Here is a 72,089-nt window from a genome sequence, read left to right as displayed (position 1 = left end):
AGGATGTTACCGTCAAGTGGGGTGTTCTGCATTAAGAGGTTTGATAGTGTGCATACTTGTGGGGCTGCTATACGTACTTCTAGGAACCCTCGTACGGGGTCTGATTTGGTGTCTACCGTTGTTGCAGATCGAGTGCGCGATAAGCCATTGACGCGCCCCACTGATGTTGTGTTTGATTTGAAGAACGAATATGGTTTGGATATTAGCTACCGGGTGGCATGGTTGGGTGTTGAGAAAGCTAGGGGCGAGGTGTACGGGGATCACGCTACGTCCTTTGATCAGTTGAGGTGGTATAGCAATTCTGTTATGCAAAAAAACCCAAATAGTTACATTAATCTTGAGTTTGACCCAAAAACCGGGAGCTTTGTTAGGTATTTCATATCATTTCGCGCTTGTATAGATGGGTTCAAACACTGCCGGCTTATGCTTTTTTTGGATGGAACGTTTTTGAAAGGTAGATTTAAAGGTAATTTGCTCGCAGCTACTGCTAAAGACGCCAATCAAGGTAATGGTGTGTTACCTTATTCCATTAGTGCTTATTTGCTGAACATACTAGTAAATAGATACTTCATTTTTTTATACATTTCAACTGTTTTTTTCCCATTTAACAAAGGAAAAAAATTGAGAACATTGAAATAGGGTCTCCTCAAATAAAACTGAATAGGAATGTAAGACACAGTGGCAGGCTTATTTTTTAAAAAATTTTGTAAAATGTGTCGCACTTTTTTTTGCGTGGATGGTTGTATAAGTTTTGTCATGCCTAACTTTTTATGTTGCATGTTTGGTCTTAGGATTGTTTCCGGTAGCCTTTGCTATTGTTGATTCCGAGAATTCAGCTAATTGGGAATGGTTTCTTCGTAATTTGAAAGAAGTTGTTGGGGTGGTTGAACATTAACTTTCATATCTGACCGCCACGTCGGATTATTACACTCTATGCCCATTATTTTCCCTTCAGCACATCATGCATATTGTTTGTTGCATCTCCAAATGAACTTGCGGGATCGAATGAAATATGTTAATGCATCGCACAAAATTGGGTTGATGCGGAAGTTACGGGAATGTGCATATGCGCCCACTGTTGCTTGTTTCAATGAGAAATTAGAGGTATTGAAGAAGGCCAACCCAGCTGTGATTGAAGATTTTATGAAAGACCTGCACCCCAAACACTGGTCTAATGCGTATTTCAGGTAATTCATGGCTTGAACAACGGGTTATGGCATTTTTAAAAATTCCCACATGTTCTTTTTGCAGTATGTTTTGTTTTTGTCTTTTTAATTTACGCTTTGTAAATGGGTTTTTTTTTTTTTTAACAACGGTATGGGGAGATATGCTCAAATGCTGCGAAATCTTTCAACAATTGGGTTGGTGAGGCTCGTCATCTCCCTATCACGAGATTGGTCGATATGATAAGGGGTCAAATAATGGAGCAGATGTCGGAGCGCAGAGTTAAATGCAGTAAATGGGACGGTGTGATATCCCCGAAAATGGAGAAAAAATTAGTGGCAGCGTATAACGACAGCAGGGCTTGGTGTGTGAGCCAGGCTAATGATGATGTCTATAAGGTCCACTCCTACCCATCGGTGTTGGTTGATGTCGGCAAGCTGACATGTTCTTGTTTTCAGTGGCAGATCAACGGGTTCCCATGTTCCCATGTTGTCGTTGCATTCCGTAATAGTGGGAGAAACATCTACGATGCCATAGACTCCGCATTTTGCATTGATACATTTCGAGCTACTTATAGCGGAACCATATACCCCATCCCAACAGTGGGGAGGCCACTGTTTAACCCAGCTAAATGATTGATAGCTCCGCCGACGGCCAAGCGTCCCCCCGGTCGGCCAAAACGGAAGAGAATTCCGTCCAAGGGGGAGGTAGTGCAGCGTATACGTTGTGGTCGTTGCGGAAAAGTGGGCAATCACAATAGGAAGACATGCAAAGAGCCATTACAGCTGGGCTGCCATATGATTTAATTTGGTTGTTAACAAACTGGGATTCTGGGTTATTTTGTTTTTTGAAAAATTTTCCTTTTTTTTTTCAATCAGTCATTCACTTTCTGTTATTGGTTTAATTTATTTTGTAGGATATACATTTTTATGTAATCCAGCAACCATTTCAGTCCCCATTGTTGAACAATTACACTCCACCTTTAACACCCAACCATTTTAGTTTGAAATATGTTTTGCTTAACACTATGCAGGCATGAAAATAGCCAGTGGTTTTTATTTTTCAAATCTGTTTTGAATCACATTGTCTACACACGACAAGAGTCAGTGGGTGCCGGTTTTTGTTTCAAATCTGTGGACATCATAACAGATTTGGAAACCAGTCATCCACTTTATGTTATTGGTTTAATTTGTTTAGTAGGACATACATTTTGGGTCCCCACTATTGAACACTAACACTGTTCCTTTGAAACACAACCATTTAATTCTCAAATCTGGGTTTGATTAACACTGTGAATACATGAAATGAGGAGTTGGTGCCGTTTTAGTTTACAAATTTGTTCACATCGTACCAGAACATTCGCCCAAAGCGGACTCTGCCAACCTGTAGCCGGAACGGAAATGGATTTTTAATGTTTGGGTGGCTGCTTACAATCCATTGTCATTGCACAAAACATGTACCCATTACCAACTGCGTTAAAATAAATTGAACACGAAGGTAATTTTATGTTACGCTCAACATGGTATCATCACAATTCTGATTAGGATGGCAATGCGAAATTAATCTTTACTCATGTCATATTTAGCATGTGGTTGACGTGCTCAGTCTTTGCATGTCCACTTCCATATACATCAAGCCACGCATACTCCTGTGGTGGAAAACAGGTTTACCAAACTGAGTGTCGTCATGCCCAACTCCTGCATAGATCACACCATGTTTACATACCCAGGCCCATCTGCCATTTAAAAACAATCTACTTCACATAACATAAAAGTGTAATGCACTGTGAAACTGTTATTATGCAATAGGTGAGACTATTTGAATAGCTTACTAAATAATATCAACATTCATATCCACAAAGTACTGGATCCTAACCCAAGATTAAACCGTTGGGCACTTTTGCATTACCAAAAAAGTAATGTATATGAAACTAGTTTTTCCCTCCTACTTTTATGTGTTTCCAGACTACCAAAAAATTATATACGCTGATACGAAAAAACCGAATAGAACATCCTAATGCTGTTGTTGCACCTTGCGCACTGGCAAATGTCTTCTCAACCTCTTATAATGTCCTCCCACGGAGTCCTCTGCCCGGGTCACTTAAGAACATTTCCACCATTGCAGCTCGTAGCCCAGTTGGGGTCAGCCCGTCCATCAAAGTATTCACTTCTACACCACGAATGTACTGCCTGATTATGAAGCACACGAAAATCCCACAATCCGACCTGCACTCACAAACACCGGTGTCAACGTCACTGACGTGATACATCATCAAAACAGTACGCTCGAAATAAAATGTACATTACTTACGACTCTGGAACTTGTTGTGGACAATCCACAACAGATACAAAACTGCCATCAAACAGCTCTGCCCCAACAGCTGCAGGTGTAACTCGAGGCTTCACAAATTTGTTGTGGTGATCAGCCACTCATTGTTTCTGTCCATTTTCCACATGTCAGTGCAGTTTTGCCCACAGTAACATTAACATTTTCTACATTGTAATCTGCCCATCATGCACATTAAAAACTGAAATTTGTAAACAGCACTTACAACTTTTAGAGCCTCATTGTAGTGCTCATCGCGCACTCCACGTCTTGGCCGCATCGAGTTGTAATGTTTCCAATTCCCACTTTCTGAATCGCACGCCATGACTGTCCAATGGTTGGCATTGTAGATTGGGATAAGTGTGTATCTGTAACCTCGTGCAGCCTTCATGTGAACATTCAAATACTTCGCTCGGGAAACAGCACTACTGTTTCGCATCATATCCTGCACAATTGTCCAAAACCACCGTAGGCGTACCAGGTTTCATTATGCAAATATTTTTTTCAGATTTCGGGCAGTCAAATAAACCTGAAGATACATACTGAACAAACACTAGTGTAAATGTATGATGTCCCAACATATTCTGCCCTTCCAGATACCATCTTATGCATTTCAGTCAACATTGCAGCGTACGCATCGATTACCTGCAACATATGTTACCCATTACAACTCCAGCACAATAGTAATAACAACTTTGTTTGTAAATTTACATTTCCATTTACATATTATTGAGTGCGTTTTTAAATTCATTTGCCATTTCCGATTGCCATATCACTCAATTCACAAAGGAAGCAATGGTCAGATTTGCATATGGTTTTTTTAAAATAATTAAAGAATCACTAAATACTCTACGATGCGTTACATGAAACCAGCTTACATTGCCGTGTATGGAGTTCTGCTGCACCAAATCTTTGATGTCCGTGAAATGGACTTGTATTCCATTGTGTCCACCATCCCATACTATTAACCTACACACCGTGAACCAAAATTAAGAACCACCATAGAGCATAGTTTTACAAGTTGTACATGTTGAAGAATACAACATTCCATCCGAACAACGTACCCGTCCCCCTCTAAAGTGTACATTCTTTGTAGTAGTTCCCTGTCTTCATCCTTCAGCATGTTCCACACAATGTGCCGCCTATTCAGACCGAATCCATTCCAGGTTTTATGCTCCACCTCGACGTCCTCAACACTGTAAATCACCCCGGGTTCATCTGATTTACCAAGTCTGACATTGGTGTTTACCTGTGGACGCCCAAATATGCCGGGATATTCGTAGTCTGATAACCTAAATTCCCGTTTTGCCTTGTTCTTCACCCTCTTCACAAGTGACGTAATTTTCGGCCCTGAACTTGTTGCACCTGCTGTGTGCTCACAATGACCTTCTACAACAACGACAGCTGCGCCATCTTTTACATTGCCATCAGCTACTGTCTGTGCATTTATGGGGCTGCATCTACCCTCACCCCTTGCTACAGTTGTACGTACAATCCCATCTGCAAAGTCATCTGTCAAATCTTCAATCCCAGGGTCATTGTCAACAAGTTGTAATTCGTTGATCCGCACGTCTTCGGGTTGGCCTGTAGGACATGCAGACTGCTGCGCACTTTCGCAACTCGTCACATTGGCAGACCCACTCACTTTCCCTGACAAACTATTACTTGGTGTTCGCTGATTGGATCCATCATTCACAGCAAATTGTGTGACCTCGTGCACCTCAAGGTCATCAAGACTATCTTCCAAATTGCTTATTTTTTTCCCCAATCGATCAACCTGCTTGCTGAGCCGGGCAATTTCTGCATCCTTATCCACAATCACAGTATTTAAGTTTGCAAACAAGTTACCAGCATGCCGCTCGAGCAGTTTTTCCAGTGTTTCCACACGCTGTTCCAGTTCACATATCTGTACGTCTTTCATATTGATCTCACTCTCTAATTCAGTAATTCTGACTTTACAAGTTATCAGCTCATCGTGCACCCCTCTTTGTTCCTCACCCACGTCTTCACCGTCTGGAGTGCTGGACAGTTCCAGAAGATCTGGGAACAATACCGGCCAAACCTCGCCACGTGACACCAGCTTCCCAGCTACTTTTTCCTTGCTGGTCGGTGTTCCAGTATTTTTATTATCATAGTCATTGCCCCCCTCTATTTTCATGTCACCCTTGGTTTTTTTGGCCGGCTGCCAACAATTGAAGCTCGGCTCGACGCTGCCAACATCATCTGTCTCAATCACAGCCCTGCGTTCATTGCACACTCCAAGCGGTTCCACATCCATCCTAATTCTACCACATTCTTTTGGTTCAATTGCAGCAGCAGGCACCTTGAGAATATGACATTCATTAATCGTCCCAACAAGTTTGGCACACTGGACCTAAGGAAAGTTACCAACAAAACGTAGCACAATTTCAATGTTTGGTGTTGGAAAATTTTGCAAAACAATTAAAAGGGTTCTAATTGCATACCTCAAAGCAACCTTCTGACGACAAATTCATTACTCTTAGTTTCCCCACAGCGGCTGCAATGTTCCATCGACAAAATCGTGGTGTCACGTCAGGTCGTTCCGGAGCGACCATGTTTGAATGCTCACAAATAAGAAACTGAAATTACACCATGACACATCTGTTAAATAAACACTGAAATCGATTATATGTTTTAACGCTGAATTTGAACCACCAAACAACCAACAAACATACGTACCAGCAATGCTACTACGCAACCAGTGACCTTCTCTGGCTTATTGTGCATCTCATTTAGTGACCCAATCAATGTGTTCCTTATTGTTGCACTCCAGTCATAGTGCTGCAATGTGTCCAGTTTGTCGATCACACGGACAAATACCCAACCTATATGCTCGCCGGTTGTTGCGAAAAATAACTTGGCGCACACATAAAGACACAGCAATTTCGCCACATCTTCTTCGTCACGCTCTGTACGACCACAGATGGCTTCTCCCAGCAAGTCCTTTATTAGTTTTGAGGAAATTCGGCTAACATTTGCGCACCGTCTTTGCATGAAATCAGACGGCCCTTTCCCACCCTGTGTCATATCCAATTTCTCCCTCCCACATTGTACGCCAAAGATTAACCTGATGTCGTTGTTGTGCAATGGTAACTTAGCTCCACCGATGTGGAAATTCTCATCTTCAGAGTTGTAAGTTTGTATTATCCGACATACCGTCGCATCACATTTTTTGAACATTTTAGGATCCAGCTTGTTAGCCCGAATAGCATCAATCATCAGCCAGAATGGCGTTCTCTGCAAATGTCTGATGTGGCCATCACGTAATTCCAGTTCCAGAACTGTGCTAATCACCCCGGATATGTTTGACCGGTACATTAATTTCGACGGATCAACATCAGCTCTCCGAACAGGATCACCCGGCCCTTTCTGTTTCTTGAATGGGAGCCTTGCTTGTCGTTTACTGGGTTGCCTTGTCGATGTTTGTGGTGACCTCAAGCCAATTTTTCGTTTACCAGTCCTACTGCCACTGCTACCTGAACATGTTTTACATGCAAAGCAGCAGAAACAAATTAAAACTGCCAACACAAAACATAAAATGTCATGATGAATTACCATGAAAACCTGAATCTTTTACACCACCACATGTTCCAGCATCAGGCAATTTACCAGAAGAATAGAAACTTTTATGCCCCATGTCATGCCATTAATGTAAAATCTGAACTCAAACATTACCATCACACAGCCAAACTCTGGTTTTCATATCATCGGGCAGTAGGCAACGAGTACGTACTGCATGCATCACTATGAAGTACTAACGACTATCACTTCCCAACTAACTAATTTTACTGTTTTGTACTACAATTTGTACAAATGCAACGAACTGTAGCTACGCATTTGAACAATAACATCCAATAATTCAAGTGACGCTACGTAGATTATGTCAATGCATTGAATAACAATACAAATGTGTCACCACTTCAATATGACTTTCACAATGTCAAACACGCTACATAACATGATTACGACTAAGCATTGGACAACAAAACATTTTAAAAAAAAAAAGGGGCCTCGATCTGAAATTTGCGAATACATCACTGACATGAATCATGCACAACATTACAATTTTCTTCAATGTAAAATGCCCAAAAAAAACAATACACACACCCCCACAGGTTGAGATAGTATACACCAACAAACATATAGGTAAACCATCTTCCCCTCAACCCCCCTCCCCCCCCCCAAATTCAGGAAAACCCAGTACACACTTGATACTAACATTGCATTACCATCACATTGACATTCACCGCAGTAACATTACGACAAAATCACAAAAAAACACACCACCTAACAGGACAAGAACATTGACAACCTACTTTCCGAGAAGACGCATGAATTTCTCAAAATCGCACCCAAAAAACAACACTACTTCAACGTACATTTTTAACAATTTCATGTATTTCACAAATGCCACAACATTAACCAGTTCCCATAATATTTCACCCATAACTCCACAACTTCGTAATGTAAATGAAATCAAGGGTTTACGTACAGAGGCGATTTCCGTACCTGGAACCATTGTCAGCGGCCTACGAAGACTTTCCGCTCGCTACTTCGAAGCACAAAAGCGTCACAAGCACCTACACCGCAGGTTTTGATGTATCAACAGCGAAGGGGTTTGCATATTCGATGTGGATTACGGTAAAACACAAAATGCTATTCTATTCACATGGATTTCATATCGTCAAGCAACAATCTGCAACTGCAATGCCTGACATCCCGCCATTAACATCGGAGAACTGTTCAACCTTCCACCCACGACTCTTCGATTACGGGTTTGTTTGGAGGGAAACAAATCTCTACAGAGGACAGGTTTAAGGCATTCCAGTCATTACGCCGTTGGGGGTTTACTTAATTACCCTAACTAAAACGCGTAAACATTAGTTTAACGCGGGTTTAATTGTCAATAACATTATGTTAGGACTAATTGGATCATAAGATAAAAGATAGGACTAAATGGAACATAAGATACATATTTGGGATTTATTGGTGCGTCGCCCAATTTTCAATTTGTTAGGTAACAAATATGTTTATATATATTTTAAAATTTATTAATTAAAAGCTTGATTTAATAAAATTTTTATGCATTATAAAAGGTTAAGGAATAACTAATATAGCTAAAAAGTTATTACAAGTTGTTATTTCACTTTTTCTATTGTTCCGTATTTTTTTTTTTTTTGGTAAAAAGGTTTAAAACAACAACTAAAATAATTAATTTCCAAACGAGCTCTAAGGCTTGGTTTGGCATCCTAAAAAAAATCCAAAAAGTTACTATAAAAGTTAAAAAGTTATCACTATTCACAAATTAAATATATAAAAAAATTAATTTATACAATATTTTAATACAAACCAAACAGTTGACGTGACTTATGGAAATGAACTTATTGTGCTGTCAAAGGGGGAAAAAAAAGAAAATTAGGTATATATATTCATTAAATTTGAGGGTAATGTTGGGCCAATGGGGGCCCATCATGGGTCTCGTTTTAATAATCTGAACCGTTCAATGTGTAGGACTCGTCGAATATTATATGTTTGTAAAAAAATCACGTTGATTGGATATCGCTAACTATATGATCAAATCAGTTTTGTATAAAAAATGGATGGTGTTATAGTTAACGGTTGAAAAAAAAACTAACACAATCAGATAGTTATCGATATCCGATCACCGTGATTTTTTTTAAACATATAGTACTCGACGAGTTCTACACATTGATCGGTTTCGATTAGCAAAACAGGACCCGTGGTAGGCCCCCAAGGGCTGAACAACACCGTCCAATTCAAACCCGAAAAGGAGGCAATCATTTCCTATCTCCTAATCCGCCCACTACTCTGCCAGACTGTACGGGTTACATCACTAACTTCTCCTATGCATTTATTTATATAATTTTTTAATATACATTTTTTCGTAAAAAGTTAAAAAGTTAACACAAACATCCATATTTTTTTCCTCAATTTCTTAGTTCAAAAAGACAAAACATGCATTTATTTAGGACACCCCAAACAACCCCTAAATATGGTTTGATTAAGATTCACTTGAAATCAATTCTAACAATAAACAAGTTAAATTTAATACATTTTTTAGAATTAATTATATTTTTAGTCTCTAAAATATACCATTTGTGTTATTTTGATAATCAGTATTTACATTGTGTTAACTTAATCCCTAGTATATTGCAAATATTTCAATTTAGTCTCTCAACCTATCTCTTTTAAGTAGCCGTTGTTAAAGTCATGGATAAATGTAAAAACTTACTTAAAAATTTATATTCTAGTCCCAAAATATGTGATTTGTGTTATTTTAGTTTTTAAAATTCACTTAATAAATTACATTTTTAATCATTAAAATATGTGACCTACGTCATTTTAGTCTCCAAACTTACATATTTACCCTTAACGTTAATGAGTTTTATTGACAAAGTTAGGTTGAAGTACCAAATTGAAATATTATATATATATATATATTAGAGACTAAATTGACACAATTTAACTATTGAGGATAAAAATAGTACAAATCTCATATTTTAAGGGCTAAAAAATGTGATTAATCATGTTTCTAAATTAGTTAAATTTTATAAGACAATTTTAAATAAATTACTACTACACTCATTTAGAGCCTTCTGTTTGCCCCATATTGGAATTAGGAATGACAATTTGTCTTGCCTCAGCCTCATGTTCGAACTATCCAATTTTGTGAAAGATTGTTTTGATCCTACAGGAAAACGAGAAGAGAATGGAATTTAATTTCCCTTCTCTGCTTCTATCTTTATTATATTAATAATAATTAAATTAATAGGTGATCCGCGTGATGCATGAAAATTTATTTTTAAATAAAAATTTATCTTGAGTCTTAATGTTTTATGTATAGGAAATTTTAATAATTGAAAGTTAAATACAAATAAATTTACTAATGGCTGATGAAAATATTTGTCACTGTATGTGTAATCCTATGTAAAAGACTCATAAAAATAATTTATTTCAAAATATAAATAAAAATGTATTCTCAATTTGAAATCAAATTCTCATTATGTGAATCAAATTTATTAAAAATCATGAATTCCATTTGTATCAAAATATTTTTTCTAAAAAAAAATAAATTAAAACAACGGAAAATTCTATAATATACAAATTATCACTGGTTATAACTTATGGTGTATTATTTTGGTTATTAATAAAAAAAGGTCTTTACTAATTTCTTATTGAGAGGGTAATTTGTGTGCAAATTGGGCCGAGCTAGGTAAAATCTTCTTTAGAAATTTGGCCGCGCAATGTGCTGAGATAAGAGCTTAGGTAGCTCAATCTTGGGCCAAGCAGTCACCAAGCCGGTCAGAGATGTGTTGCTAGGGCTTGGACCTAGCTATCTGAAGGCAATCCTGTAGCGGACCGAGGTGTTGCCATTGAAGAGGACCGAGCTAAGTATAGCTCTGCAAGGTGCCATCTTGTAGCTAGGGTTATCACAGCTCTGCCAAGGAGAGCACTTTGCCAAGATAGCTCGGTTGACTGCAACGATAGTCGAAATAAAGAGTTTAAACCATCTCATCTGGTTGGTAGTGGGAGAGGAGTTCTAAGGATAGGCATTATCCTTGAGCAGTGCGATTTCTATGAGGACTCTGCTAAGAAGAGTTAAAGTCCTATTAGGATTGCGCCAGGTGGAATTTATAAATGCTCATGACAGAACATATGGACAGGTATTGCAATTCTTACTCAAAAATACATAAAGCTTATTGTCTATTGTCTACTTGCTGACTCAGGCATCAGAGGTAACAAAGCGACGATATTTGGAGGAGTGCAAACTTGATCAACAGGATTATATGAGACAGATTATTTCTTGCTCGTACACTTATGTTTTTGGTTATGTCTAAAATGGTGCACCGGGTCTTTAATTATACTTCAAGTGGTATTTGATTATAATCTACTTAAAATACTTTTATATGACAATATTTAAATATTTTATTATATGAAAAAGTGTTTAAGGTGGATTGACTCAAAGATAGAATTTATGCCATCGGTAAGATCGTAAGAGTTATTCACATTGATATATAAAAAAATAACAAATTCAAATCATAAACAGTGTCGTCAAAGGGAATTAAGCACAAAATCTCTATAATTTTAATAATTTCAGTTCTCAAAGGGGTTATGATTAATTATGTGACACATCATAATAATCGTAAATTTTTTATTCTAGCCAAATTTTTGTTTGCATATCTTTTTTGGCAGAACTCATGAAAGTGCATTACCAGTAATACTATAAATTTAAAATTTTTATTTAAAAATTATTCAAGAAACATCAATAGTTGCCTTAAATAAACAAAATCGTTTTCGATGAATCATTATTCTTTAAAATAATATTTCACAATATTTATCATTTGACATTTGTCAATTTATATTCTAAAACTTAACAAAAAATTATTGAGTTCCATTATTTTATTCAATCAATATTAAATTACTTAACAAAAAATTATTGAGTTCCATTATTTTATTCAATCAATATTAAATTACTTAACAAAAAATTATTGAGTTCCATTATTTTATTCAATCAATATTAAATTGGACGTTACACGTGTATGCAAATCACTTCTAGAAATATGATGTCTGACATAAAATTACAATGAAGTTAATTTTAATTAATGTAATGATATTTTATATTATAATATTAATTTTAATTTAAATAAATTTTTGATTTAAATTATCCATTTTACTAATCTTAGCCTTATCGTTATACAAAAGTGTTACTTGAATGCTTATATATAATAAATTTAGTTAAATCATTTGTTTATTTTGATAATTTTAGTTCTATTGTGTTATAAAGTTGTAATTATTATATAATGATTTTATGTGATATATATATTAAATGACAAGATAGTAAAATAAACACTCATTTTGATATTAAAAATAATAGTTATTTTTTTTTTAGAGGGTGAAAAATAATAGTTAAATTAGAATGAGAATTAGAAATATAAAATTAAAAGCGATTCTAATTATTTAATTTAATTTTAATTTTTATATTTATATTCATTTGAAAAATAAAAATATGTATAAATAGATTTATATAAAATTTATTTAAAATATTAAATATAAATATGTTGTGATTGAATTAAGCAGAAAATAAATATATTAATTATGTAGAGTATTGATTTTTTTCTTTAATATTCTTTTTGAATTATTATAGGTATAAAATTTAAATTAAATATAAATGTTTTGTAATAAATAATTTCATATTAAATAAAAAATTAAATATAAATTAATACTAAGACATCAATAAGATAGACAAAAAATAAAAAATATACAAAATTAATTTGATTCGTCCGATGCACATAATTAAGCATATTGTGTTATTTATTTATTTGTATATTGAGGTAAATTTTTTTTTTCAAAGATCATAATAAAGTTATAATTACATATATGGAAAATATGTATTTCTCATATAAAGTTTATATAAAATTAGTTATTATAATTTAAATTAAATTTGTGTAGAATTTTATATGTAAATGGAAAATGCATGCCGGCGTGACTTTTTTAGAAGAAAAAAAACTTTTAAAATTTGCCACATAGAAAAAGGAAAAATACTATATATATATATATATATGATAAATACTCTTTAATATATAATTTAATTTATTATATATGATATGATTAAAATACCAAAATACCAAAATATTCTTTTAATTTTTTAACTTGTAGTACTCATATATCTTTGTATTTCATATATTATACCATTCTTTTATTTATTTATTATTTATTAGTATCGCTTTTTTCTTGAAAATGGCCAATTTCTCCAAATCCTCCCCACTCTTGCTCTCACCCCTGCCACCTTTTAAATTTTCCCTACTCAACTTCCAAAATAAAAAACAAAACAAAAACAAGATGAATACGACACAACATAACCTTGAGCTTACCACCTCGTTCTTGAGTTGAATGCACCAACACCCTAAAAAAATTTATTATAAAAATTACCAATATTTCTTAAAGTTTGCTAAAAATATATATTTGGATGTTTTAAAAAGTTAGTAAAAAGTTGGCTTTTTGACTTTTTTTAATTTATTTTGTCTTTTTGTAAGTAAGTTATGTAAGGTGATATAATCAAAAAAATGATAAAAAGTTAAAAGTTAACTTTTTACCAGCTTTCCAAAAAACTCTATTTCTTACTGTGAATTCAAAAATTATCATCGACTAGTAGGGATGAGCAGCGCATATATCGATCCGCCACAACCGACCGAACCGAATCGATCCGCCGCATTTTAGACGGATGCGTGATGACGAGCGGACGGTTGCGGATTGATTTTCTCCAATCCGCCAATTTGGCAGACGGATGGTGGATTTGAGATTCCTTTGCCAGCAACCGAACCGCCAAACCGCGAGCACCCCTAATAATTTATAAGACTTTGTGTTTTTAGTTTGTTTAAATATTATGTTTGTGTTTTCAATTAAAAAAGAATTTAAATATTCTGTTGAAAAAAAAATTCAATTTAAATATCATTTTTGAATTGAAAAAAATAAACGTATTATTTATCTATATTTTTTGGTTTTTAAATCTATCTCTGAAAATAATAAATAGAAAATATGATATATGCTGATTGGTTTTTGTTTTCAAAAACAGATATAGATGTAATAATACAGAGACATACAATCTCTACTACTGCCCTGTTCATGATTTTGGTAGTTTAAATTGTTTTTATATTTCAAGAATCACAGATTGTAATACTTTATGTGGATAAGGCATGTTGTGATTATAATATGTGGATGAAGCGTGCAGTAATTGTGATATTCTAAAGTTTCAAACTTTCTTACTTTGGATGAGACATGCAATGATTGTAATATTTTTTTAAGTCATTGACTGTAATATATATATATATATATATTTTTTTTTAGGAAGTGCACAGGTTATTATGTTAAAAATTTATAAAATTTTAAACTGCCAAACCGATTCACATCCATCCGCCAAACCACTAATCCGTTCAATCCACATCCGCTGGATTAGCGGATGGATGCAGATTGATTTTCTTCAATCTGTCAATTTGGCGGACAGATGGCGGATTGGAGGTTCTATTACCGCAACCGACCCGCGCCCAACCCTATCGACTAAGTCTTAAAGTTTGTTTTTTAACGAAGTTATCAGAAAATGAGAAAATGACATTATTATTCATTTGCTTTTATCTTTCATACATATTTATCACTATGGCCAATCCATCGTCCATTTACCGACCTTCGTTTGGCATCCTTCCCGCGCACCCTTACCCTGATCAACCACCCACATTCATCTTCTTACTGGCATAATTTCATATTACTCCTTCACATACCTCAATCACCATCACAACACCTACCTTATTTTTTACTTCAATTGTCTAACTTTGTGGGCGTTGGAGAAGTGAATTTTTATGTAATTTTTTTAGTTGTAGGATATTATTGAATAATTTTTTTTGGGTATTTGGAAAAATAGTTGAGTTTTTTTGTGGTTTGATGTGATATTTGTAAGAGAAAAAGTGAAATAATTATGGAATTTAATATGATATTTTATTTGGATTTGTTTTTTTTTGGTTTTACAAAAACTTTGTATTTTAGTGAAAAAAATCCAAAAAAAATTGTTGCCAAACACCACCCATCTTACCTTTTTCCACCACCCATCACCCTATGAAGTAAGGTAAAATTAAAAAAAAATAGGCACAGATACAACTTGGTACGTTTATAAAACATTATTTATTTTAAATTTAAAATAATACAAAAATTAATTAAATAGTTTAATTTGTTAAGATTTAATCTACAATTAACATTTAATGGTAAAAGTAAAGATATAAATCAAAATTAAATGGCAATATATTAAATAACTTACAAATTATAGTTTAATTTTAAAATCATACTAAGTATAAAATAAAAAATAAAAAAAAAAGTCTAATGAAAGGAGTTTTATATCTGTAGTAGAAGAAAATATTATTGCAACGGAGGTATGGTACGGCTTGGGTATATACTAGATACGTCTTGAGGTACAGTCTGGCTTTGATATATACTAAATATGTCTAGGTACGTCAAAAATTAAAAAGAAAAAATTTAAGTATGTATTTCGTGTACCCGATACATATGCAGAAGTATCATATAAGATATCATATGCCGACAGTGGCGGAACCAGGAAACTAAATCAAGAGGGGCACTTATTAATTACAACTTTAATTTTTTTTCATAGCCAACAATAAGAAGATAATAAAATTTTAAAAAAGTACTTCACATTAAATTTTACAATTAATTTCGAGTAAAATCGAAAAGAAAGTATTGCGTGTAACTAGTGTATAATGGACAATGTAAAAAAGTTTTATATTTAAGTCATAAAATAAATTATATAATGGTAAGATAAATCAAATTTTTATAAAATTTGAGTAAAAATTTCATATAATAGTGATATCACGTCATTATTAACATATGATATCACCAACTAATAGTAAAGTAACATATGAAGAGTGAACTCCACATGCAAATATAATTAACACTCTAGTAATTTTTACATGTATATAGTGAGATTAATTATATTTGCATATCAATAATGACGGATATTACCTTTTTATTGAGATTTTTTCATGAAATTTTCATACATAAAATTATAATTTGTTGTATGTTAGACTTATTTATTTAATTATGTTTTAATTTATTTGGAAAAGAAAAATAGAATCAAAATTTATTTTGATGATTTATTTAATTATATTTTAATCAAAATTTATTTTGATGATTTATTTGAAAGAGAAAAATAAAATCAAAATTTATTTTGATGATTTATTTCAAAAAGAAAAATAGAATCAAAATTTATTTTGTCCCATTATTTCTCACCTAAACCTTTATCTTAAATTTTGTTAGAATGTATTTAATATTTGATTAAATCATGAGTTCAAATAGCCCAAAACAAAAGTTCAAACAGCCTAGCACAGCAGCAGGCCAAAAGGTTCAAAAGGTTCAAGTAGAAGATATTCAAATTTGTAATGATAGAGTGGAAGATATTCATATTGGTAATGATGGAAGTATAACGGTTATAAATTCAAATGACTATAACGGCTATAAATGGTTATAATTTTCATTATATATACTAAAACCTCTAATGTAAACAAGGCACAAAAAACCTGAAAATATTCTTTGATCTACAATCACTCACATCTATTCTCAGAAATTATACACTGAGCCTTATAGCTTTAAGCCTATCTTTCCTATGCGAGATTTACAAAAAAATCAAAGTTTCATTTTATATATCTATCTTTGAGAGATATTTATTGTAAGCTTTCTTTGAAAGCAAAAATATCAAAATTTATTTTGTCCTATTATTTCTCACCTAAACCTTTATCTTAAATGTTGTTAGAATGTATTTAATATTTGATTAAATCAGGAGTTCAAATAGCCCAAAACAAAGGCTCAAACAGCCTAGCACAGCAGCAGGCCAAAAGGTTCAAAAGGTTCAAGTGGAAGATATTCAAATTTGTAATGATAGAGTGGAAGATATTCATATTGGTAATGATGGAAGTATAACGGTTATAAATTCAAATTACTATAACGGCTATAAATGGTTATAATTTTCATTATATATACTAAAACCTCTAATGTAAACAAGGCACAAAAAACCTGAAAATATTCTTTGATATATAATCACTCACATCTATTCTCAGAAATTATACACTGAGCCTTATAGCTTTAAGCCCATCTTTCCTGTGCGAGATTTACAAAAAAATCAAAATTTCATTTTATATATCTATTTTTTAGAGATATTTATTGTAAACTTTCTTTGAAAGTAAAAATATCATTTCATCTTGTAAAAGTGTTGCAAACACTGTGTTCTTGAAATCTTTAGAGTGATTGTGAATCACCTAAGATTTGCAAGGGTTTGGGCTTGTGAAGTCTGTGTAAAATCCGTGGAGGATTACTCCATTTGTAAAGAGGTTGCTAGCACTCTTGTAAAGCTCTAACATAGTGGGAAATCTCAACTAAAGCTTGAGGAGTGGACGTAGGTCGAGTTGCAGTCGAACCACTATAAATTTGTTTACCTCTCTCTCCCTTATCTCTTTATTTTATTTTAAATTGACATAACTATATTTTTCATTTTCATTGTGCTAAAATCATTAACTGACATAGTTGTTAAGATATTTGTTTTAATTATTTTTATTTAATTAATTATATTTATCTATTGTACTAGTCATAATTTTTATTAGGGTATTATTAATTTTAATTGTAAAAACCTAATTCACCTCCCCTCTTAGGTTGTCTTTTGGGTAACAATTGGTATTAGAGCCTAGTCTCTTGTTTTAGATTTAACCATCTAGGAGTTTCGATCCATGGCAACCTTAGCTGAAGGACAAGCCACAAATATGCCACCATTGTTTGACATAGTCATTGGAATGATAAAATGACCCTATACCTACAAGGCACTAATTATGCCATGTGGATTATTGTCACCAAAGGTCCAAAAAATTCTACAAAATTAGTAGACAATATTAGTTTACCTAAAACTGAAAATGAATGTGATGAGGGAGATCATAAATTATTGTAAGCCAATGCTAAAGCCAAACTCACCATTGTTTGTGAATTAGACTCTAATGAGTATAATATAATTTCAAGTTGTGATTCGGCAACAGAAGTTTGAGACAAACTTGAGATAACGCATGAAGGTACAAATCAAGTGAATCTCGTATTGATATGTTTGTTCATAGTTATGAATTGTTTAAAATGAACTCTAATGAATCTATTTCAAGTATGTTTACTAGATTTATTTAAATTGTAAACTCTTTGAAATCTCTTGGCAAAATTATACTAACAGTGAGTTGGTAAGAAAAATTCTTAGGTGTCTACCAAAGAATTGGGAAGCAAAGGTCACTGTCATTATAGAAGTCAAAGATCTCTCCACACTTAGATTGGATGAGCTTATGGGTTCCTTTATGACTCATGAGATCACTATAAAAGGACATGAGGATGTTGAAGACAAAAAGAATAGTGGAATTGCATTTAAAGCATCATCAAATGAAGAAGAACATGAAAACTCCAGTGAGGATGAAAGCTATGCCATGTTTAGTAGAAATCTCAAAAAGCTCTTCAAGAAAAACAATTATGAAGAAAGAAGATCTTTTAAAAAAGAGTACAACAAATATAACAAGAAATAACCTATTATTTGCTTTGAGTGCAAAAATGCTAGGTATATGAAGATGGATTGTCCAAAATTGAAAAATTATAGAAAAGACTACAAAATAAACAAGAAGGCCATGGTAACAGCTTGGAGAGAAAGTGAAGATGAAAGCTCAAGTGATGAAATTGAAAATGAAGTAGCCAACTTGTGTCTCATGGCTCTTGAAGATAAAGACTCTACTCAAGATGAGGTAACTACTTTTTATGAAGAACTTGAAAGTTCATTTCATGAACTAAAAGATAAATTTAGAAAAGTTTGTGCCAAAAATAATGTGTTAAAAAAATCTGTTGCATCTTTATCTAGTAATGTAGAAGAATTAAAGAAAGAAAAAATTGTTTTGAAAAATGATTTTGACACCATTTCTAATGAGAAAACTGCTTTAAAAAACAATGTTGATGATTTAACAAAAATATTTAAAAATTTTGTAAAAGATAGAAATAATCCCAACATGCTTCTTGGAAATCAAAGATGTGTTTTCGATAAAGAGAGCATTGGATATAACCCTATTAAGAAACAAAAGAATCTCAATATAATTTTTGAAAAGGCACCTCTCATGATACACCCTCATATTACTTGTCATTATTGTAAAAAGAAAGGTCATTATATATCTTATTGTTCATTAAAAACTAATATGAACATGGAAATTAAAAAGATTTGGATTATTAAGGGATCTAACAAAACTAACCAAGAAGGACCCAAGAAACTATGGGTACAAAAAACCAACACTTAATTGTCATCTTATAGGTTTACCTTAAGTCCAAAGCTAAAGAAGGGAAGTGGTACCTTGATAGTGGATGTTCCAAACACATGACCGGAGATAAATCCTTCTTTACTACATTGTCATCCAAAGATGGAGGCCTTGTTATTTTTAGAGACAACAAGAAAGGAAAAATCATCGGTATTAGTAGCATCGGTATTTCTCCTAACCCTTCTATTGAAAATGTTTTACTTGTTGATGGACTTAAGCATAATCTACTTAGTAGTAGTCAATTATGTGATAAAGGTAATCGAGTTATTTTTAATAAATCACATTGCATAATTGAAAGCACAAATGATCATAAAGCTTTATTCATTGGTAATCGCTATGATAATGTTTATGTTTTTCATCTTAATGATCTCTATAATAGTGATATTATGGATTTAATTGCTAAACTTTTGAGAAAGGATTTGGTCATTGAACTTCCAAAAATTAAATTTGAAAAATATCATTTTTGTAGTGCTTGTCAACAAGGAAAACAAACTAAAACACCGTTTAAATCAAAATCTCATATTTCCACAACTAGACCTTTATAACTATTGCATATGGATTTATTTGGTCCCTCAAAGACATCTAGTCTAGGTGGTAAATATTAAGCTATGAGCACATCCATTAAGCTAGACAAAGATGAAAAAGGTAAGTCCATTGATCAAATAAAATATCAATGTATGATCGGCTCACTTCTTTATTTAACTGCAAGTAGATCCGATATTATGTTTAGTGTTTGTATGTGTGCTAGATATCAATCAAATCCTAAGGAATCGCATCTTAGTGTTGTTAAAAGAATTTTTAGATATTTTGTTGGCACTCAAAATTTGGGATTGTTTTATCATAGAGGTGTTGCATTTGATTACATTAGTTACTCGGATGCCAACTTTGCCTGATGCAAACTTGATAGAAAAAGCACCAGTGGCACTTGTCACTTTCTTAGTAACTCATTATATCTTGGTTTAGCAAAAAGCAAAATTTTGTTGCTTTATCAACGGCCGAAGCTGAATATATAGCTTCCGGAAGTTGTTATGCCCAAATACTTTGGATGAAACAATAATTGGAGGACTTTGATTTGCATTATGATCATATCCCTATTAAATGTGATAATACTAGTGCCATCAATTTAAGTAAAAATTCGGTTCAACACTCACGAATAAAACATATTGAAATTCGACATCATTTTTTAAGAGATAATGTTCAAAAAGGGGATATTGTACTTGAATTTGTAAACATCAACAAGCAATTGGCGGATATTTTCACAAAATTCTTAAGCGAGGATCGCTTCAATTTTATTCATGGCAAGCTTGGAATTTCGATTTCTACTTAAAAAGTTTTGTTGTGACTGTGAAAATTGAATTTTTGTTAAAATGATATATATGTGTTGCTACATTGATATGAAAACATTTTATCAGTTGAATGCTGTCAACTCTTTCATACATTTATTATCCTTAATAGTTTGTTATTCACAACTATGTATTTTTATTCTATATCTTGAGCTTAATTTAATTATGCATATATTGATTTTTTTTTTCTTTTATTTATTTATTATTATTTATTTATTTTTGTTTCACTAATAGGCTTCATTTCCTTTATTTATTTATTTATTTCTTTCTTTTTTTTCCATTATTATTTTTTCTTTTCCATTATTTTTTTTGCCATTAGGCTTAATTTTTATTTATTTATTTCTGCTTTTTAATTTCATTTTTAATACTTAAACATAAAAACAAAAACAAATCAAAATACAAATATTTTAAAAAAAAAACACCCTGCATTTTTTTTCGGCCATACGCCGATCAAAATAAATATATATAAAAAAAAAACCTTCGCTTTTTTTTTCTGGCCATACGCCGATCTTACTTCCTCGCCTCTTCCACCGCTCTCTTCTTTTTTTTATCACCTTGGGTGATGCTTGATGTCCTTGCCCCCGTGCTTTCATCGAGAACGAGCTCTCCCCGCCGACTATCAAAAGCCGAGAACAACGTTGCTCCAAATCGGGCCATGGAAGTGGTCTTCCATTTAAGCTCTTTATTTTCGGCCTTTAGTGCGCCTATCTCTGCTCGCGCATCCTTGTACATGCACTGGAGCAAAGCGAGTTGGGCATTGACCTAATGAAGCTCACTTGTCCTGTTCTGCAGTCGGTGAGCCAATTTTGTGACTGCAGTCATCGTCTCCATACAGGACGTCAGTGTGAAATGATTGGTTTCTATGTCAGATTGAGCTGTCATGATTTGCTCAATCGACATCATAGGAAGGTTAGGAAGAGGAATGACAGGAAAAGTAGGAGTAGGGGCACTCGGCCCAGCAGCGCTTATCGGATCATTCAGGTCCGGAAAGAGAGTAAGGGGATGGGACAAGGCCATATAGCAGGAGAGAGAGATGTAATCGAAAAGAGGGTCGTTTTTTGGCAGCCTTTTTACTCTGCTCAGTCTCTTTGTTTTGTCTCTCGAGGAAGAAGAAGATCGAAAAGAGTGATGAAGAAGAGATAGAAGAGAGTGAGGTTAAGAAGAAGAAGGCGAAGAGAGTGATTAAGAAGAAGACGCCAAGAGGGAGAGAGAGCCGAGGCAGTTGATTGACTGATTAACCCGTCTCGCTTTTGTCGGTCAACTGACGCAAAAGCGAGGACGCGTGTCCGACGCGATTTTCGACGAACAAAAAAGAGACGCGGACGAATCATCTATCTATATATATATATATATGTATATATCTATTTTGATTATCTATTTTTTGATGCCATTTATCACTATCATTTTCCTTCTCCTCCTCTAAATTCTAAGCCATAATTTCCTTTTGATAATGTCACAATGGGAGAAAATTATATGATGTTATGTATTATGGAATTATTTTCAAACTAATATGATGTTATGTATTTATAGTTTGATATCTTAATCTTATATCATGTTATTGATTAAAACTTATTTATTACACATGTGCTAACCTATGTATTTAGAAATGAATTCAGGGAGCATGACTTGAGAGGGAGCCTTTCTTACTCCAAAATCAAATCAAAACATCATTGTGTGCCATCATTAAAAAGGGAGAGATTGTTAGACTTATTTATTTTGATGATTTATTTAATTATGTTTTAATTTATTTGGAAGAGAAAAATAGAATCAAAATTTATTTTGATGATTTATTTGAAAGAGAAAAATATAATCAAAATTTATTTTGATGATTTATTTAATTATATTTTAATCAAAATTTATTTTGATGATTTATTTGAAAGAAAAAAATAGAATCAAAATTAATTTTGATGATTTATTTGAAAGAAAAAATAGAATCAAAATTTATTTTGTCCTATTATTTCTCACCTAAACCTTTATCCTAAATTTTATTAGAATATATTTAATATTTGATTAAATCAAGAGTTCAAACAGTCCAAAACAAAGGTTCAAACAGTCTAGCGCAGCAGCAGGCCAAAAGGTTCAAAAGGTTCAAGTGTAAGATATTCAAATTTCTAATGATGGAGTGGAAGATATTCAAATTGGTAATAATGGAAGTACAACGACTATAAATTCAAATGACTACAACGGCTATAAATTTAAATGAATACAACGGTTATAAATGGCTGTAATTTTCATTGTATATACCAAAGCTTCTAATGTAAATAAGTTACAAAAAACCTAAAAATATTCTTTGATCTATAATCACTCACATTTATTCTCAGAAATTATACACTGAGCCTTATAGCTTTAAGCCCATCTTTCCTGTGTGAGATTTACAAAAAAATCAAAGTTTCATTTTATATATCTATCTTTGAGAGATATTTATTGTAAGCTTTCTTTGAAAGCAAAAATATCATTTCATCTTGTAAAAGTGTTGCAAACACTGTGTTCTTGAAATCTTGAGAGTGATTGTGAATCACTTAAGATTTGCAAGGGTTTAGGCTTGTGAAGTCTGTGTAAAATTCGTGGAGGATTGCTCCATTTGTAAAGAAGTTGCTAGCACCCCTATGAAGCTCTAAGATAGTGAAAAATCTCAAGTGAAACTTGAGGAGTGGACGTAGGCCGAGTTGAAGTCGAACCACCACAAATTTGTTTGCCTTTCTCTCCTTTATCTCTTTATTTTATTTTAAATTGCCATAGGTATATTTCACATTTTTATTGTGCTAAAATCATTAACTGACATAGTTGTTAAGACATTTGTTTTAATTATTTTTATTTAATTAATTATATTTATCTATTGTACTAGTCATAATTTTTATTAGGGTATTATTAATTTTAATTGTAAAAACCTAATTCACCTCCCCTCTTAGGTTGTCTTTTGGGTAACATTGTAGTCACTTCATTTTTAATAAAACAATCACTATTATTTTCATAAATTTAAAAATGCCTTTGACATTTTATTCTAAATGTATATATTTTTAAAATTTCATTCATATACATATGTAAAAAAAAAAAAAATAAGGAAAAATCTAAGGAGGGACGTGACCCCCCTCGTCCTCATGTGACTCTGCCACTTTATGCCGATAAATACTCGGTACGGGTATGATATATTTTCTAAAGTATCCATGATTCATAGATTACACTTCTTTACTTCATCCATCATCATTTACTTTCTCACTTTCCTCAACTACCTGCTAGCCTACTGTCTTTCCCACAAAATCAAACATGCCATCGAATTCAAAAATAATCGACTACTTCATCGATGTTATTTTTGAGATCTCATTGGTATCCATTTCAACCTTCATTGATAGCGACCGCGACCTTCATTGAAGATGGTGGAACATTTTAGTGACCTCCATCGAAGGTCATGATCATGACCTCCATTGAAGACAGTACTTGTATCCCTAATAAACTATAGTGACATTGTTTCGAATCTAATCGGTGGTCGTATCTAATGAGGTCTGAAGCTTGAATAGGATAAGGGTAAGAAAAGAAGAAAAATAAAAGAGAAAGAGAGAGAAATCATAGACAAAGATGTTAGAGGTAAAGATGAAAGAAAGGGTTATGTCGCTAAACCAGAGAAATATAACGAAAAATAGGGAGATGGTTCACTAATGTGAGAGTTATAATGATAAAATGAGTGTTTTATATATAATTCTTTGTTGTTGATATTAACATAAACTTGTAAGGTTAACTAAGAGCATCCACAGTGGAGTTGTTAAGGGGTGTGTTAGTATCAGTTGTTAATATTTTGGCTAGTGAAAGGCTCAAATGATGCTCCAATAGAGCTGTTAAGGAGTGTGTTAGTGTCAGTCATTAGTGTTAGCTATTAATTTGTTTGTTAACTATAGCCAGCCTTCTAGCCAACGAGAGAGAGAGAGAGAGAGAAAGAGAGGGACACTGGGAAGTGTAGTGGGGTCATCCGGCCGAACGTCCGGACCCTTGTTGTGGAGCTCTGAATCTTGTTTGTGAGAGAGATGATCTGTGACGCCCCAAATTTTTTTTTTTTTTTTTGGACATCATAATAAGATTTAGGACTTAAAATCAATGTTGCCATCAAACATCACTAATATCCATTAATTAACAACCCACAAATTTCAAGGTTTTCAAATTACAATTCTAATAGAACTTAAAACTTAGTCTCGGTACACAAAAAGAAGTTTAAAACCACTGCAAAAGAAAGGATAGAGAAATATAGGAAATGGTTTGTGGAATTTGGGGACTCTTCAAGCTAACCAAGGCTGAACGTCACCTTGCACGGCCTCGGCGTTTCCTTCGTTTTCTTCGGTACCTGGCATAAAACGCCAGGGCAACGAGAATGCCAATGAGCGACGAGCTCAGTAATATACTACATCTCGAAAATACCCACCCCGATAATAATACTCATAAATAATAAATATCGTATAATAACAGAATAGTAAGCAACATTTAGTAAGCATAACAGACATGCTAATAGTTGAATTAATAACAATAGATAAATAAATAAATATGACAAATGGAAATAGTGATTCATCATAAGGAAAATGCATGCTTTTCTTTCTAATTTCTCTTAGATTCAGTTAATCAGGTAAATTTAAGTAACTCCCCGCGGAGCACTATTTCCACTCAACCGCTAAGCAATGGCCACGGGCAATTCTGACTCCCCCTTGGTCAAATATTCAAATGTTACTTACTGTAACTACCTATGATGCCCACGCACCAGGGTTACGTACCCGAGTCGTGACATCACGGTCTGCCCCAAGGGAACGGTCTACGTTGTGACACCCGCACCACCAACCTTATATCGCCTGTACCGATAAGAGCCGAAATACCTTCCCGTGCCATGTTAGGGTTCGCAACTCACTTGCGCAAAATTCTAAAACGGGCTCACCCCATTACTTTTAAATTTTAATGTATCTGTTTGATTCCGTGTCCCTTTACTTTATCCAATCCACATTTTGATGCATGTACGAGTTTCAGTTTGAAAACTACAGTGACATAATGTTTATATAGCACAACACAATCGTGTATGACAACCAAAATAAATATGATAGAATGTCTTAGGAATTATCACCAAATTCCGTAGGAATTTACACACTACTTCTTTCAGCACTGTATGGTAAAAAAATATGAAACCCATACCAAACGATGTTCAACCATTACGATATTTTAAATGGTGCTAGTTCATTGAGTTAGGAAAATATTCCGAGAAGAATACCAGAGCTAAAAACGATTTTAAAAGGGAGAATTAAATTTTGGAAGAAAACTGGTGTTTCTGGGACAGTGAGTTATAGTACTTCCAACACAGGTGATCTGTGTTGGAAAAATAAAAAGCGGCCTCAAACGGTGTCAAAAGAAGGTATGGTTTGAAGGGCTTGTTAGATACTTGAGTTTATAACATATTTCCAGAAGGATTCGAAGACTGAAAATCAACGGAAGATGGTCAAATAATTTTTCTAAGAAAACTAGACAGATTCTGTCACATTTTGGAAAAAATGACGTTTCTCTCTCCATACTGAATAAACAATTATGAAACTAGCGGCGTTTGAAAGGTAACTTAAAAATCTAACTTTTTTGATTTGAATCACTTGAAAATTTATTCTGTGGAATAAATGGTGACCTGGTAAATTCAGAATTACTGCTGCCTCCAAACAGCAATGAAGTAAAAATACGTATCCAGGCCATGAAAACGTCAGCTCAGGTGTTCTGTGTTTGAAAAATAAAAAGGGTATTCAAACAGTGTCGAAAAAAGGCATGGTCAGAATGGTTTGCTAAATTTTTGAGTTTAGAACATATTTCCAGAAGAGTGTGAAGACTGAAAACCAGTCGAAGGAGGTCAAATAATTTTTATAAGAAAGCTGGACAGATTCTGTCACATTTTGGAAAAATTGGTGTTTCTCTCTCAATACTTAATAAAAAATTATGAAACCAGCGGCGTTTGAAAGGTAACTTAAAAATATAACTTTTCCAAGTGGTCGTGCAGAAAAATGCTATTTGTAGAGAAAATGGGACCTGTTTGAAGTCGCTGCTTCTGCTGTGTTGTAAGTGATGCTTAGGGAAAATATTTGTTTTGGTAAGAAAATGGTGTCCGATAATTTTGTAAAAATTTTACACAGTGTACAACATCTAAATATACTTCCAGTATACACAGATTTTTAACATCAATTAATTTCAATTTATTAGAGCTCTCTTTTCGCCCGATAAAGTCTAAAACAGTGAGAAAAATCTATACTTCAAGTAAAGGGGTCATTCTCATCTCATTTTACTCTTTTGCAAGATTATTTCAACAATGGAGAATATTAATTACATAAAAACAACAATAGCTAAGCCATATATTTATATCAAGAAGGAATATGAAACTATAGCACAATGAAATTCTCATCCTATCAAAGTTTTAAACATGCATGGACTATGTTGCTATAGATGACTTAACCATGCTTAGACTTGCATATATATTATATAAATTCAGTTAGAGGAATCTAAGGGAGGGTTGAGGTGATGTATTCTTACTTTAGTGAGGTAAAACGATCCCAAGTGTTGGCCCTTCTTCCCTTCTCTTCTTTCCTTTCCCTCCCTCTCTCTCTTTTCTCAGCCGTGTAGTACCAAGCAAAGGGGCTGGATTGTGTTCTATATGTAGGAGAGCTTGGAGAATTTAATTTATTTTTATTTTATTTTCTCTTCTTTGCTTGGAATTGTCATCTACAAGTATGGGCTAGGGGTTTAGAGTATGCTTGCATGCCATAGCATGCCTTGGCAGCAGCTTTATTGGGCAGAAATCAGCCCAAAAAAAATTCTGACTTCTCCTTCTATCTTAGGCACTCTCATCCAATGGTTTAAATGGTAGCTGGCTGCTTGCAGGTTGCTGCCGTGGCTGCCTTATCAAGGCTTGGAATGCCATTGCATGCTCACCTCTTAGGGAGGTTGAGTGTGCACTTGGGGAAAATAAGCATGCAAGCCATGTTACCTAGATAAAGAGAAAAGGAAGTGGCAGTCAGCCACTTTCCTTGCAACTTTGTCATTTCTTTTTTTTTTTTTTTTTGAATTGAATTGAATTGAAATTGGTGTTAATACAATATTAATATGTATATATAATTTACTTATTTGTTTACTTATTTATTATTATTATTTTCAACTGGATGGTTTTCTTCCTACTGAATTCTAGCTAGCTTATTTACTATCAATTTGATCCATTTAGTTTTCACAACTGTATTTTGATACAGAATTTTAATCACATCAAGATAAATAATTTTATTTAAAAGAATTTAATATTAATATTAATTATGGTCTTACTAATATTATAATTTAAAGGTTTAACAATCACTATAGATTGGCTTAATATTATTATAAATAAACTAATTAGTTGTCTAAAAATTTAGGTTCTTACAACCTATCCCCCTTAAGTAATTTCGTCCTCGAAATTTTAACACGTACCTTTTTCTTCAAACAACTGAGGGTAATTGGCTCGTATTGCATCCTCTCTTTCCCAAGTAGACTCCTCCACTCCTCGATGCTGCCACAACACTCGCACCAAGTAGATGACCTTGCCTCTTAAGTTCTTTTCCCGTCGGTCCACAATCTTTATAGGTTTTTCCTCAAAGCTTGCATCTTCATTGAGATCAATTCCCCCCCAATTGACAACATGTGAAGGGTGTGGCTCATATTTCCGTAACATCGAGATGTGGAAAACATTGTGCACTGTTGCAAGCTGTGGTGGTAGAGCTAGACGGTATGCTACCTCTCCTACCTTGCTCAGAATTTCAAAGGGTCCCACATAGCGAGGTGCCAGTTTTCCCTTCTTTCCGAATCGCGTAATACCTCGACGAGGTCGAACTTTGAGAAAAACATGATTGCCTACCTCAAAGGTTAAGGGCCGCCTCTTTTTATCCGCATAACTCTTTTGGCGACTTTGGGCTGTGATTAGTCGTTGTTTGATCAATTTTATCTTCTCAGTGGTCTCCTGAACCAGGTCGGGTCCTAGCAAGGTTTCTTCCCCTACTTCTGTCCAACAGACTGGTGATCGACAAGGTCGCCCATAAAGTGCTTCATACGGTGCCATTCCAATACTAGCCTGGAAACTATTGTTGTAAGCGAACTCAACGAGAGGTAAGTGTTTCTCCCAACTTCCATTAAAATCCATAACGCAAGCCCGAAGCATATCCTCCAAGGTTTGTATTGTCCTTTCAGACTGTCCATCTGTTTGTGGGTGAAATGCCGTGCTAAAACATAAGTTCGTTCCCATTGCCTTCTGCAAGCTCTGCCAAAATTGGGAAGTGAATCGGGGGTCACGATCAGACACGATACTCACTGGTACTCCGTGTAATCTGATCACTTCTTTGATGAACAATCTACTGAGTGAGTCTAACGTATCTGATGACCCGATAGGTAAGAATCGGGCTGTCTTAGTTAGTCGATCTACCACTACCCATACGCCGTCATGTCTCTGTGGTGATCGAGGCAAACCTGTCACAAAATCCATGGTTATGTGTTCCCATTTCCACTCCGGGATTGGTAAAGGTTGAAGTGTTCCTGCCGGTCTTTGGTGTTCAGCCTTTACTTGTTGACATGTCAGGCACTGAGACACAAACTTGGCTACATCCTTTTTCATTCCGCCCCACCAATATTGGCGTTTTAAGTCTTGATACATCTTAGTACCTCCTGGATGTACTGCGAATACTGAATGGTGAAATTCCTTAAGTACCTTTTCTCTTAGTGAGTCGTCACTTGGCACGAACATTCGACCTTGATATTTCAAACTCCCATCTGTGTGAATTTCCCAACCAGGCATGGTTTCACTAGATTCCATTCGTGCCTTGATGAATGCCACCTCCTGATCGTGCTGTTGTGATTCTAATACCTCGCTCAAAATTTTAGGCGTAGCAATTTGAGCACCCAGGTAAGCCTTTTCATCTTGGACCTCCATTTGTACCCCAAATTCATTGAGCGTTCCAATCATATTCCATTCTCTAAGGGCTAAACTAGCAATAATCCCTCTATTTTTGCGGCTTAAGGCATCTGCTACAACGTTAGCCTTGCCGGGATGATAAGAAAGGGTAAATTGGTAATCCTCGAGGTACTCCATCCAACGTCTCTGACGCATGTTCAGGTCCTTTTGGGTGAACAGATATTTCAAGCTTTTGTGGTCGGTGAATATCTCAAACTTTTCACCATATAAGTAGTGTCTCCAAATTTTAAGTGCATGAACTATGGCTGCTAACTCCAAGTCATGAGTGGGATAATTCTTCTCATGGTTCTTTAATTGCCTTGATCCATATGCCACCACCTTGCCATTTTGCATCAACACGCACCCTAAACCTTCTTTGGAAGCATCACAATACACATTGTACCCAACGTCACGCTCTGGTACTATGAGAATAGGGGCACTCGTCAATCTTTTCTTAAGTTCTTGGAATGAATTTTCACAACACTCGTTCCATTCGAACTTAACTCCTTTTTGAGTCAAGCGTGTCATTGGCCAATCTTGAGAAGTCCTGAATGAATCTTCGATAGTAACCGGCCAACCCTAAGAAACTACGAATCTCGAATGTGTTCTTAGGTTGCTTCCACTCTGTCACTGCCTCTACTTTAGTTGGGTCCACCGATACTCCCCTTTCAGACACCACGTGACCCAAAAACTTTACTTCCTTCATCCAGAATTCACACTTACTAGCTTTAGCATACAATTGGTTCTCCCTCAAGGTTTGAAGTATTATTCTCAAATGTTGTTCATGGTCTCCTTCAGACTTGGAATACACCAAAATATCATCAATGAAAACTACCACAAATTGATCTAAGTAAGGCGTGAATATTTTGTTCATTAAGCTCATAAACACACCTGGTGCATTGGTTAGGCCGAATGGCATCACTACGAACTCATAGTGGCCGTAACGGGTTCGAAATGCAGTCTTAGGAATATCTTCTTCCCGAATACGCAACTGGTGATACCCAGATCTGAGGTCTATCTTTGAGAAACACTTTGCCCCTCTAAGCTGATCGAAGAGGTCATCAATCCTAGGTAATGGATACCGATTTTTAATGGTGACTCTATTAAGTTGGCGGTAATCAATGCACAACCTAAGCGTCCCATCTTTCTTCTTAGCGAATAAGGCTGGTGCTCCCCATGGGGACGTGCTTGGCCTTATAAATTCCTTGTCCAACAACTCTTGCAACTGTGTCTTTAGCTCTCTCAGTTCAGCTGGTGCCATACGATGTGGTGCCATTGAGATCGGTGATGTGCCAGGTTGTAGTTCAATGGTAAAGTCTACTTCTCGCTTTGGGGGTAGTCCTGGTAATTCCTCCGGAAATACATCAGTATACTCGCGTACCACACGAGGTAACCCTAGTTTCATACGGTCCTTGTCTTCCAGAACTAAGCTGGCTAACCATCTAGCTAGGTGGTCGTGCCACTTTGATTTTCGAAGTGTCGGTGATAGAGAATCTTGTCTATCCCCCTTAAATTGGAATCGCGTTCCGTCCTGAGAGTAAGCAGTCACCGTCTTTTGATAGCAATCAATGGTGGCTCTATGGGCTGATAACCAGTCCATTCCTAGGATAACGTCAAAGTCTGACATTTCCATAACCCGTAGGTCGCAAGTCAAACGCAAACTGGAGACTCCTAGTTCACATGATTTGCATACAAGATCTACTCGAGTTTGACCTCCTAGCGGTGAGGCTACACTCATAGGCATTTCTAATCGTTCAGGTTCTAATCCCAAAGTTGTAACACATTTAGCAGATATGAAAGAGTGTGATGCTCCAGAATCAAACAAGACTTGTACACACGAGTTCATAAGGATGAGTATACCTTGGATCACTGAAGGATTTCCGGTGTCTTCTCCTTCTTGGAGTGCAAAAACTCTCCCAGGGGCACCCTGATTTGGCACCCAAGGTTTCCTTGCATTGGCATCTCCTGGTTGTTGAGTTCTCGATTGTCCCACATTCCGATTAGTTGGCGGTTGACCTCTTCCGGATTGGGAATTTTGCACAGTTCGTGTTCCTTGGGTTGGCGCGCATTTGTTCCGTTGAGCAACCGCTCCTTGATTGATATAGTAGTCTGACCTTAGAGGGCAGTTGTTCCTGAAGTGACCTTCTTGGCCACACTCATAGCACCTTCTAGTCCTTTCCCCATTACGCTGCTCGGTATTGTACCCTTGTTGTTGTTGTGGCCCCCTAGTATAAGGTACCGAAGTGGCAAGGGTCCTATTGTTCCTTGAGGGTCCTCCGCTTCTTTGCTGATTGGCTCTGGACTGCTGACCTTGAGTCTTTGCAGTATCCATCTTCTCTCTTTCTAGAGCAAGAGCCCTATCTACTACCTGTGCATAAGTAGATAGCTGCACTGCGACCAGCTTGTCTCGGAGTCCCGAGTTGAGTCCCCACTCAAAGCGCCTTACCTTATCTATTTCATTTGCCACTATAGCTGTGGCATGGCGAGAAAGGGCCTCAAACCGATTGGCATACTGTGTCACAGTCATGCCCCCTTGTTTCAATTGGAGGAATTCTTGGATCATCTCTTGCCTCACCGAGTTTGGGAAGTACTTTTCCATAAACAATTCCTCGAACTGTCTCCAAGATAGTTCTGCCACTCGACGACTTTCTTTGATCATTGTCCACCAGAAATCGGCCTCCCCCTCGAAGAGAAATGAGGCGAGGGACACTTGGTCTTGCTCATTCTGAATTTCTAGCGTCTCCAATATTTTCTTTACTTGCCTTATCCATGCCTCCGCCGAGTAGGGATTGGGTTCTCCGTAAAATTTCTGGGGCTTGAGTTTTTGAAATTTTGCTATTAGTTCTGCCTTGTTGTTTTCACGTCTGGGTTGGTTTCTTAGTTCATTAGTAATTGCTCGAACGAAATTCATGACGTCACTGTTGGTGTTGTTGTCGTTGTTGTTCTCATTGAATCCATTTCCCCTAGTTCTTCCTGCCATTTTCTGCATGAAGGATATTAATTGTTTATTATCGGCACGATGTAAGTACTTATTTAATTGTTTAATTTATGCGAACAAGTATTCACTAAGTTGAACTAGAACTGAAGTCTTTCATTGCAACAAGGATTGATTACATAACCAAAAATTACATTTTTTTACCAAACCCAGGGGATTATTTCACCCCATTTCATAACCACTATTAGACTAGGCTTTTTACAATGAAATTCCAACAAAATTGTTTATCCGCCTAGTCTACCCTCTTCAGTCTCTCCTCTTCTCAAACAAAAAGCCATGGGTAGTGCTGATGCATTTGCCAGGCATACTCCCAACTCTCATCATACAGCCCATAGCACTTCCAACGAACTAGCAGCTTGAGCCCTCCCATTCCTGCATGTTGGCCCAAGATCCTTATAGGGACTTCTTCGTAGGTGAGTGGGTCGGAGAAGTCGACTGTCCCATTCGTGGGTACGAGCTTTCCAGCTGGTGGGGCTGCCAGGAATATGTCTCGTTGGTGGAAGAAATTAGTGTAATTGTCTTCCAGGGCTGGTGGTAGCGGTCCTACCTCATACATGGCCATTGCCAACTCTCGGATAACTTGCACAGGCCCTAGATATTTGTCATCCCCCCTTCGGTGCTTCCACTCGCAAGGTATTAGGGGTTGTAGCTTAACATACGCCTCTAGCCCTATCGGAAATGCCCCCATCTGCACTACATCCCCCGAGTCCGCTTCACCTTCCTCGAAGGCATATTCAATTGAGGAGATGGGGTCGGACTCAGTGTCACTTCCTGCCCAACCAAACTCTTCCGGTGGAACGGCGGCCAAGGGTTCCACGACTTCCACTTCCGCGTCTACCTCTGCATCTTCTTCGTCTAGCGGTTCTTCTTCTGGATATTCTTCCGGATCTTCCTCCTCAGGCTCGGGCTCCTCTTCATCCATCATCTCCTCTTCCGGATCCTCATCCGGGTCCTCCTCCTCAGTTTCCGCCCCTACTTCTGGGTCTGTTAATAAGGGTTCTTCTTCAGGTTCGGGATCCGAGAGCCAGTCCTCGTTATCAGATGGGCTTGACATCCTACAAGGAGAATACAACGTTGTTACACTCTCAGTATGGTCTTAGGTCATTAAATGTTTTTAATTAAAGTGTGGTAAATGACACGTGCTTAAGTCTACCCAAGGTCTCAAGGGTTTCTAGACCTAAGCTCTGATACCATGTTGTGACGCCCCAAATTTTTTTTTTTTGGACATCATAATAAGATTTAGGACTTAAAATCAATGTTGCCATCAAACATCACTAATATCCATTAATTAACAACCCACAAATTTCAAGGTTTTCAAATTACAATTCTAATAGAACTTAAAACTTAGTCTCGGTACACAAAAAGAAGTTTAAAACCACTGCAAAAGAAAGGATAGAGAAATATAGGAAATGGTTTGTGGAATTTGGGGACTCTTCAAGCTAACCAAGGCTGAACGTCACCTTGCACGGCCTCGGCGTTTCCTTCGTTTTCTTCGGTACCTGGCATAAAACGCCAGGGCAACGAGAATGCCAATGAGCGACGAGCTCAGTAATATACTACATCTCGAAAATACCCACCCCGATAATAATACTCATAAATAATAAATATCGTATAATAACAGAATAGTAAGCAACATTTAGTAAGCATAACAGACATGCTAATAGTTGAATTAATAACAATAGATAAATAAATAAATATGACAAATGGAAATAGTGATTCATCATAAGGAAAATGCATGCTTTTCTTTCTAATTTCTCTTAGATTCAGTTAATCAGGTAAATTTAAGTAACTCCCCGCGGAGCACTATTTCCACTCAACCGCTAAGCAATGGCCACGGGCAATTCTGACTCCCCCTTGGTCAAATATTCAAATGTTACTTACTGTAACTACCTATGATGCCCACGCACCAGGGTTACGTACCCGAGTCGTGACATCACGGTCTGCCCCAAGGGAACGGTCTACGTTGTGACACCCGCACCACCAACCTTATATCGCCTGTACCGATAAGAGCCGAAATACCTTCCCGTGCCATGTTAGGGTTCGCAACTCACTTGCGCAAAATTCTAAAACGGGCTCACCCCATTACTTTTAAATTTTAATGTATCTGTTTGATTTCGTGTCCCTTTACTTTATCCAATCCACATTTTGATGCATGTACGAGTTTCAGTTTGAAAACTACAGTGACATAATGTTTATATAGCACAACACAATCGTGTATGACAACCAAAATAAATATGATAGAATGTCTTAGGAATTATCACCAAATTCCGTAGGAATTTACACACTACTTCTTTCAGCACTGTATGGTAAAAAAATATGAAACCCATACCAAACGATGTTCAACCATTACGATATTTTAAATGGTGCTAGTTCATTGAGTTAGGAAAATATTCCGAGAAGAATACCAGAGCTAAAAACGATTTTAAAAGGGAGAATTAAATTTTGGAAGAAAACTGGTGTTTCTGGGACAGTGAGTTATAGTACTTCCAACACAGGTGATCTGTGTTGGAAAAATAAAAAGCGGCCTCAAACGGTGTCAAAAGAAGGTATGGTTTGAAGGGCTTGTTAGATACTTGAGTTTATAACATATTTCCAGAAGGATTCGAAGACTGAAAATCAACGGAAGATGGTCAAATAATTTTTCTAAGAAAACTAGACAGATTCTGTCACATTTTGGAAAAAATGACGTTTCTCTCTCCATACTGAATAAACAATTATGAAACTAGCGGCGTTTGAAAGGTAACTTAAAAATCTAACTTTTCTGATTTGAATCACTTGAAAATTTATTCTGTGGAATAAATGGTGACCTGGTAAATTCAGAATTACTGCTGCCTCCAAACAGCAATGAAGTAAAAATACGTATCCAGGCCATGAAAACGTCAGCTCAGGTGTTCTGTGTTTGAAAAATAAAAAGGGTATTCAAACAGTGTCGAAAAAAGGCATGGTCAGAACGGTTTGCTAAATTTTTGAGTTTAGAACATATTTCCAGAAGAGTGTGAAGACTGAAAACCAGTCGAAGGAGGTCAAATAATTTTTATAAGAAAGCTGGACAGATTCTGTCACATTTTGGAAAAATTGGTGTTTCTCTCTCAATACTTAATAAAAAATTATGAAACCAGCGGCGTTTGAAAGGTAACTTAAAAATATAACTTTTCCAAGTGGTCGTGCAGAAAAATGCTATTTGTAGAGAAAATGGGACCTGTTTGAAGTCGCTGCTTCTGCTGTGTTGTAAGTGATGCTTAGGGAAAATATTTGTTTTGGTAAGAAAATGGTGTCCGATAATTTTGTAAAAATTTTACACAGTGTACAACATCTAAATATACTTCCAGTATACACAGATTTTTAACATCAATTAATTTCAATTTATTAGAGCTCTCTTTTCGCCCGATAAAGTCTAAAACAGTGAGAAAAATCTATACTTCAAGTAAAGGGGTCATTCTCATCTCATTTTACTCTTTTGCAAGATTATTTCAACAATGGAGAATATTAATTACATAAAAACAACAATAGCTAAGCCATATATTTATATCAAGAAGGAATATGAAACTATAGCACAATGAAATTCTCATCCTATCAAAGTTTTAAACATGCATGGACTATGTTGCTATAGATGACTTAACCATGCTTAGACTTGCATATATATTATATAAATTCAGTTAGAGGAATCTAAGGGAGGGTTGAGGTGATGTATTCTTACTTTAGTGAGGTAAAACGATCCCAAGTGTTGGCCCTTCTTCCCTTCTCTTCTTTCCTTTCCCTCCCTCTCTCTCTTTTCTCAGCCGTGTAGTACCAAGCAAAGGGGCTGGATTGTGTTCTATATGTAGGAGAGCTTGGAGAATTTAATTTATTTTTATTTTATTTTCTCTTCTTTGCTTGGAATTGTCATCTACAAGTATGGGCTAGGGGTTTAGAGTATGCTTGCATGCCATAGCATGCCTTGGCAGCAGCTTTATTGGGCAGAAATCAGCCCAAAAAAAATTCTGACTTCTCCTTCTATCTTAGGCACTCTCATCCAATGGTTTAAATGGTAGCTGGCTGCTTGCAGGTTGCTGCCGTGGCTGCCTTATCAAGGCTTGGAATGCCATTGCATGCTCACCTCTTAGGGAGGTTGAGTGTGCACTTGGGGAAAATAAGCATGCAAGCCATGTTACCTAGATAAAGAGAAAAGGAAGTGGCAGTCAGCCACTTTCCTTGCAACTTTGTCATTTCTTTTTTTTTTTTTTTTTGAATTGAATTGAATTGAAATTGGTGTTAATACAATATTAATATGTATATATAATTTACTTATTTGTTTACTTATTTATTATTATTATTTTCAACTGGATGGTTTTCTTCCTACTGAATTCTAGCTAGCTTATTTACTATCAATTTGATCCATTTAGTTTTCACAACTGTATTTTGATACAGAATTTTAATCACATCAAGATAAATAATTTTATTTAAAAGAATTTAATATTGATATTAATTATGGTCTTACTAATATTATAATTTAAAGGTTTAACAATCACTATAGATTGGCTTAATATTATTATAAATAAACTAATTAGTTGTCTAAAAATTTAGGTTCTTACATGATCGCTGTGGCGTTAGTTTGGGAGAGAAATACGAACCATGGAATCTTGTTTGAGAGAGGCCAAACATAGTGAAGCATGGCTGTTTTTAGCATCTGAATGCATTTGTGAATATGGAGCTCCATTTCTCCACATAGCTTGTGAGAAATTGTTAAAACATGATCATGCATATATATATATATATATATTCTCAACTGAGAAGAAGAGCTGTAGGCTTGAAAGTTATTTATTTATTTTATTTATTATTTATATATATACATTTAACATACATCTTAACATATTTATTGTACCACCACTCACTTTCTAAATTTAACAAATTCTTAACATATATTTTTTGGTCTCACTTTTATCATTTTTTATCATATAACACATTTTAATAAATAATTTTAGTTATCCTATTGTGGATGCTCTAACAATGGGCTAATAGAGAGAGGATAATTTGTTATTCGAATATACACTTGAAGGGTGATATGTAAATTTTTAAAAAATAATAATAATATACAAATTCACTTTATAAATTTACTTTTTAAATCAAATAATAAGTATATGAGATAATTGGTGCATAATATGAAAAAATATCAAAGAAAAATTTGCTTAAAATATTTTAATACGCTACCACATAATTGAATTTGAAATGTAAGTCTCATTTAAAAATATTTTGGCCTATTTTAAGAAGTAGGTTAAAAGTTGATATTTTAATTTTTTTTTAAAAATGTAAAAAAAATAAAAAAGTAATATGACTAAAAAAACCAAAAAACTAATTTCTAACCTTGTTCCCAAACAGGTTGTTTAAAAAAAAAAAAAAGTTAATCCCAAAATAGTTTGTATAGCCTTCTATTAGAATGCAAGTTAATTTTTTGACTTTTTGATAATTTTAGGCTAAGTTTGGGAAGACTAAACAAGTGTACTTTTTGACTTTTTATGAAATATGAGTTGGATTTGGGTTAGGTTTGAAGTGATGTGTTAGAGAGATGATATGACTTAAATAAGATGATGTGACTTAAATAGGATAGTGACTTTTTGACTTTTTGAATTTTTTGGAGGATGCCAAACTTGGCCTTAGTTTAAAAGTAAAAGTTTTATTTGGATTGGACATTTTAATTTTTTATAAAAAAAATTAATTATAATTTAAATATAACATTTTATCTTATTAATTTTTTAATTTATCTTATCTTTTTATTTTTATTTTTATTTTAACCCTCAATCTCAAAAAACAACAATGATTCATCCCACTAAAAACATCACCACTAATAGCACTAATGCATTAAAAAAGTAAAAAAAAAAAAAATACAACTCAAAGACCAAAACATCACATCATTAATGATGAGACCCACTACCACCTAATTAGTAGGATAATTAGTGCTGCCAAGCATTTTTCCTCAAAAAAATTGCCAAACGAAGGCATATTGCTACATATTGAGTGGTATTTGTAATTTGCTCCTATTTAATTATTTTGAACAGCGCCGCCAACAGCGCCGAAACCGAACTCGATTCTCACCGAAACATCGGTCTCCACCACACCGAAAACATTTCCAATAAATTTCACGCACGCGCGCTCGTTCGCTCGCTCTGTCACAGCCAACTCTGAATAAAAACAAAACCACTCTGTCAGATTACATTTCAGATCCATTTTTATCTACCTTGCTTTGCTTCTCTCTTTCTTTTCTTCTTCTCTCTTTTCTTTTCTTTTCTTTTCTTTTCCTCTCAAAATTCAATCCCCGCGAAACGCGTCATTACCGTCAATCTCAATTCCTCCATCTCACGGCGTCCATAGATTCAGACCTCCCTCCGATCTCCTCTCAACCCGATCTTATTTTCTCGAGAATCTAGCACCTAGAAAATTTAGTCCTACACACACATATACAACACATACATATATATATACATATACATAAGAATAGATATAGATATAGATATAGATATAGAGAAGAGTATATATGGATCGAAGGAGGACAGAGAGTCCGGTGTACACAAGGCAGTGGAGTGGGGGATCGAGCAGCACGGGGTCGTCTTCTCCGGCGATGTCGCCGGCTCACCCCCACTCTCGGCTCCCGCCGGCGACCGGGCTCTCCACTATCAAGAGGACTCAGAACGTCGCCGCCAAAGCCGCCGCGCAGCGTCTGGCTCGGGTTATGGCTTCTCAGGCGCCGGACGACGAGGACGAGGAAGACGATCTAGGGTTCCGATTCGCTCCTCCTCCACCTACCGCCTTTTCGAGCAATGTTAATAGTAATAGCAATGCTGTTCCTGTTAATTCGTTTGCCAAGCCTAATAGATCTCCTTCACCTGCGGTAATTTAATCAACTCTGTGTTTTTGAGTTGTAGTTTTGCCAATTTTGTAGGGAATTATAGTGTTATTAATCAGTATGCTTTAGAGATTTACATTTTGGGTACTGAATGAGTTTTGATTCCAGTTAAAAGTTTAGATTAATATCAAATTGAATGTAAATTTTTGTATTTTAATCTGTTCACAAGTTTGATTTTAGCTGTGCTGCTTCTCATCTAGGAATTAATTAATTACCTTAAATTTAACTGTTGAAAACGAAACCTCATGCTACATGTTTGCAATTGTAAATCATGTTTAGACTTATTACCTCGTATGAAATTCAATGCTTTGGAGGCAGTGACGAAACCAGGAATTCAGCAAAGGAGGCACAAATTAATGACAACATTGAATTTTATTTTTCATAATAAACAACGAGACATTACTGAACTTAAATATTATGAGTCCATTTGAATAAATTTGAATTTTGAATTAAGAGATTTGAAGCTTAATTTTATAAAAATATTGGAGAGTAAATATTATAGGTGGATTGAAAAATTCTAAAACATAAGTCGAGACAAAAATGATATATTTTAGTATAGAAATTTTATAAAACACACAACAACAAAACAAAAAAAGGTGTGTATCATATGTTGTAGACTAAGATCTTTGTGGTATTTGGTTATGAAATATTTTGTGGTGTTGGTTATGACTCAGTTATGACTTATTGTAGTTATACCTCAAGTGGTGTTTGTTTATGACCCTTGGTTATGACTCATTGTTATGTTAGTTACGACTTAGCTGTGACCCATTGTGATTGCTATTTTTTTTGTTATGGCCGAAGAGGTGGTGTTTGGTTATAATTTATTGTGGTTTTTTTAGTTATGAATGAAGTGATTTGATTATGACACTTTTCCTGGTATCAACACCACAAAATGTCATAACTTGTATATAATATACCCTTTTTGGCGAGTGTATGGTAGAAGGGCCCATTTTAGTAGGATCTTTGTAATGAGAAGGAAAATTTTTAATAGAGGGGCACTATTATAATGTTAAGGAGGCACATGACCCTCCTGGTCCCATGGTAAATCCGTCATTGCTTGGAGGGAATAATCTAGTGTGGGGCAAGAGGTTTTAGGAGTGAGATGTTTGTGAAAATCCTTTCAGTACCATATGTACCTTATTATGCATTTTTCTTGTACATGTTATGTATGTTTATGGTAAATGCTATGTAATCTTTTGATTGAGTTATGATAATTTGTGGTTTAGAAATGAAAAATGTGTAACAACACTATAAAAAATTGGGAGATGACAATTTGTGGTTCAAAACAATGAAAAAATGCGTAACATTACCTCAAAAATGCGTAACATCACCACAAAAATGCGTAACATCAACAACAATTGCCACAAAAATGTGTAATATGTACAAAAAAATTGAGTAACAAAGTGTATATGGTACACACTTGTAGCAGAAAGAGGAGGATTTTGGATGTTTTAATCTCTCTTTTTGGGTATTCTACCATTAAGAAAATGAAGTGCAGTTACAAATTCTTTTTGAATTATTTTGCCCATCATCACATTCCCTGAAAAACACAAATTACTTGATAATAGAAGAACAAATGCTAGTTTGTTTTTTTTGTATAGTTTTGAAGGCTAATTGGATACTTCTGTATGTAGTTAGGTCGGAACTTTATGGAGCATACTCCTTCAGTTCGTTCCACTTCAGCTGGAAGACCGTCAATGTCAGTTCGTTCAACGACAGTAGTGCCGCCTAAACGAGGATCACTGAGAACACCAGTCTCTATTCCACCGATGGAACCTCCGAGTAGCAGACTAAGAGAAAAGAGGTAACAAATTTAACCCTTTTTTTCCCTTATTTTATTGGGTTAATTACACTTTTCACAAATTTCACTTTAGTCCTTATAGTTTCGATTTGAACAATTTGGTCTCTACGCTTTTGAGTCTAGTTTCAATTTGATCATTTTGTCTAATTTTTTGTTAATTTTGAGAAACTTTTCAATTTCTAAGGTCTACATGTAGACAAAATTAACAGAAATTTAGATGAAAGGATCAAATTAAAACTAGACTTAATGTGTAAGGACCAAATTGCTCAAATTAAAATTGTGGGGACTAAAGTGAAATTTGAGTCAAACTATAGGGGTGAAAAGTGTAATTAACCCTAATTTATTTATCCTTGCCAATAATAATTGAATGTAGTTTGGTAGTAGTTAACTACAAATGGTTTTATTGTTAATGGATTGGCCATTTTGAAATTTTTTATTTTGATTCCGGGCTAGAACCTTGTATGTTTTCTCTTTTTTGTTTTGGTTGGTATGGGTGGACGTTAGCAATTTTTTTTGAAAGAGTTATCTTTAAACATTTTATATGGGGTACACTCTATATTATTGTGTGTCAAGTACCTGTCAATATACTTTTGACCCAGCTTTTTGATTTCACATAATCCAAGCTTGAGCATGTTGATGCACATCCTCAAGGTTCTGAAAAGCGGTTGCGGTCGCTGTAACGTTGGCGGTGGCGCGGTTACGAGGTGTAAAGGTCGTAGCGTAACGGTTGTAGTAACCAGAACCGTGATTTTTTTTTTTTTATTTTTCGCACAATTTGAACAAAACTTGCTGATACGCATTTTTTTCCCCCATAATCATATTTATTGGGTTTTAAAATAAATATTGATCAATTTTTGTAAATTTTTAAGTATGATCCAATATATTTCATATTTTTAAATCACTATAAACTGAGTTTTTTACATTTTATTTTAATAATTAATGACTTTATATGTCATAAATCCATATTACGCTTGTGGCAAAAAAAAAAAAAAAAAAAATATTGGATTTAGATGTATAAAATTATTATTTTTAATTATTACATTTGTGGAAGCATATGCAAATTTTAACTTGAATAGTTTTAAAAAATAAATTATACATGCTAATATAATCATATAAAAATTAAAAAATAAAATATAAAGAATTTTTTTTGTGGGGTTTGGATCACTTGAATATTCATTCTCTTTTTAGATAACCTGCAAATAAAAATAAAATAAACTAATAAAAAAATTGACATGTATAAAATATGTATTAATATATAAGTGTTATGTTTTATAGATATTTTACAAAAAATATTCACTAACTATTATATATAAGATAAACAATGACAAAAGTAAGAGAATAAATAAGAGTCTGAATATATATATTTTTTAATCAAGCCAAATAGATAATGATCACACTTATTATTATTATTATTATTATTATTATTATTATTATTATTATTATTTTCAAACAATACATAGATAGACACAAACAAACAAAATGGTTAAGTGATAGCAGCTGAATAAAATAGTATAGTTCTTACAGCTTCAATAAATCAATAACATGTTCTTTATCTTCTCTCCTCTCTCTCTCTCTATCTATCTCTTACTCCTCCATCTTCCCTCTTCTCTCTCTATCCCTCTTCCTCTATTTTCAGTTTTTTTTTTTTTTTTTTTTTTTTTTTTTTTTTTTTTTTTTTTTCGAAAGAAGTAGAAGTAGTTTGAAACAGTTACGTAACGGTGTATAACAAGCTGTTATGGCACCGTTACGATCACTACGGCAACCGCTACGGCTGACACACCTGTGAATCTCAGTCACACTGCAAAAGCGGCCATAACGGGTGGCGGTAACCACTACAACTGTTACGTAACGGCGTTACGTAATGGTTGCGGCCGCTTTTTAAAACCTTCTTACCTGATATTTAATTGACTTGAAATGTCTTTGTGGAGGTGCTTTAGATATTAGTTATTTTTTTATTAATTTCTTTTCATTTTATTTTAGTATACAAAAGAGGGGTTTTTGAAGAAATAATGAATCAGATAAAGAACTGTTATGCATCTCACAAGTTGCTCTTTTTTTTTTTTCTTTTCTTTTCTTTTCTTTTATGTTTTTGTTTGATATGTTTCGGTCCATTGCCGACTGTGTGTTTTCATTTCCTTTCCTTTAATAGGAAAGAATTAAAGTGAGCCATCCAGGCTAAACATTTTGTAGTGATGCTTTTTTATGTTTTCTTGTATCAGTCTTCTTATTTATTCTTGAAGTTGGTGCAAGGCTATGTTCAATCCAATGTAACTACTACACTTAAAATTTGCTTTATACAACAATCTCAGCAATTAGATTTAGATATGTCAAAGTTTTGATGTGTTCTTTAGATGATGATGGATCAGTTGATGGTAGTTGTCACTCTCTTTTATGTAGTTGATTACTTTGCTGCTGATGCTTGATGTTTTAACTAGATTTAAACTCTTTGCAACATTGCATTGGTATTTATGGTACCACAGACTTCAAAAGCAAGTGCCTTTACTTCTTTGCTTACATGCATTCATATGTTTGTTTGCGACCATGCATCTCCTATGCATGCGATTGTGGAGGGGAAACTAATTTCCACTTGCATGGGTATGCTGGCAGCATTGTTGATATTTCCTTTATTGGTAAATATTGTAGGTTTACAGCAGATGTAGGACGAAATGACGTGAAAGATACAGGGAATCAGCGGGAGGCTTCTGCACTTAGAGATGAAGTATGAAAACGTCCATTCCTCGCTCCTTTTATAATTTTTATTTTTATTTTTATTTTTTTGGTCTTCTTATCAGGCTTGCATCCAACCTCTGAAATAGTGGTGGAAGCCATTTATGGGTCATAGCTGATCTTTATTTGTCTTTAGTTTGTTTAAATGATACTCCTGTAGAGAAATTACTGTCGTGCAATGTTTGAAATGTAGTCCTGAAATCATTAATATCAAGTTGACATCTATTTGAATTGCAGCTTGATATGCTACAGGAGGAGAATGAGATTATCCTTGATAAGGTGAGTTTCCCCCAATACGCCACCTTTAAAACAATAAATAAATGAATGAATGAATTCAATAAATTATGCTGATATTATTTGTTATCTTAAAGTTATGCTTGAATTTGTTCTGCAGCTTCGGCGTGCTGAAGAAAAGCATGAAGAAGCAGAGGCCAGAGCTAGGGAGCTAGAGAAACAAGTAAACAATCTCATTTAGTTAGTAATCTTCATTTTTCAAATTATCTATTGCATATGATATAACTGTTAAAAAATTGCTCATAAGCTGAAATAGCTGTTGTTTTCTTATCGTGAAGAGGGACTACTTTTTAATATTACATTTTCTTGATTAATAATAATAAGGAATTAACATTCTCACTGTACCTATTGGAAGCTAAGAGGTTTGGGAACTTCTTTGGAGTTGCCATATCTGTGTTGGACACTAGTACTTTGTAGATACACCTAGACACGTGTTTAGCACCTCATGGATGTCTACATAGTTGAAAAATAAATTCCTTTATTTTGAAGGTAATTGCTGGTAAGTCCATTTCTATGAGGGGATATGGCATTTGGTTCAAGGATTGATCTTTTAGGGAGACAAGGACATGATTAATAAATTGTTTAATGAGAAAGGCAAATTATTGTTTTGAAGGAAAATTTTCCCCCATTTTTGGCCCATTGCTGCTGGACCCACTGCTGGCGACGGAAAAGTCATCAAAAAAAAATCTCTAGTAGTGGTTAGTGGTGGTGGTGATATGGACAGATTAGATGGATAGATAGGTTACACATGGACAAATAGGGGATGACATGAGGACAGATAGGTGACGTGGATACATAGACAGATAAGTAGGGGTAATATGGTCTTTTCAGATTGTTTTGTTTTTTTGCCCCCAAAAGAATAGACCTTGGGCCTATTCCCCTAAAAGGTTTGAAATTGGACTTATGGCCTGAGTACCCTAATTTTCAACCAACAAAAACAACTATAAACGTCTGTACATAAAAAATCTATTCAAAGTGGTCTATGAAATCCAAAATTTAATTCAAAGATGGATTAACCATCTTGGAAAACCAATTATTCAAGATGGACAAAATTTACTCTTGATTCTCAAAATATTCCTCTTTCCCTTCAAAATTTCTTCTATTCCTTTCATATCAAATTCACAAGGTAAGCACCAAAAGGACTAGGCACTAGGTCTTCATTCTTCTCCTTCCCACATGAGTTCCTCTCCGAGAGCTAGGTGTCACGTACCGACTCATTAGAGATGCGAGTTCTGCACCAAGCACCTTATAAGTGCATTTGTTTGTGAGCAGCAAGACAGGCGGGGTAGATCCCTATCGCATCACTTGGGTTGGTCCTTGGGCATAATGCACGAGAGTATGCAGTAGTAATTGTGGAGTCGGCTTCTCAGGAGGATGACAAGCGCTCAATTCGTGATAAGTGGTAATAGAGCCAGCCTAGGGGCACTGTGATGGGGACGGTATGTGAGACTTACACCAAGCACCTTCATTGTGGGGTTCGTACCAAAGGTGGTGTCTTCGCGGAGTGGGTTTTCCATGGGTAGGGAAACAGACAAGTATGGAGATAGTTAGGCTAATGTCCCCTTGATGAGGACGTCAAGGATTGGCAGTGGTAGCATGTCACGTACCAATTCATTGGAGATGTTAGTTCTACACCAAGCACCTTGCAAGCGCATTAGTTTGTGAGCAGTAAGACAGACAGGGTTGATCCCTATCGCATCACCTGGGTTGATCCTTGGGCATAATGCACGGGGTATGCAGTACCACTCGTGGAGCCAGTTTTTCGGGAGGATGACAAGCGCTCAGTCCGTGACATAGGGCTACAAACGAACCGAATCGAGCCGAGTCAAGCTTTGCTAGGCTCAAGCTCGGCTTGTTTGTTTATCGAGCTCGATTATTCAGCTCGATAATGAAATTGTTATTATTATTTATATTATTGTATCAACTCATTGGAGATGTTAGTTCTACACCAAGCACTTTGCAAGCACATTAGTTTGTGAGCGGCAAGGCAAATAAGGTAGATCCCTATCGCATCACTTGGGTTGGTCCTTGGGTATAATGCATGGGGTACGCAGTACCACTCGTGAAGCCAGCTTTTTAGGAGGATGACAAGCGTTCAGTCCGTGACATAGGGCTACAAACGAACTGAGTTGAGTCAAGCTTTGCTAGGCTCAAGCTTAACTTGTTTGTTTATAGAGCTCGATTATTCAGCTCGTTAATGAAATTATTATTATTGTTATTTAAATATATAAATAATATATTTATATATTATTTAATAGAAAATTTAAATAAAAATATTACTATTATATTAATAACATATAAATAATATATTATGGTTATATTTTTAAATTATTTAATATATAAATAATATATTTATTTTATAATTTAAATAAAGATAAATAAGCCAAGCTTATTCAAGATCGAGTTAGGTTCGTTTACTAACCGAGCCTAAAAGTCAAGCTCGAGGTCATTTATTTACCCAATGAACTGAGCCGAGCCAAGCTCAAGAACAACTCCATTCATTTGCAGCCCTATTGGGAGTTAAGAAGCTCCCCAACTCTATAAGGGAACACCCAAATAACACTGAACATGAAAAGAATCAAGGACAACAAATCCCTCACACCTCGCAATGTATGAAAAGATGATTCACTGTTTCCTTGTCATGTTTACACAAGCAGCACCAATTAGCACATGCATTTGCCTCTTTCTAATCAAATTATTAATGATTAGGATCTTACCATGTGATGTGCACAACACAAAGAAGGCGACCTTAGAAGGAGCTTTCACATCCCACATCTGGCCTTACAGGAAGGAAGAACCCCTGCGGCCCAAAAAGATCTCATAAAAAGTATTAACATCAAAATAACCAGATTTGGATCTCCTCCATCAAATGGTATCAGTGAGTGGTGTATAGGTGTGCAAGCAGATCCACCAACTCCACCTCCCAATTATTAAGCTCTCTCCTCAAGTCAATATCCCAAAAAGTCTGATTACTCTCCATCTTCAAGTACTCGCTCACAAAAGCTTCCTTATTCAAAGCAGCACAGGCAGTATTAAGGTAAGCAACCTTCCAACTTCTATTCTTCACACCAGCAATGGCTCCAAAATCTTACCTTCTTCATTTCCCACAAGAAATTAGATGTGGCCTTAAAAGGAATCTCACTCCCTACAAACACTTCTCCACAAACCTACACTATAGGACATAGACACGTCTAGTCCAACATTCCCCCCCCCCAATAAACACAACATACTTATTCTCCACTACCTTCCTCCAACACCTCTTTCTCTCAACTATAAATATAAATCACCACAACTACTCTCCCAATAAGGCCTAAACTATGTAGCACAAAGACATATACTAGGACTCATGAAGAAAAAAAAATACTCCAATGCATGACCCGTGTAGCACAAATACATGTCAGAAGGAGCCTTCATACCGTGCACCTCCATCCCCAGAAAGGAAAACCCCCTATGGCCCAAAAAGGGCTCATAAAAAGTCTTAGGGCTCGTTTGGTTTGATTTTCTGAAAAAAATTTGGGAAATTTTCTCTACAAATAAGTTTTCAAAAATAACCAAACCAAACAAATTTTCCCAAAAAAATTTCCCAAAACTTGTAAACCAAACAAGTTTTCCAAACAAATCTCTCTCTCACACACATCAAATCAATCACTTTTTCCAAAACTCTATCTCAAAATAATTTTCCAAAACATCTTTTAAAAAAAACCAAACCAAACATGTTTTTGTACTTTTTATCTCTAAAACACATCTCTCAAACACAAACCAAACATACCCTTAATATCTGACTAACTAGATTTGGATGTCCTCCATCAAATGGTATCATCTCCATATCCAATGTCAGTGGCGTACAGGGTTGCAAGTAGATCCGCACTATCCCAAAAAATCTGACCACCCTCCATCTTCAAGTACTTGCTCACAAAAGCTTCCTTATTGAAAGCAGCACAGACAATATTAGGGTACGCCACCTTCAGTTATATAGAACAATAGTATTTGAACGAATTTAATTTGGTGTAGAATACATTGTGTACTTATGCAAATGATTGTGGAAACTGTAATTGTTGTCACAGACATGTTGGTTACTTCCACAATCCACAATTATAAGATAACTTGCGTATGACTCTGGATGCAATCAAATAGGTTGCACAGATAGACTGGTTCCTTGTCAAGCTTCTATATAATTTTCAGTACAGAATTTTAGAAAATAATTATGTATTTGTCTTAAGAAAAATTTACATTTTAGAATTTATTTATATATAATTATGCCTTGCTATTGAAATCTCTTCCATTTTTAGGATTTGTTGGGTCTGTGTATCCATGTCATATTCTGTCCTGTCTGTGCTACTTGGGACAACATTTTTCATGCTGCAGATAGTTCCTTTTCTTATTTTATATTTCTATAACTATGTCGTTTTGTCATATATTTCTAAATTGGCACTGACAAATACTATCCAGACATTTGTGCCAGCATATCGAATATTATGTGACTTCCATCAGTTAGTAATGTTTTCATGTATCTAAAATCATTTCTCTGCTCACTAGTAACCTATGAAGCATGGACACTCCAAAAATGGTGCCGTGGCAGTGTCCGACACGCGGACACGCCGGGGACACGTACGGGACACGCCAGATGGCGTGTCCCTTTAATTTAATAATTTTTTTGGAAGGGGACACGGCAGGGACACGGAGGGGACACGCGTGTCCATATCTGGACACGCCAAGGGACACGGCGGGGTTCTTTTTTAAATTTTCTATATTTATTTGGGGTCAAAGTATAATATTTAACAAGTTAAAAAAAAAAAAAAAAACTAACGGGCAAAGCCCTAATCGAACAACTGAGGTAAAAAATAGTAAAATCAGACCTCTCAGTTGAAGTCGAAGCCCTCCTCTCTCTCAATCGAAGTCGAAGCCCTCCTCTCTCTCAGTCGAAGCCCTCTGAAGTCGATCGAAGCTATCTCTCTCAGTCGCAGCAGTCCGAAGTCGATCGAAGCCCTCCGAAGTCGATCGAAGCCCTCCGAAGTCGATCGTAGACCTTCGATCCAGTCGTCTGTGTCTCTGTTTCAGTCGATCCAGCGTCTTCGACCTTCGATCTGGTCGTCTTCGAAGGTAAGCCCCTCTCTTGCCTGTCTCTTTCTCTTTCGCGCTCTCTCTCTCTCTCTCTCTGCTCTGCTTCGGTTCGACTGAACTGAACTGTCTTCAATTTTTTTTTTCTTTTTTTTTTTATACGTTCGACCAGACTTTTTTATTTTTATTTTTGTTTTTATTTTTATTTGTTTATACATTTACATATATAAGACCTTTTTTTTGTTTAATTATATGTAAAAAAAATTGTATTTAAAACTGTGAGATTTTTATGAGTATATATTAAAAACTGTAAAAAAAAAAATTTATACAGTATGTAAACTCTTTTATTTTTATTTTTTATATATAAAATTGTATTTAAAAAATAATAATTATAGGTTTATATATATACATATATACAGTATGTAAACTCTTTTTTTTTTATTTTTTATTTTTTATTTTTTATTTTTTATTTTTTATCCTTCTAATGTTAATGTTAATTTATAGGAAAAATGTCTAGTTCAAATTCTGCCAATAACACACAATCTGCCTTTGATGCTGAAGATGATAAGCCACTGTGGAAATATGTGACTAGATTAGAAAAATCTGGTGCAAGAGGGGGAAATTATACTTTTCAATGTAATTTTTGTCGGGTAACACGTAAAGGTTCATACACTAGGGTAAAAGCCCATTTGATGCAAATTAAAAATCAGGGGATTGAAGTGTGTCCAAAAGTAACAAGTAAGGATAAAGCTGATTTTGAGAGAGTAATTGCAGAAGCAGAGTTGAAATTGAAAAACTCTAGGTTGAAGAAAGTCCCATTGCCTCCTCCTAGTTCAAGTGCATCATTAGGTTTATGTTTTAATGAACCAGAGGAGATGTATGGATCAAAAAGGAAGAGGTTGACTGCCATAGGGAGTGGAAGTAGTGGTAACCCTGTTCTGAAAGCATTTAACATTGGGGCTCGAGAACGACTAAATAGTGAGATAGCTAGAATGTTTTATTCAGCAGGCTTGCCATTTCATTTGGCAAGAAATCCTTACTATGTTAGTGCATTTACTTTTGCTGCAAATAACAACATACAAGGATATGTACCACCTGGGTATAATATGTTGAGAACTACATTGCTTCAATAAGAAAGGACAAACATTGATAGATTGTTAGACCCTATTCGAGGCACATGGAGAGAGAAGGGTGTGAGTATAGTCAGTGATGGATGGAGTGATTCCCAACGAAGGCCATTAATAAATTTTATGGCTGTTACCGGAGGTGGGCCTATGTTTCTTAAAGCAGTTGATTGTTCAGGGGAAACAAAAGACAAGTATTTTATTTCAAACTTGATGAAGGAAGTAATTATGGAGGTTGGGCCTAAAAATGTGGTTCAAGTCATTACAGATAATGCCGCAAATTGCAAGGCGGCGGGGCACCTAATTGAAGCACAATTTCCTCACATCTTTTGGACTCCTTGTGTTGTGCACACCCTCAATCTTGCCTTGAAGAATATTTGTGCTGCCAAGAATGTGGAAAATAATTCAGTTGCATTTGAAGAGTGTAATTGGATTAGTGAGATTGTGGGTGATGTAATGATGATTAAAAATTTTATTTGTAATCATTCCATGAGGTTGGCAATGTATAATGAGTTTGTGAGTTTGAAACTTCTTTCAGTTGCCGAGACACGCTTTGCTTCTTCCATTGTCATGCTTAAGAGGGTCAAATTGATAAAGCAAGGTCTCCAAACAATGGTAATCAGTGACAAATGGAGTTGTTATAGGGATGATGATATTGGTAAGGCCAAGTTTGTGAAGGATAAGTTGTTAGATGACTTTTGGTGGGATCAAGTCAACTACATACTTTCCTTTACTGCTCCTATTTATGACATGATTAGAGTATGTGACACCGATAGACCTTCTCTTCACTTAGTGTATGACATGTGGGATACAATGATAGAAAAAGTGAAGATGGTGATATATAAGCATGAAGGAAAGCGACTAGAAGACGAGTCTACATTCTATAATGTAGTACATCAGATTCTTGTAGACCGGTGGAACAAGAACAACACACCACTTCATTGCTTGGCACACTCATTAAATCCAAGGTGATTACAACACAATTTGCTATTTTTATTAATTTAAGTTTAATATTATTCTTTCACATTTATAATGAGTAGTATTTTTTTTTTCATTTTAGGTATTATAGTGATGTGTGGCTTCATGAGGACCCAAGCCGAATTCCCCCACATAGGGATGAGGAGGTTTGTCTTGAGAGAAAAAAGTGCTTGAAAAGGTTCTTTGATGATCCAATGGAGCGCACTAAAGCAAATTTGGAGTATGCTAAGTTCTCAACAAAAGAGGGGCCATTTGCTGACATTGATTCCATTGGAGATAGATGTGATATGGATCCTCATAGTTGGTGGGTTGTTCATGGTGCATCTGCACCCACTCTTCAATGTTTGGCTTTAAGGCTACTTGTGCAACCTTCTTCTTCATCATGTGCTGAGAGGAATTGGAGTATATACTCTTTTATCCATTCAATGAAAAGAAACAAGATGACACCCCAACGTGTAGAGGACTTGGTTTTTGTTCATAGCAACCTCCGTCTTTTATCAAGGAGAACCCCACAATACCTTGAAGGAGAGACCAAGTTATGGGATATTGCGGGCGACACATTTGATTCATTTGATGATGTTGGGATGCTTGAGGTTGCAAATCTATCACTTGATGAACCTGAGATGGAGGTTGTGTTGTTTACCGATGATGGAGGTGCAAACGAAGAAAAAGGTGGTGATGCTAATGATGATGAAGACATGCAAGAAATTGGATCTACTTGAAGTTTTGAAAGGCCTACTTCTTTTCTTTTTTTTTTTCCTTCTTCTTTGCCTCTTATTTAGTGCTTTTGTGACAAATATTGTTGGATGTTGGATGTTTTCCCCTTATATTTATTTCAAGATGTTGGATGTTGGATGTTGAATCTTTTGCCTCTCTTATATTTATTGAATTAATGGTTACTATGTTAGTGTTTGTTAATTTACATAACACATACAAATATATATATTAAAAAAAAAAAAAAATTCGCCGTGTCCCCCGCCGTGTCCGTGTCCCCTTTTTTTGAAAATTGCCGTGTCCGTGTCCGTGTCCGTGTCCGTGCTTCATAGCTAGTAACCTCTTGGCAAATTAACCCAGATTTATGTTTACTATTAATGTGTACACACGTTAATGTGTACTATTTGAGTGTTGTTTTATTTATATTTTTTGAATTTCAGTTTTAGTAATTGAATGCTTTACTACCATGTCTCTCTCTTGAACTCATCATAAAATATTGCTTCAGCAATGATCTTAGTTTTTCATTTGCACTATAAATTTTGAACTTATAGGTTGCTGCTCTTGGAGAAGGCGTATCACTGGAAGCTAAATTGTTGAGCAGGTAAACTTGGATTGTTTAACCTGTGTACAGTGACTTAACATTCTGGGTATGATGTGTTTGGTGATTTTTTGCAGGAAGGAAGCATCATTGCGGCAAAGAGAGGTGAGTATGAGCTGCTTAATGCTAAAATTGACAATGGTTGTGCATTTATTATATGTCCTCTTTTTATTGGTGCTGAGGAAGCAATTGCATTGAGATGAATTATGCCAACTATGGCTTGGTGATATAAGTCATGTATTTCAAGTTTTTTGTTTCAATTCTGCAAAAATCTGCAGTTTGTTCTCTATTATGAGGGATTGCTTGTTTCTTTGTGCCAAATATTATGGTAGCGTTTGGTTTAGTTTTAGAATTATGATTTGAGAATGGAGTTGTATTTTGAGTTTGTGAGTTGTTGAATCATGATTTGAAAAGAGAAAATTTATTTGGTTATGAGTTTTGAATTGAATTTTGAATTTTTGAAATGAGTTTTGAAATGAGAAAAATTGTTTGGTTATGAGTTCGGAAAAGAGTTTTCAAAACTTAATTCAAAAACTTATTACTCATAACCAAACACACAACTCAAAACTCTATTGAAAATTCTATTCAAAACTCATAACCAAATTCTTTTTAAAATTTAATTCAAAAAATAATTATTGAAACAAATAATTTTTTTATGTAAAATATTAAAAAAAATTATTTTTTGTTAAAAAAAATTTAGCTAGTGCTTTAAAATTACTTTTGATTATATATTTGGTTGGAAATTTTTTTTAATTGTTTTGTTTAAAAACGGTCTTAAAAAAAATAATTTCTATATTTAAAAAAATATCAAAAAAAATGTAATTTTTTTGTTTTCAGATAACAAGTTGCAATTGCCAAAAAAAAAAAAAAAAAAAAAGCACTGTTCCGGTCAACCGGCCAGACGACCGGGTAGACCCAATCCGCAAATTGCAAATTCAAAATTCAAAATTCAAGAACTCTACTCTGCCAAACATGCATTGGAATGTGTATTCAACTAGGAAGCACGGATACGGGATACGGATACGATACGATACGGCGATACGACAAAATTTGAAAAACTAGGATACGGGTATGGCGGGGATACGTTCGTAAAAAATATTATTTTAACAATTTTTAGTAATGCAGTATGCATAAAAATAAAACTTAAAGCAAAAGACAACTTGATAAAAAAGAAAGATTCCCACAAAACTAAGAATCTTCAAGGTCAATAGCTTCAACTTGTTCCCCTTCATCAGTGAATATCACAAGACCTTAGCTAAAGCCAAAGCCAAAAAACCATTCTTAAATAAAAATTTCAGCAAATATACTTTTTTAAGTCATCAATGATAGCCTAGGAAGCACGGATACGAATATGGTGATATGGGGATGTGGATATGGCGATATGTCAAAATTTGAAAAAGTATGATACGGGTACAGCGAGGATACATTCATAATTTTTTTTTTTTTGTGATTTTAATAATGTAATATGCATGAAAATAAAACTTAAAGTAAATTAATAAATAAAGAGAGGGATTCCTATTAACCTAAAAGTGCTCAAACATTCATAAAACATCCAAAACTAAAAGCAAAAACAAATGCAAATGCAAATTAAACATCATCCTTACATGCCAACACCAAAAAAAGAATGAGAGCAGAGAGAAGAAACGTGAGAAAGCGAGAGAGAAGTGAGAGAGACAACAAGGATACATCAATTTGACAAATTCTATTACTTAAGCTCTCACTATATTCCTCTTATGAAAGAACTAAACAAAATATTATAAGTAATATGTAACTTCGAGTATCCGATACTTTAAAATTAAGTATCCGATACTTCAAAATTAATAAAAAATTAATTAAGAAGTATCCGATACTTTTAAGAAGTATCCGATACGTATCCGCGAGTATCCGAGGAGTATCGGTATCCGATAAGTATCCGATACGGATACGTCACCCTTTTTGAAGTATCCGTGCTTCATAGGTATTCAAACATGGCATTGGAATCAATTTTTGAAAACCTAAATCAAACATAACATTCTATGATTTGAAATTTAAACCAAATAGAGCCATATTATTTCTTGGAGGCTGCCCTTAGGCTGCATTACATGTTTCTGTTACAGGCTGCCCTCAAAGCTGCGAAACAGACAAAGGATGGGAGAGAGGAGGAAATTGCTACGCTTCGTGTAGAAATTGAGGTAATGTAAGCTAATAGTTATCCTTCAATTCTATTTTTTGTTTTATACCATACTATTGATCCTTTGGGCTTTCTTTATTTTGTTGGAATCAGAATTTAAAAGATGACACTGCAAGTGCTGTAGAACAGCTCCGAGAGGCAGAATCTGAAGCAAAAGCTCTTCGCACAATGACACAAAGAATGATTTTGACTCATGAGGAGATGGTTGTCTTTCAAAGGCCTATCGCGATTTATGACTAGCTTGCTAAAGATTTTCATTTTATATTTTTCTGAAATCTACCTTTTTTATTTTCCATTTTAGGAGGAGGTTGTTTTAAAGAGATGTTGGCTTGCTCGCTACTGGGGCTTGGCTGTGCAGCATGGTAATGTACTTGAAATAATTTTGGAGGAGTCTGAAAGAGTGGCAAATTAGTCATTACCTATCTCGAGTTCTCATATCTAAGCTTGCATGAAAAATTAGGGCCATTTTACGGTTTGATGTCAAATTTTCCCTCTCTAGTTTATGTCTGGTTTATAAAGTTTTGTTATCATTTGAAGCTTGGCTTTATGGAGCAATGAGTTATTAAAAGCCAATTATCTAATTTTTGGTTTTTTTGAATTCATTTCATTTCCCAAATTTTGTTGCATCCCATTTACTTTTTATTGGCTTTCAATGAGTGGTTGACTTTTGTACATCATTTATTCTATTACCTCTGAGTTGATTTTTTGCCATTTTCACTTGCCTACTCCATAGGCATATGTGCAGATATAGCAGTTTCAAAGCATGAGCACTGGTCATCTTTAGCACCTCTTCCATTTGAAATTGTCATTTCTGCTGGACAAAAAGCCAAGGAGGAGCCTTTAAACAATGGCAAGTCCTCCCATTGCATTAGTTTCAATTGAAGGATTTTTTCCCCCCTTAGCTTTCGGGAATTTTCTTGCTTCTCTATGATTGACTTATCTAGGCTTTCATTCTTTATAAAAAGGACCGAGTAACGATGATTCAGATAGGAGGAGCAAACTTGTTCGTGATCTGAATGACCTAAGTGGAGAGGGAAATATTGAAAGTATGCTTTCAGTTGAAATGGGCTTAAGGGAACTAGCTTCCTTGAAGGTTTTCTCTAGTACATTCTTTTATTGTTCCTTGTTTAAATACATATGTTTCTAATCTTGATTCGCCTTCTATCTTTTAGTGTAAAAAACCAACATTAGGCATAAACTATTGGAAGTATGGTCTTCATTGTCTGTAATTTCTTTTAAGGAAAATAACGAATAAGTCCTATTTTTCTCTTAAGATTACTATCAAGTTTTAATATGGAGAAAGTCCTATTTGTTATAAAAGGTTCCCAAAACATTCATTGCTCCATGATGGTGTCTGATCCCAATTTTGCCCATCCTATTTAATATAAACAAAAAATTTATAAATAATTTTAACTTAATTAAAATTTAAAATTTAAAATTTTAATTGTAAAAATTATTAATCTTATACTTATAATTTTGTTTATGAATAATCATTTAATTTGAGCAATTAAAATTATTTATCAATTTTTTTGTTCATATTTTAATGAAAAAGATAAAATGACAATAAAATATACTATTACAAACAATTGAAAATTCTTTTTACAACAATTTATAAAAAAAGATTTATTTGTTAATATTGAAATTTGATATGCCTCAATAATAATCTTCAAAATAAAATAGAACTTATTGATAATTTTTCATTGTGATTTATGATTTTTTAATATAATATCATAATTTGAAATTAAAAATATTTATGAAATTGTTGTTCAAGTTAAATAAGGGGTAAAATTGAAATAACATCCACCATTATGTAATAATGAACTTTTTGAAAATATGTACGAAAAATAGGACTTAGTTGTCTATATTGAAACTTGAAACTTGATAGGACTTCACAGTAATCTTAAGAGCAAATTAGGACTTATTGGTTATTTTTCCTTTCTTTTATTAATATAGTAAAGTAAAAAAAAATCTTTTTTACTTTATATCCCATTTTTTCTTCTTTCATTTTTCGTTATCTTGCTGTTTTTTACATCCTTAATGGTATATTATTACTGCTCCCTTAAGGTCGAGGATGCTGTTGTGCTTGCATTTGCTCAACGCCGACGTCCAAATTTGGTTCGACAATTCTTCTCAGGTATGTTCCATTGTCATGCTCCTAGCCTTTTTTTGGATACAATGATTGCTCCCATTGGATAGATTTCCTATGCCTGTTGATCTAATTGGTAAGAAATAAAAATATATATGATCATAAAAGGAATTTTTTGCCTGTTTTTGCCATCTTCTAGGTTCATTAGTTATTGCCTTGTTGACCCTGCCATCTTAGAAAAAGTATGTGAAATCTGTTTTATTTGTCTGTTAAACTACAGGCTTTATCTTTCCCAATTTGACTATAACAATTGTAGCCTTTTTTGCAGCTGTTTTTAACATGTTATAGAAGAGTAAATTTTGCTTCTGTAAAACAATTGGTCGGCCTGTATGCTGTCCTTTCTTATAAAGCTTAGGGAGACCTTCTATTTGTCTGAGAAGTACTGTTATTTCATTTTTTATTTATTTATATTTTAAATATGGTTTACACTTAAAATTGTCATTGTTTTTTCTATTGTGTTGCAGATCCAAAATCATCTGGTGATCCCAAGTTTATGGAGGCATATGGTAACACAGATCTTCTAATTGCTGTTATGCTATGCTTTTATACTGGAAATGCTAACATTGAAGAATACCATATTTATAGTAAACTAAAGCATCTCAGTTATGGTGACACATGGTGTTGTGGAATTCTTAGTTTTCTTAGTCTCTGCTATGTTTTCAGAATGCCTTGTTGCACTTTGTGTCTGGCTACAAATCTTTCTTAGGCTGGGCTATTTGTGATTGACCAAAGGAATTGTTTCAGAGTTCATGTCATACTTCCCCTATGTAGCTTCTTTGGGCTACAAATCTATTGCATCCTCTGCGTTATGGGGGTATATTTTTTCACTGTCCTAGAATTGGATTTTATCTTGATGGGCCCATTTGCTTTTAAGTATTTCTATGGAAGTAATACTCTCATTCTATCCTGGCTTAGAATTTGTTGGTTCTCCTCCTAAATCACATGCTTTTTAATTTTCGGCCAGCCCTTTCCATCTAGAAGCTGTTTAAAGTAAACTTCTTTTAATTGAATTTTGGTTTCTTCCATTGTTACTCTTGTTATTGCCACTTATAGCATATAAAGTATCGGAGGCCTTGTATCTGGATATGCATTGCCTGTGTTTGAACTGCCAAGGTTGGATTCATGTTAGTAATAAGCATAATTTGTTCCAAATCCAGTTCACTTGATTTAGGGCCTCAAAATATAGTTTGTGCATCTCCACTGTGTTGTCAAAGAAAATAGAAGAATTCATTGTATAACTAATTTCAGCTCTCATATTCTTGGCTGCAGAACTAAGTTCAGAGGAATCGGAAGATGTTCTTTTCAAGCAGGTCTGCTTCTTGCTTCTCTAAATTAGTTAGTTTTGTCATGCTCATGGCCTTTTTGATGATGTATCGGCCGTGCTTATACTATTTTGTGTGCTGGATTGTTGATTAAAGTAAATCTCAGGAAAGATGTGTGGGGCATCATCAGGCTTTTCTAACTTGGAAGCATCCTTGAAGTTTTCCACCACCTTTTTTTTTTTTTTTTTTTTTTTTTTTTCTCACTTAGAAAATTGAAAAATAAAAGGGTGGACACTGTCATCCATAATGTCATTTGCAACAGCAAGGTAGAGACTAATCTAGTTGCCTATTGGTCAATGGTGATGGAAGAGTTGTATTTCTATTCCAGATTTACAGGTTCTAACTAAAATTTTAACCTCGTGACTGTCTAATATGAACAACTTTCCACAAAACATCATCCTAAGGTAGTGTTTGGTTGATTGGAATGAATGTGGATTGGAATTCCTTAGTCTCCTTATGAAATGATGATTCCCTGACTATGGTGAATGATGATTCCATTACAATGTATATTATTCTTTTAGTGAACCAAATGTGAGAATGGACATTCTGATAGAGTAATCATTCCATTCCACTTTATTCCAATAACATATAAGTAGTTTAGGCACAAGGTTTTACTGATTTATTGGAAGATAAGCCAATGAACTATCATATTTTGCCATTCGTGACGACCATGAGAACCAACCAGAAGAATTGGCCGCATAAACTTATTTTGCTCCTCAATTTTTATTATCACTATTTATTTGTTTGTCTCCACCTGATGTTAATAGTTATAAATACAGAATCCTTTTGGAAACTTGTAATGTTCCTATAAAGCTTATTAGGGAAGTCGATGGCCTCAAAACTTATTTTGCTTGTCTAACTCTCTTTAGAGTCTTGGGATAAGTTACCTGGTCCACTGAAATCTTCATGCCTGGTACTTGGGTTTTAAAATCGAGTTTCCATACCTTGAGTTGTATTACCGAATATTTTGTGTATGTTAGTCTGAAGTCATTATAGTTCATGATCTTTCCAATTTTGTATGATATGTTTAGGCTTGGCTTATGTACTTTTGGAGAAGAGCCCAGGTTCATGGTGTAGAAGAAGATATTGCAGAAGAACGACTTCAATTTTGGATCAGCCGTAGTGGGCAGTCCCCAACATCACATGATTCTGTTGATGGTAATTTCAATTGCCGATTACCTCATGTATTACATTATCATTTACGAAACAAAACAAAACAAAAAAAAGAGAAAAAGGAAAAAAAAGAACAATAATTTATTCCACCGTCTAATATAGTTTGTATTTAATAAGGAGTATTACAACTATTTGTGCAAACTGTAGTATGGTAGATTCAGCAGTCAAGATTCAGACCATTTCTGGCTTGCTTATGAAATTGGGAGGAGATGCATCGCATAATGAACTTGGAAAACAATTGCGAAGTTGTTTGAAAGTGCCTGATAAAATAATGGGAATTTTTTATATTTTTTTTTATCTCAACTTGGATATTAAAATTTTAATTGTTGACTATTGTGAAAAAATTCTACTTATTGCTTCCAATGCTTGCTCGGTTGCAGTTGAGCGAGGTTTGACAGAGCTGAGGAAACTGGGAATAGAACAGCAACTGTGGGAAGCATCCCGCAAGGAAATTGACCAAACATCAGTTGCTAACACCAAAGTTGCTGCAGATTCAGATACATCTTCGTGATTGCTGCTGTCGCCCTGATTTGTTGTATCTTCTGTGCCTTTATTAAATTTCTTTTTTTTTTCCCCCCATTTTTTTTTGTTTTACTATTTTCATCAAGGTTGCTAAAATAGCCTTCTTTTTTCTATTTTGTTTTCTTTGAGCCCTGTGGGGACACATTATATCTGTTATGGTTGCAATTTGCATACAGTAGAACTATAGAATAATTGTGTTGTGTGAAAGTTTGAGAGGGAAGTGTAGTTAAAAGGCTGTTTGTATTGTAAAATAGATTGGATGCTATAAAACAAAATTAAAAGCGACATATGTTTGAAAACTAAATTTCATTTGTTTTATTCGTTTGGAATTTTTTTTCTTTTTTCTTTTTTGGGGGTACAAGAGTAGAGATTATTATTATTTTTTTATTAAATCTGTAAATTAAAATATATTTTATTGTTGTAATAATAAGAAATTAGCGGGTGTCACACGCAATGCGTGTGCAATTCACATAACTAATAATGAAAACAAATAATAAAGAATTTTATTCAAATGACTAATAATAAAAACAAATAATAAAACTCATAAGTATGTTAATTAAGTGATCAGTATATTTTTAATAAAACTCATAAAACTTGTTTATGCTGCGTATAATAAATTTTTTATTTTTGCATATATAAAGTTGTCGCATGACATAAAAAGAAGAAGATTTCATTAATTTAATTTAAATTTTCACTTAATAATAGTATAAAAAAGAATGTAAAGTCCAAAAGAAAAAATGTTTTCTTTTTTCTTCATGAATTCTCCGCTTTGATATGATCATCATCCTATTGTATAGTCGCAAAAAAAAAAAAAAAAAGAAAAAGAAAGAAAGAAAACAGAAAAAAACAAAAACAGTTTAGAGTAGCTAATGGGGCGGCTCATTGGATGCCTCGCGCATGTTTAGATGAAGTTTTGGCATTGAATTGGGTTTCTTGTCCCCCAGTAGCTCTTGTTGACCATCTTTCTTTCAACGAGTAATTGGAACGGTTTCTTCCAAAAAAAAATAAAAAAATTTATTAATAAAGATAATACATATTAAATATTAAAATAATTTTTTTTTTCTATTATGTATGTCCTAATTATTTATCTTATTTGTCAAGTTTTAATTATTTTCTCATCTTCTTCTTTTTTATTTCAAAACTCCAATCCACCAAACTAAAATTCATTATTATCATTAACATTATTATTATTTATTATATTATTACTTACAAATAAAAGAAAATTTGAATAAAATCATACAATGAATAAAAGTAATAATTAATTATTTTTTTTTTTTTGAAGCTACTCATCAATGAGGAGGTAACTATTCCCCATAGGAAACTTTGGCCAAATTACAAAGAATAAAGTGTAATTATGGTATTATTTCATTGTCATGTTGCTTTAGTTATTGTCGACGTCACATAACCCGTAAGCATTTATAGATACGTGGCACTTAGTTTCTGTGATTGGCACTTCGATGAGAGGAAGGATCCCCTCCTTGCATTATTTTTTACTTGCAGGGTCATCGGACTTACTTTTAAGCCTAATTTTGATAATTCAAATCGTTCATATTTTAAGATTTGTTCGGTATATCATACCCGTAAAAAATCAAGTTGATCGGATATTATCAGAAAGCATGTGTTTTGAAAAATCGAACTAAAAATTATTTTTTTAAAAAATTTAATAAATAGTTTTTTTAACACAATACTTTCTGATATCCGATCAACTTAATTTTTTATAAGTATGATATACTGAATAAATCTTAAAATATGCTGTTCGAATTATTAAAATTAGACTTAAAAGTGAGGCCAATGACCCTACAAGTAAGAAATGAAAGGAAAGAGTGTAAGAGGGGGATCTTGACTCCTTGGATGAAGAGTATTTTTTGAGCTTCACACGATTTATGTCACGCCATTTTTGTGATTTTTTCTGAATACTTTAAGATTAGGGTTACTTTGACTAGGAGCTGGAGGCTACTATAACTACCCGCCTATCTATGGGTTTGCTGAGTGATTAATAGGAGAACTTTTTATATGGTAATAGAATATCAAGTCATCCTATCTTTTATAAATTATTTATGTTTTTTATTATTCTTCAAACACACAATATAAACATAGTAGGTTTTATTGTATATCCTATCTGCGTTCAAAAATTACTCGACTAATAGACAAGGTAAGTAGAAGGGAAAATTCTATAATTGTGAAATATAATTAAAAGGGCAAATTATACATATAGTCCATTTATTTTGCTGTTTGTGTTATTTTGGTTCTTAGACTTTTAATTGATTCAATTTTGATGCTTAACGTTAGATTTTATATTAGTTTAATCTATTTGATAACGATGTTAGTATTTTTGACAGAAAATTATCACTAAATTGTTTGAGATTACCTCACTAAATTGAGTAAACCTATAGTTGACCTTAAAAAATATGACATTTGTCACTTATGCGTGTATTGTTCATTAAAAAATGATAACAATTATAATTAATTAGATTAATTTGAGATAAAGTCATAAATTTATATCAAAATCAAACTAATTAAAATTATAAGTACAAAAATGACACAAAAACTCAGTTTTAATTGGTTATTTGGTCTAATTTTCAGACCAAATAAAACAAAAACCATTGAAGAAACTGAATGATGGCTCTGTTTGTTTGCTTGGAAAAAAAAAAAAAAAAAACTCACGGTGAGATTTGATTAGCAAAATATCAACACACTGAAGTTATTTGATAATTTTAAAACAACTCAATTGGTTGCGCATGTCTGGTAATACTCAACATCATTCAATTGACTGTACTTGTCGTCATGTTTGATTCCCAAGACTAATAGTAAAGTATTAATAATCCTATTAAATTAGTGTGGTATTAATTATCCAATTGGATTAATATCCGTTGGGTTAATAATTCCACCTCTACCTTATTACTAATAATCCTACAAATTTGTTGGATTAATTATCCATTTGATTAATAATCCTAAACCAAAATGTTAAAACAAACATAGGATAATTGGACTCACGGATTAATAATCCCAATTCCATGCTCTAATCCACCCAATCAAACATGCCAGTATGGTGTTAGAGACATAAAAGTGATAAGTTTCAATATTTAACTAATAAAAATTCAATTAATACAATCAAAAGGTTGGTCTAATAAATATAATTTGAGGTTTAAAACTTTTAAATTTCAAGTTTATCCATATAAAATGATATAACATTTCAACATTAATCAGAGGGTCAAACATCTTGCAAGCGTGCAAAGTGGCTGTCCTTTTCAGAATGAAACATTTGTGCAAAGTGGAAGATCAAATTGTAATGGATGGCTTTTTTAATTTATTTATTTTAATTTTATTAACTTCTCATTAATGGATGATGAGAGTGATGTCCATCAAGTATGTGGGTTCAACTAGCCTTTGATACTCTCTTTAGTTAATGGGCTATATATGATTCTTTTTTTATATGGAAGGCACCAGTGACTTGATTCATTTTAAGGTTAGATATTAAACAATTATCATTTTCTCCCTCATTTTTAATTGCTCCAGTGGATAAACAAACAAACTCAAAACCTACCAAACAAGCCACTTAATCAGTGGGAGGAGGGAGAAGAAAGTGTAAAGAGTTTGTGGGGACTGGTGGCCTACATATCTTATATGTTTTGTTTTTAAGATTTTACATTCAAGTGGATCTCATACTAACTACACACACATTTTAATATCTTAATTGGAGCACTTATTCACTCTTTGTTTATATCACTCTTGGTACAAGAAAACACCTATTTTGGAAACACATCAAAAAAGTTATCAAAAAAATCAAAAAGTTAAAAAAACTAATTTTTTACCAATTTCCCAAAACACCACCAAATGATGTTAGTTACCGTGAGCCATACGACATTAAGAGAATATTAGCATTTGATTATTTTTTTCATGCTGCTACATGAACCAATTAGTGTACTAACTAGTATACCAACACTAGTTATGACATTATTATTGCGGTGATGCTATATGCACCAATTAATATACTAACTAATGTACCAATACTAGTTATGACATTATTATTGACTCCACTCATAAATCACATTATAAATACCAAAAACTTCTTAAATTATTCCACATCATCCATTGGTACACTAATTAGTACATATAACATTATTCTTATTATTGACTCCACTCATTAATCACATTATAAATACTAAAAATCTCTTAAATTATATCACATCATTAATCAATACATTAATTAATACATATAATATTATTCTTTCAAAAATTGCCTTTATGGTGGAGCTAATGGAGAAAGGATCGGTTTCCTCACCATATTCAACATTTTACATTCAAATTATAAGAGCCTAAATTCTTTATGACTTGGCGCCAAAAAAACAAAAGAAAAGACAAAGATCATCTCATACATGTCTTTGGCACTAAAGCCCAAAGAAATAAAAACCCAAGGTCCTTTATGACTTTAACACACTTAAGATACTTGGCCAAATTGGCCCATTTGTTCTTAAGCTCAACTCAACCCATTCAACAACAGCCAAAAAAGTGTGGTTTCAGCTGGTAAAACAATTCCTAAAGCCCTTGAAGACAGTCCAACAGCAGCCCAGGTCAAAGGGCCTTCAAAATGACCCCTTATTTAGCAGAAAAACAAGCTTAAATGCATGAGCATTGATGGTGTCATTTGCAACAAAAAATAAAGAACTAAACTATACCATAATTTAGTAGAATAATGATAAGTTCAGGTATCGATTCTCGAGGAATAAAATGCTGAGTTGCTTTAAATATAAAAATTCCTTCTTAAATTAATTTGAAAAAATATTGAGATTTTATATAATGAAATACGAAAACTAATTAAAAACAAAATTTAAATGGTTAATTCAATATGAAAAGACTTGGAGATTCAAATCCACCAATAGCTGCATGAACAAAATCATTGTATCAATTTGGGAATCGATAGCTTAACACAATAGTGACTCGTTATGGCTAAAAGCCCTAACGGTGTCTTCAAGAGAATTCATAGATCTAAGAATCAGGCATAACTGATCTTTAATTAGTACGAAACGTTTACACTAAACTAAGGTTGTTTAGGCATGAGTTATTTCAACTCTCAAATACATGTAATAAGGTTACCATTGTATAACTATATATTTAAAATTACAGAAATTAAATACATTAAACATTGAAATAATAAATTCATTTGAATAGAAAATTATCTCGAAGTTATACAATCATCTTATTAATCATCAATCCAAAGTAAAATCGAGCCAAATAAAGTTAATTATTTGGCTTGTGTTTTATCTACACCCTAAGAAAGAAGATTAGTTGTCCATAGAGAAGGTGAAAAAGGTCACGGATGTGGAGAACTCTATCCTTGGAACCTTAGGTTTCTTTTCCCTTGCCTCTTGTGCCATCTTTTGCTTTGTGAATATCTCCTTTTTAAAGTTTAAGTCACCACTTTATACTCGTATAGCAATTAGGGTTGGAATGGGCTCAAAAAGGGCATAAAAACTCACTTTTTCGTATTTTCTTGTGCATCGTGTGCCAGCTCACTTGGATGGTAGTTTCACTATAGTGTGCCCAGGCTCACCATGACTTGCGCTCCTAGGCTCAGTCAGAGCTCTCTTCTGCAAGATGTGCACTTAGGTACACCACGATTTGTGCCTGAGCTTACATAGAAAACAAACACATGGGTGTGCGCTCGGGCTCACCATGACTTGTGTTTGAGATCACATAAACACTCTAGCTTTGAACTTTTTCGCTTTGCTCTTGTGCTTTGGTTCTTTAGTACTCCTAATTAGACACATTTTCATCACAACGACTCAAATGACCTAAGCAATGTTCAAATCCATTGGAATAATCAAATAACAACGATTATGGACATAAAAAACGTAGTTTAAGGGGTCTAAATGTGTACATTTTGAAATTTATTAGGCACAACAACAACATTGAGGCCCAAGAGCCTCATGAACTTGTAACAATGACCCAAAGCATGAAAATTCCCCAAAGTAGCACCAATAGAGCTATCAACCCAAAAGGCTAACATTTTGGCATTTTCAGCAGCAGCCTATGGCTTCCAAGCCTAATATAAAGCTTCAGAAAAAATTACGGTCAAGCCCAAAGCTTCCTTTGGCCTGGCCTAGCCTTATACAACCATGAGAGGATAATTCATTATTGAATCAGAGTAACCCACTTCAACAAGGCCTTTTTTTGGCCTATTTTGCCTATATTTCCCTTGTAAATCAAGAGACCGGATCATTCCAAGCGATCCTCAAGTATGTTGACACGTGTTGAACCCATTTTCTAAAGGTACTATGGGAGTAGTGGTTTGGAAAGGATGGAATTGTCCAAAAAGTCTAAAATGGTACTATTTCAACAGAGAGGCCATTGGGCAAATGGTTGGTTGCCCTAGTAGCCTCCTTTGGACCGCTGAGTATTATTTCAGTATAGATCTCATATATGTATTGTATTCCTCCTATTGGGTGAACTTCATTTAACTATTCCAGTCTCCTTTTTGCTCTAACCAACAGTAGTGATAGACAATTGTCATTGTTGCATTTAATGCACCATTAAAGCTATCACAACCTCCTTAACTTTGATTTGTTTTTAATTAGAGATGTCTTCTCCCTTTGATAGAATGCTTGGCTTGAAATTTGAATGGTTAGAGTTCCTGACTCAGTTTCAGAGCTTAACTGTCTTTAATACACCAATGAACTTTATCTCTAAAATTTTTTGAACCAAAACATTCTCTCTTACTTACTACCTTCCAAAAGCTCCTTTTTATTAAAGAAAACTTGTTAGAATCGTATAGAACCCTCATATTTTCTTAATTATGCATAGTGACAAATTCAACTTATGTCCACATTTTCAACCTATTATACAACCATTACTTGGTCATTTCTAGACCATTTCACTTCTAAAACAACATAATAGCATGGGGAAGAGCCTTGTATAAGATCACTTTGCATTTTTCTCTCTATAACCACTCTTTCATGGTTTTCTCTATTATGTTTATTTTAGCTAATCAAGTGGATAAGTGTAGCTTGCTTTTTGTGCTCTTTTCGGATACGATAGGCCTACAGTTTGGACTCTCGTGGTTCTGAATTGGATTTCACAAGTGCAATGTGAAATAGATAAACACAAATGAGTTCAAATCTGGCAAATTTTTTGAAAAATCGATTTTGAATAAAAAATACCAAAAATGGACTACTTTGCCAAATTACAGAGTCGCCACCTAAATATTTTTAAAAAATTTAGGAAACCCGTGACTCGTGTCAAAGGCCACGTGTTCGTCTTCACCAAAGTGTCTCGGCTTGGGAACTTAGGTACAAGAGGAGAAGGTCATGAATTGAGCACCCCGCTCGCCCAATCAAAGATGGGTCTCTACTAATCATGATGTGATTCTTATTTAATTTATATACTCTTGTTCTGATTATTAAGCTAATTTTACTATATGATGCACACAAGTATAGACTAATTTGTAAAAGTTGGAACACTTTGATTTTATGTTTGTTTGAAAATTGTTTTGAATATGCACATTTAAACAAATCATTCCAACTTAAGCAATCAGTCTTTATCCACAGGAATTCAAACAAATATATCAATTAAGCACTTAGCCTCATGAATATGATAGATATGGCAACAATCACACGTATGCGGTATGCTAAAGCAATAAATGCTCACCTAATACTCCAAAGCAAGCCAAAGAAGATAAAAATAATTAGAAGAGATGCATGCTCCTAACAATGCAAATGACTAAAGCAACACATGCAAAGATGCAACTAATAGGTTCGGTTGTCTAATATGTCATGTAAATCACTTTGATAGCATGCGGTGGCGCACGTATTCAAGGAAGTAATAAATGACAATGCCGTTAGAATGATGAACCAAACCTTATGCATGCAAGACGAATGGATGCAAATCATGGAAAATGCTAAAAGAAACATGATACTTTATACTATCCATCATAGGCAAGTGAATAAAAGGAAGAAAGAAATGGGGGTTGGAAAACATACACATTATTACAATTTTCCCTCGCCCAGGAGGGTCTGAAAGAATATCCTAGCTAATTACTGAATTAACTAACTATTACAATACCAAGATGAATTAACAACACTAGCTAATTGTTACAAGTTTGAACGAAACTAATTTATTAATTACAACACAAAATTAATTAACTAAGCTATTACAAGTTCGAAGGAATTACAACATACCACTATTAAACATAATTGTAACGGGCCCCGAGAACGAGGGATGGTTCATGCATGAATGCGGATTTCCACTAGAAAATGCTCTCTATTTAGCTATTAGAATACTTCTGTTCCACAGTTAGAAAATTGAACTGTTTTTGCCTCAGCCTCTGCTTTGTTTTGCAAGAAAAAAGACATTGCCTGGCTGAAAAAAGGTGGTCGGCCGGCCAGTACAAGTGGTCGACCGAATTCAAATGGTAGCTAGCTGGCCATTGGTTTTTGTTACTGCCTTGCTGCAACAAACATAAAATAGAGCACAAACAGAGTATTTTCAGGGGATGTTTGTCCACTCTGCCTCTCTCTATCATCAAACAGATCAAAGGAGGGGTATGTTTGATTCGCAGACCATCAATCAGCACAAACTTACTGTGTGATGATTTATGGATCAAGGGACAAAAGCTCAATAAATGAAGCTAAAAGACCAACAAAACCCCCTCAATATTGATCAAGGGAAGTGGTTGACATCGAATCTTGAATCATTTTCATCACTAAAAGTATGCAATGACTCAAGAATCAATGGGTTCAATTAACATCCAATTGAACCCAAAACTTGATTTTATTATCTTGTTCCATTTCTGCCCCAATTTATTGCTTCTTTTAATCACCTTTCCATTCTTTAGTCATTTTAGTCCAAAATGATAGTTAAGTCCACTAAATGGAGAAGAGTGTCAAACAAGAAGTTGTTTTGGGCATGAGAGAGAGGTAATGCCTTGGTAATGAACCTCCGAAGAGATTAAACCATTTAGCATTGTATGGTCCATTTCTCAAGCTTAAACAACACTCGGTTGAAACAATTCTCAAAGAAATAAAAATCCAAGAAAAGAAGGAGAGTGGAGAGACGATTTTGAGTGAAGTATGAAAAGCATGAAATAAATGCTACCAACTCAAATAGGTTGGTGGCTAATGCCTAAACCACCAAACCTATGAGGACTACTACACTACAACATGCTATACAAAGAACAAATGAAATGAATAACCTAAAACAGTACTAAAATAGCTAAAAACAATGCTGGAATTCTAAGAGAAAATCTTGAAAAAGTTAGCTACAATAATGGAGAAATTGAGCTAGTAAACAAGTATAAGAAAGGGTGGCTAACCCCTCCATTTTTAGGACTTCAAAACTACATTTTTAGCCTCTGAAAATCTCTAAAAAGTAGTGGTAAAAAGCTGAGAAAAAGTTGAAAAATAGATGGGAAACACAATGGGCAAAAGCTTGGAAAATGAGGTTCAAAGAAGGGTGGTTAACCCATTTACCTTTGATAGCTTTAAGCCACAAGTTTCAGCCCATAAAAATAGTCCAAAAACAATATAAAAATAGCAAGAAAAGAGAAGGAAAAAGTAGTGTAAAGATAGTCAAAGTTATATCTCTTGAAGAGTAGTAACTCTTTTGTTCACAAACTAGAAGGTATTCACTCTCAAGGGTTGAGATTTGAGTACAAGAACCTCAGCAAGAAGAGCCAAATTTTTGGTTTAGGAAATGTAGAGAGAGAGTGTATAGGTTGCAAGATAGAAAGAGAGAGTGCTATGCAAGTTTTGGAGTCTTTGGAATTTTTTCTAACCTAATTTCAAGAGGGGTGGTCATCTATATATAGAAAAACATGTGCCTCTGTTAGAAATATCAGTATAGAGACAACTGGTGCAGTGCATACACCTGTGGGAACAGTTGGCACAACTGGCAGTAAAATATCTGTTTTGCCGGCACAACTGGCTGGCCAGCCACTAAAGGGGATGGCCGGCCACTAGTATTGGCCTATGGGGACACTTGGTTGAAATATATGCCTCTTAGAACACTTGGCCGGCTGGCCAACCAGGTATTTGTACGACCATCCACAAAAAGTGGCCGGCTGACCACAAAACTTTACTCTCAAGCTCGACTTTAAACGAGCACATTTCCTTCATCCAGACTTGGTTTTAGGTGATTATTGAGTCTAAATTGAAGATCTGGAAGTCTATTTTCCAATGGTGGTGGCCTTACAGCTAAATTCTAAGTGTACAAAGAGATATGCCTATTTTATTGAAGGCTGCTCATTTCTATCTTAAAGGATTGATGCCCAACCTTTCCCTCAACTAGTTTTATTCCCTCCCCTCTTATTTCCTCAAATTCCAAACCTATAAATAAGATGTTCTTATAGGTTTTTCAAAAATTTCACATCCCTTCCATTTATTTTCACTTTGTCCTTACTCAGTTTACCAAAAAGTGCAATATGTTAAACGAAATGTGAGCCTCGAAACATCGTAGAAATATTAATTTTTTTTTGAAAAAGAGGGTTTTAAGGTCTAAAATAGTTTTGGTCAAAACGGGGTGTAAGGTTGGGGCTTAGAGCTTCCTGCTGAAGAAATTAAGCGATTGTATAGCGTATCTTTTCATCATCAAGTGTTCAATCTGAGCTGCCCAAGCCTTAGGGGCGGTCAAAAATGGGGTGTCTACAATAAGTAGATTTGTTCTAAGCTCTTGTCAAGTCTAAGAGCAACTTTTGATGAACCCAAAAATATGCTAGAGGTGTGCCTGACTCAACTTGACGAACCCATCCAAAACCCTCCGGGGTAGCTTGTGGCGCCACCTTCTAGACCCATGAACCGGACCTTGCAACACTCTTTAAATTAACAAACACTTAACATATAAGATTTAGCTTCATTTTTATCACATTTTTGTCAATTAACACATTTTAACACACAAATTTAACATATTCCTTTGGAGATGTGCAAAATAAGCTCCCAATATTAGATTTTAGAAGACTTGGTAATTGTAGTGATTTACTTAGCATAAAGCAGGGAGAGAGAGAGAGAGAGAGAGAGAGAGAGCATCCTCTTTCACTTTATATATATATATATATATTTATATATATTACACCTTTACATTTTACACACTTTAACATTTCCATTTGAGTACCTATTCGCTTTCTAAATTAATAAACTCTTAACACAAAAAATTGGATCCCACTTTATACTAGTTAACATACAAAGTTAACTTGTACTTTGTAAATCTCTTAAAAAAACATATATTTTTTAAATTTAGAAAAGTGCACAAAATAGCACTGCTTTCAATGTAGATGGGATCCGCACTCTTCTAGGATGAATGTAGCGCTACGACACTGCATTATGTACACTTTTTGTGAAACAAAAATGCTAAACAAGCATAATTTTTAAACAATAAATTTATACAAAATGATGTAATACTAGAAATTTTGCAATTATGAACTATAGTGATAACTTTTTGACTTGTAATGAATGAATATAAATGAGACACATATCATTCTACATGAGTTTTTATATACATATATATAAATTTTGTTTGTGTAGCAATCTTTTGTGAAAATTTTGTGTTCACAAAAATACTATTTGCCCTTTTGTGTGGCAAATATGGTCAAACATTTTAGAGTGATGGGGATTGAGTTGGGTTATACTTGGGTCTGTGGGGAGTTTGTTTCAATGGTGGATGGGATGGAAATTCAAAAAGAAAGAGAGGCATGTTTGGAGAGCTTTACTTGTGGCAGTGGTGTAGTATGTGTGGAAGTATAGGAATAAATGCATATTTATTGGCACTCAACCCAACACTGAGGCTCTTAGTGAGATTATCAAAGTAAGGTTGTCCTTTTGGTTGAAGGCTTGTGATAGAGGATGTCTTTATTCTGTCAATGATATAGTGCATAGCTTACAAAACGTGAAATGTATATGTTAGAC

At 34.5% G+C, this 72,089-nt stretch overlaps 3 protein-coding genes and 1 long non-coding RNA gene across 8 annotated transcripts; 2 read left to right on the top strand and 2 right to left on the bottom strand.

Moving 5' to 3' along the window:
- Window positions 1–3,722: 3,722 nt before the first annotated feature.
- LOC114277766 (uncharacterized) lies at window positions 3,723–4,504 on the bottom strand. The gene is made up of 3 exons (XR_014356298.1): window positions 4,368–4,504; window positions 4,033–4,134; window positions 3,723–3,934 (listed from the first exon to the last, which is right to left on the bottom strand). It is a non-coding gene; the product is annotated as an uncharacterized LOC114277766 (long non-coding RNA).
- A 25,694-nt stretch (window positions 4,505–30,198) lies between these two features.
- Window positions 30,199–32,679, bottom strand: LOC145813000 (uncharacterized). The gene has a single exon (XM_082908256.1). The coding sequence runs from the start codon at window positions 32,677–32,679 to the stop codon at window positions 30,199–30,201; it is 2,481 nt and encodes an 826-aa protein (XP_082764382.1).
- A 6,036-nt stretch (window positions 32,680–38,715) lies between these two features.
- Window positions 38,716–60,502, top strand: LOC114314272 (coiled-coil domain-containing protein SCD2). Of its 5 annotated transcripts, none has more exons than XR_014356786.1 (18): window positions 38,832–39,556; window positions 41,206–41,375; window positions 44,016–44,091; window positions 44,337–44,378; window positions 44,494–44,556; window positions 52,819–52,868; window positions 52,943–52,970; window positions 54,962–55,036; window positions 55,129–55,239; window positions 55,337–55,397; window positions 55,769–55,885; window positions 56,001–56,128; window positions 57,100–57,169; window positions 57,646–57,687; window positions 58,451–58,491; window positions 58,610–58,839; window positions 59,535–59,661; window positions 60,057–60,502. XR_014356786.1 is itself a non-coding variant. In XM_028260746.2 (17 exons), exons 2-17 carry the CDS (start codon window positions 41,221–41,223, stop codon window positions 60,185–60,187), a joined length of 1,317 nt encoding a protein of 438 aa, XP_028116547.1. In that variant the 5' UTR covers window positions 38,716–39,556; window positions 41,210–41,220; the 3' UTR covers window positions 60,188–60,502. The 5 variants fall into 5 exon arrangements, 2 of the variants coding, with proteins under 2 accessions (XP_028116547.1, XP_028116545.1); XR_014356787.1 differs by lacking the exon at window positions 58,610–58,839 and adding an exon at window positions 57,845–57,995; XM_028260746.2 differs by lacking the exon at window positions 58,610–58,839 and having other exon boundaries at window positions 38,716–39,556; window positions 41,210–41,375.
- LOC114288339 (uncharacterized) lies at window positions 48,612–52,415 on the top strand. The gene is made up of 3 exons (XM_082909260.1): window positions 48,612–49,493; window positions 49,956–51,543; window positions 51,636–52,415. The coding sequence occupies exons 2-3, from the start codon at window positions 50,702–50,704 to the stop codon at window positions 52,273–52,275; spliced, it is 1,482 nt and encodes a 493-aa protein (XP_082765386.1). The 5' UTR covers window positions 48,612–49,493; window positions 49,956–50,701; the 3' UTR covers window positions 52,276–52,415.
- Window positions 60,503–72,089: the final 11,587 nt, after the last annotated feature.

The sequence above is a fragment of the Camellia sinensis genome, chromosome 15 (genome assembly GCF_055761805.1).
Source record: "Camellia sinensis isolate YWXY chromosome 15, ASM5576180v1, whole genome shotgun sequence".
NCBI classification, from domain to species: Eukaryota; Viridiplantae; Streptophyta; class Magnoliopsida; order Ericales; family Theaceae; genus Camellia; species Camellia sinensis.
The sequence above is the reverse complement of the archived record's forward strand: the minus strand, read 5'-3'. Positions and strand labels throughout refer to the sequence as shown.

Bases quoted from the DNA above. Each gene is read 5' to 3' on its own strand.
- LOC145813000 (XM_082908256.1), bottom strand. From the start codon at position 32,679: ATGGCAGGAAGAACTAGGGGAAATGGATTCAATGAGAACAACAACGAC.
- LOC114314272 (XM_028260744.2), top strand. From the start codon at position 39,203: ATGGATCGAAGGAGGACAGAGAGTCCGGTGTACACAAGGCAGTGGAGT. The intron at 44,379-44,493 runs GTGAGTTTCCCC...TTTGTTCTGCAG, and splicing joins ATGAGATTATCCTTGATAAG to CTTCGGCGTGCTGAAGAAAA. The intron at 44,557-52,818 runs GTAAACAATCTC...TTGAACTTATAG, and splicing joins CTAGGGAGCTAGAGAAACAA to GTTGCTGCTCTTGGAGAAGG.
- LOC114288339 (XM_082909260.1), top strand. From the start codon at position 50,702: ATGGCTGTTACCGGAGGTGGGCCTATGTTTCTTAAAGCAGTTGATTGT. The intron at 51,544-51,635 runs GTGATTACAACA...TTTTCATTTTAG, and splicing joins GCACACTCATTAAATCCAAG to GTATTATAGTGATGTGTGGC.